Genomic DNA, 72089 nt, shown 5'->3' with positions numbered 1-72089 from the left:
TCTATAGAAACAAATTAAGAGAACAAGAAATGGTATATAAAAAGGTTAATATAACAAACATAAGTATACACTTGCTCTCTTTTCTTCTCTCAGCCTCTTTAAAAGATACATAATTATATAAAGTTATAATTATAATATTATATTACTGTTGAATTCATAACACATATATATTTAATATATACAACAATAATACCATCAAAAAGGAGAAGTAGGAATAGCACTATATAAGAATAATGTTCCTATATATCACTGGAATTACTTTAGTATAAGTCAGAATTAAGTGTGATAAGTTAAGATGTATTTGTAAAAACTAGGGGAAACACTAAGAAAATTACTTAAAAATACACTAAAAAAGTAAATGTATGAAAGGAATTAAAAGATTACATTAGATAATATTCACTAATACAAAAGAAAGCAATAAAGGAGGAACATAAAAACAAAAGGGATATGTGTTATATAAAAATAAAAAATAAAATAGCATGGGAATTTGTATATTTTATGAATGATGCTAATTTTGAAAAAATTAAACAATCCCATAAAAAGTTAATCAGAGTTTATTTTGAAAATGATTTAACTATATGCTATCTATTCCAGATAACTTTAGATGCAAAGATATAAATAAACACTAAAGATTGCAGATTTTCTCTGTGTTATAATTCAATAAATAGTCCATATTTTGTGCTAAAAAATTCTCCCAAGGAATGCAAAATTATGCCCAAAGACTTTACCTGGACAAATGAAGTCATATACAGTTTAATGTCCATCTCTCTAAAATAATCACTGCCACACTCATTCTGTTATAGTAACACTGGACTTCCTATTGTTCCTCATACACAGAAAGAGCATATAGCTCATGGTCCAACAGGGGGCACCAGGATTTTTGAGACTGAAATGGATGTCTAATAATATTTACATGTAGCAAATTGATTCTTATTGAGAAAAAATGCACTATTATCAATAGAGCATTATAGTGAATTTTAAATTACAATTCTGCTTATAATATTTTTCCACATGCATTTATATCACAGCATTATCTATAGAAGTGAATGTCCACAATACAGAGCTAAGTGCAGGATATAGATGTATCTAACAAGCATAATTAAATACAAGAAAAAGCAACAATATAAGTAGACTATTATAAGTAAGTTGAAATAAAGTTCCCAAGTAGGGAGAATTAAATAGCAATATTTAGGAATGAATATATGGGTAGTTATAAAGAAATACACATAAATGGCTAAAATGACTAATATTTGATAACATCAATATAGTGGTTGCATATCAGAAACTGAATTGGTGTGATGTTGAATGGAGTGGCACTAGTGTGTCTGTAGTGTTGGCAGTCATCTATATCTTGATATATGTTATTAAATTGGTTATTTTCATATTATTACTTATTAATTATGTAACTATTTTAAGAATTATTCTATGTAATGAAATATTATACTTTGTCAAATAGACTTGTTTGAGATATAATTTACATGTGTAGTTTAAGCATATAAATAGACAACATTAGAAAAATGTACAGACTTGTGTAATAACCAAATTAAGATAGAGAATATTACCATCTTCATTGTTGCTGTGATTGCCATTGGGATCTTTTTCATAAATTCCTTGCCTAGGCCAATATCTAGAAGAGTTTTCCTAAATTTTCTTTTACAATTCTTACGGTTTCATGCATTACACTTAAAAGTGTGTCCAGAGCCATGCAGGTTCTTTTCTGGTTCCTAATGAAGCATAGAATTATTTTTTTCTAGATCTGTGAAATATGGTGTTAGTATTTTGATGAGAATTGCATTTAATCTGGAAATCACTTTGTGTAGTATGGACATTTTAACAATGTTAACTCTCCTGATCCATGAGCATGATATGTTTTCCATCCCAAAAACAACAAAAATAAATATATAAATGGGAACTGATCAAATTAAAAGACTTCTTCACAGCTAAGGAAATAATCAGAGCAAATAGACAACCTATAGAATGGGAGAAAATATTCACTATATAAAAATCCAAGAAAGGTCTAATAACCGGAATCTACAAGGAACTCAAGCAAATCAGCAAGAAACCAAAACACCCTATTAAAAAGTGGGCAAAAGACATAAACAGAAGCTTTTCAAAAGAAGACAGACAAATGGCCAATAAACATATAAAAAATTCACTAACCATCAGGGAAATGCAAATTAAAACCACAAGAAGATACCACTTTATGAAGGAAGCTGAAGTGAGCCGTCCCAGGGTCAGATTGGCTGAGACCCCAAGTCAGCAGAACAGGAGCCCATTGCTTGTTCCCCATGATTAGCAAGACCTGGCTTGTTGACCGGCTGAAAGAACTGTTTCTCCAGGCAAACGGGCAAGAACCTATGGCCTTGCAAGCAAGCCAAGGTTGCCCGGTAACCAGCACGTGGTGCTAGTCACTTGCAAGATGGTCTAGAATTCAAGGTCTTTTCTTGTACTGGAGCCAAGATTGTTTGTTATCCGAAAGTGGTGCAAAAGATCAAAGAGATCTCTTGTAGAAGACCATGCGTTTTGCTTTGACTGGAAAAGCAGGTGTTGTTGGCTGTGGAAGTCACGTACCAAAAAGTAGCTGAGAAAGTAGCTGGCATGAGAAAATAGCTGTGGGACACTTGCCCAATTAAACTGTATATAATAAATTGGCCAGCACTTTCCAGTGCTGCAGTCCGAAACTGTCTCTTGTCTCTGTGTCCTTTATTCTCCTGGGGCTGTAGCCAATTCTGTCTGTCTGCGTCTTAAGCATATGTTCTGTGTATGTCATCCCCCGTTCTGTAATCAGGCCACGACACCTCATCCCATTTAGAATGATTTTTATTTAAAAGTCCGAAAACGATAGATGCTATTGTAGCTGCAAAGAGAAAGGAATGCTTATACACTGCTGGTGGGGCTACAAATTAATACAACCTCTGTGGAAAACAGTATGGAGAGTCCTCAAATAACTAAAAGTAGACCTACCATTTTATCTAGCAATTGACTAGTGGACATCTACTCAAAGGAAAAGAAGACATTTTGTCAAAAAGACACCTGTACAGGAATGTTTATTACTGCACAATTCACAATTGCAAAGATGTGGAATCAACCCAAATGCCCATCAATTCATGAGTGTATTAACAAAATGTAGTATATGTATACCACGGAATACTACCAGCCATAAAAAGAGGGTGAATAAAATGGAACTGGAGACCATTATCCTAACGCATCCTTAGATGCCTGAGGCATCTAAGAAATTTAAAAGAAAAAAAGAAAAAAACAGCACATGTACTCCTATTAAATTGGAATTAACTGATGAGTAAACATGCACAGAGGGAAGTAAAACTCAGCAAAAATCAAGTAGAGGGCAGAGAGCAGGAGAGGATAGGCAAAAACCTACCTAATGGGTATGATGAACACATTCTTGGTGATGGGCACACTTATAGCCATGACTCAAGCATTACAAAAGTGGTCCATGTAACCTAAAACAGTTGTGCTCCCATAATATTTTCAAATAAAAAATAATAAAAGAGAATATTATCATCTTTCCAAAAGTTTAAACATGTTCCTTTACAATATATCTTCCCCACTCTACACAAACTTAAACCGCACCTTTCTATCCCTGATTAATTTTGCCTATTATAGAATTTAATAAAAATGAAAGAAAATAAATATTTTTAGGCCTTACTTCTTCCTCTCAGCATGATGTCTGTAAAATTCATCCATGTTATTGTGTGTTTCAGTAGTCTTATATTTTATTTCTTAGTAGTATATTATTGGAGTATTATACCAAAAATGATTTATGCATTCAACTTTGGATGGACAATAGGATATGGGGTTGCATATGGTGTTTGGTATTATGACTAAAGCAGCTATATATAACCATTCATTTACATGTGCTTTTAGGGACATACATATTAATTGACCTTAGAAAAATGCCTAGGTGTTTGATTTCTGTGTCATATAAGGTTTTGTTTATGTTTTAAAGAAAGAGTTAAGCAGTTTTTCAAAGAGAAAAATAAAACTAAATATATGAATTTATGCACTTACTGGAATGTGTGAGAGTTCTGACTGTTTAACTTCCTCCTAAACAGTTGAAATTGACAAACTTTTAACTTTAGCATACTAGTGAATATGAGTGATATATCCTATAGATTTTAGTTTATAATACTTTGATGACCAATGATGTGTTTCTCTTCAGGTGATTATTTTCCAGTCACATATATTTGGGGGAAATGTCTATTCAAGTCCCTCAGCTATTGCATAGGGTGTTTATCTCCCTAGTTTGTAGGAGTTCTTTGTATTTTATGGATAAATGTACTTTGCCAGGTATTTTCTCCCAGACTATAGCTTGCTTTTTAAGTTTCTTATTTCTTTATGGTGTCTTGTGAAGAGCAAAAAGCTTTACTTTGATGAAATTTAATGTATCGAATTTGTCTTTCTTGATAATACTTTTTGTATCCTATTTAAGAAATGTTGTCTATCCCAAGTTTGTGTAGATTTTCTCCTATGTTTTTGTCTAGATGTTTAATATTTGTAGTTTAAAAATGTATGTCTGTGTTGCACTTTCTATTATTTATGTGTACCATTCCAGATAAGAATTGAAATTCATTTTTCCTCATAGATATGTTCCAGCATGAATTGTTTAACTGTGTCAAGGCCCATTGTTTACTTTGTTGCCTCTGTTGAAAGTTAATTGATGATGTCTATGTGTTGTGTTTCTATACTTTTTAATCTATAAAATGATCTATATATGAATCATATGAGGATTACATATTATGACCACTGTTCTAGATTTATAGTAAGTTGGGAACTTAGGAAAAAAATGAATTAATTTTGTCAATTTTTCAAAAATGGTTTTGGAAATTTTAGGCTTTTTGCATCTCTAAATATATTCTAAATATGTTGCTTTCAGCAAGAAAACTCGATATTTTGATTAAAGTTGCCTACAATGTACACATTGACTTTTGGAAGGCGAAAATTATAATAATATTGATCTTTCATTCTGTGAATGTGATACTTACCTCTATTATATCATTTTTCTATTAATACATAACACATTTGCACAATTTTACTGCCTTAAGGCAATGTATATTTCTTATCTCACATTTTTCATAATTCAGGAGCCCTGGCATGACTTAGCTGGGTCATCTGCTCAGAATCTCACTAAGCTGCGATCAAGATGTTAGACAGACTGTGTTCTCATCTGGAGGCTGGGACTCTGTCAGCTTATTCTGGTTGTTGGCAGAATGCAGTTCATAGCTGTTGTTGGATTGAGGCTCTTGATTCTTGGAGGCTTCCCATCTCTACAGGTAGTTCACAGTATGACTATCAAAATTTTTTAATTTAGTGATTTAAAACTGTCCATAATATTCCTCAATTAACATTTTAAGATTTAGAGATTTCCAGTGATATCTTCCCTTTTATTCTTGATATTAGTAATTCTTATATTCCCTTTTAAATTTCTCAGTTGCTTATAAACTTGATTCATCTTTTCAAGACCAATTTTTGGCTTAATCATTTGTGTTTTTTTTCATTATATTTGTCTTTTGTTTATCATTTACTTATGCTTGCTTGCTTGTTTACTTATTTACTAAATTGCTCTTTTTTTCTTCTTCATTAGGGGCAAATTTAGATAATTTTTAAAATACTTTTCTTCTATTTTAACTAAAAACACTTAAAGCTAAAAAATTTCTCTCTGAACAAGCTGTGTTGGCCAAATTCCCCAAATTATGATATATTGTATTTTTATTATTCAATGTGAAGTATTTTCTAACTTCATTTTTTATATATATATGAGAATCCACCCATTTTCTTTCTTTTTTTTTAAATTTACTTATTTATTTTTTCCCAAATTCTGTGGATACAACTCTAACTTCATTTTGATTCATTCTTTGAAACATAATAGATCACTTAGAAATGTGTTGCTGAATTTCTACAATCTGTTTTACTTACATGGTGCTGTCCTTAACCTTAAGGCAAATCTGTTTGTCAAGTCTGTCAGCAATAGATGCTTAAAAGATCTGCCCATTCTGGCAAGCTAGAATTTCCACATCCTACACCCTTAGGCACTAACCTAACCTGTACTGCTCAACTTCTAGTATCTCTGTTCTGTTCCCAACTCCAGAGCTGCCAGTCCTGTATATTTCTTGGCTGGTCATACTGGTATATTTGGTATGTTCAGTTTGGTTCTCAGCTGAAGAGTTGCAGTGCCCTCCATTTGATCTTCTAGATTACCTCCTAAGCACAGCCCCTCACATGCAGTGCTGCACCCTGTGGAGTCTAGCTCCTTCAGTTGTCTGAAATTCTTTCCTCTGTCTCCTTATTTCTACAGGTCCACCATGCTCTTACTGGGATCAGGTTGCTGCACCATCGTTCAGGGGAGTCCCTAGACTAAGAACCAGGGAAACATGAAGTTTATCTTGTGATTTTCCCTTCTCACAGGAACTACAGGTAAATTATTCATATTTGACTTTTCAAAAGTGTTTTCAAATATAATTTCTCTAAATGTACAGGTTATTTACATAAAAGGGCCATTCATTTACCAGTTACTCCATCATAAATGAGAAAATACAAATAAATTCTACATGTGAAAATGTATGGATGAGCAAAAACACAGTGAAATATCAAAAATTATACTAATAAATATTTACTGACAAAAAAGAAAAACAAAAACAAAAATTAAATGATTAATGCAACCAAAATGAGAACTTAGAAAAACCTAATAATGTAATTTCAAGAAAAATAAAGCATATTAAATTTAATGCATAATAAATTTAATGAATAAATTAATAAAAAGAAATCAGAATAAGTGATAAAAATCTTAATAGTGGTTCCTAAAAATAGATTAAAATTTACATAATGCAAAAAGTGCATGCATACTTCTAATGTATAATAACCAAAAAAAAAGCGAATCAAAAGGATTATATTACTCTGATAATGCTAGAGAAATGAAGATAAATACATGAAATGTATTTTCTAAAAATATGTAACTTACAAAATCTTTCCCCCAAAATAGAAATAAAATAAAATCAGACATATTCCTACAGGAAAAATAGATGATCAGAACAAAAAACCCCAAATATTCCTTTCTCCTTATAAAATAGCACCAGTCTCAAAAATTTTTATTGAGGATTATCACAAAAAAAATTTCAAGGAATTTCTATTTTTGCCAATTTGGAGATGAATATTAAAAATAAGTACACAGTCATAAAATAGTATAAATAGTCACTGGTTTTCCTTCCCACTAAATATAAATTTATGTGAGCTCTAAAGGGGCAGTTTGGTAATATCTTTCAAACTTAGACCTAAATCTTGGGTCAGAAGTGTTTGTATTTACTGATGAACTCTCACCTCTGGTGAGATTATTAATGTACAGAATATTGCTTTGAAATACCAAAGCACAGAAAACCATATAAATGTCTTTTAAGAAAGAAAAATGTCAATAAATCATGGTGCATTTACATATCGGAATACAAATAATTGTTATAAAGAATGAGTCACTTTCATACACAGTGACTTGGAGATATTGCAGAATATATTGTTAAGTAGTTAAAAAAAGAGCATGGGTCAGAATACTACTATAGTATGCAACATATTATGTTTCAAAATGAACAAATGTACATATATCTTTACAGATACATAAAGTATCTATGGAAAGATGAACAAAAATGTAAAAGCAATGGCCAGTGAATATCTTTATGTTGAGGGCAGGGTTTTGCAATTTTTTTCTTTTTTGAAAGGGGAGGATAGAAAATAATTTAAGGATCATGGGTTACACATAATCTCTGCCACATAGTCTTTTTTTTTTACAACTTTTTAAAATATAAAAAAATATTCTTAGCCCATAGGCCAGAAATGCCAAACCTTCATACTCTAATATATTATCTATGCATGTTTATATGTTGTTTTATACATAGACTATTAATATTAAACCAAACACCTCCTCAAAAAAAAAAAAAGAACTCTTTATGAAGTTATGTTTGTTGATATGTCCTCCTTCATCTCTTCTTCCAAACTTCCTTTCCAAACTTCCTTTTGTTGAAGTAAACATTATCTGGAATTTTGTTTTATGATGTCTTCTTATTTTTAGTTGTAATTTTCTTATGTGTTTGTACATATAATGTATGTGTATATGTGTAACATTTTATGTTATATTTATAAAGGTATATCATACTAATTTTATATCCAGAAGGTAAACTTTATGCTCCAATAGTGTGTATCTCTCATTCATTTATGTTGCAGCACATGGCTCTAATTTTTTTCATTTGGATAAATGTATAAATTCCATTATATGAATATAACAATATATCTATTCATTGTTCTGTTGATAGGCATTTGTGTTGTTTCCTAATTTTTAGTACTATACAAGGTGTTGATAGAAATATACTTGTATAAATCTCTGAGTGAATCTATGCAGGAACTGTTCTTGTATAAATATTTAGAAGCAATGTTCTGAGGATATATGGTATGTTGTTATTCATCTTTGTGAAATAATACAGTATTAATCTCTTTTCCATTGTGGTTGTATAAATGCATTATTGTGTGTTCATCAAAATCCACTTCAATACCTGCTATTTTCAAGTTTACTAATTTTCTCTGTCAAATGATTATAAGATATTTTATTATAGCTTTCATTTCAATTTTCCAGATTATAAATGATATTTGCCTATATGTGGCCCCTCCCTCTGAAGAATGTTAAGTCCTGACTTTTTCTACTTTTAATTGCTGAGAATTGCACTTATTAGTCTTGTATATTATTGATATGAATACTCTTGCCATATAGCATAAATTTCATACATTCTTTTCTATTCTATTGGACTATTCTGTTCTCCAGCCTTGTGCCAATAACATTCTCTGTGAATTTTTTATAAATTAAATATAGTTTCATAATACATCTTGATAAGTAGTAGAGCAAGTCCTACATATCTGTTTTCCTTCCACAGAAGTTTCTTGCCTGTTATTGAACATGAACTCTACCACATGAATTCAAAATAATATTAAGGAATATGTAGAAAATCCTCTTGAAAATCTTATTGGAATTACATTGAATATATTGATAAATTTGGGAGACATTGATACTGCATTGAGGAATATGTTATATCTCTCAATGATTTTAATAATTGTAATTTTTGTCTTCTTTAAAATGACAAAATTAATTATAATTGTTAAGTATGTATAGCAATGCACCAAAATTTCATACTTATTTTATGTTCACAAACTTTATTCAACTTTCCTAAAATGTTTAAAACTATGTCTATATATGCTTTTCAGGTTTTTTTGTAAATGGTATTTCATTTTCAAATATTGAAAATTTTATTTCTTACTTTCTAGTCCTCTGACTCAAATTCATTTTAGTTGTTCAAGCACACATAACAATCAATACTACCTTTTAAAAAATTCTTATTTGCCTTATTGCACAAAACCACTAAACAAGATTGAACAAACTAATCATAGTGAGAATTCCTTTGTTACTGAATTTTAAAAATGCTTAAAAAATTGATATTAATTGATCAACACTTATGTACACATATAGTAGTAACATTCATTCAGTTTTGGGCAGGTGTGAGGGGGCGGGGGGATGGGTATATTCACACCTAATGGATGTAATGAACACCTTGTGGGCGATGGACACACTTGAAGCTCTGACTAGGGCAAGGCAAAGGTATATATGTAACCTAAACATTTGTACTCCCATAATATGCTGAAAAGAGAAAAAGAAAGAAAGAAAGAAAGAAAGAAAGAAAGAAAGAAAGAAAGAAAGAAAGAAAGAAGGAAGGAAGGAAGGAAGGAAGGAAGGAAGGAAGGAAGGAAGGAAGGAAGGAAGGAAGAAAGAAAGAAAGAAAGAAAGAAAGAAAGAAAGAAAGAAAGAAAGAAAGAAAGAAAGAAAGAAAGAAAGAAAGAAAGGAGGAGAGAAGGAGAGAAAGGGAAAGAAGGAAAGAAGGAAAGAAAGAAGAAAGGCAGAAAATAATATTTTAAGAAGTTTGAAGAAGTGGCATCTGTCTTTGAGTGAAAATTAAAAGTTAGAAATTTGAAAATACTGTCGATATAATGTCTACAAATGAAAGAGAATAAACAAAAGGAAATTTGATGTGTCTCATAATTCAGAGGGTTTCGCAATGGAATAGATACCACATATATTACATCAGCAAATATTACAAACTTGCTTCCATTAACAAAAGTTCATTGCTTTTCAAATAATTTACAAGATTAATTAGATTGCATTGTATATTGTGGTCTCTTAACCCTCAGGTCCTTTGTAACCACTACTAGAAGGTGTCATTCTAGATGAAGCAAAACTTTTAAATCTATCATGACAGAAAGTAGGTGTAGTTATCCAGAGTCAAGGTAAGAAATGGCACTTCTAAGGAAAGGATGTGTTTTGTTTTTGTTTTTGTTTTTTTTTGATGGGGGCAGTAATGGCAATTTTCAACATCTTTATTGTGATGATAGTTACTTACACAGGTGCATGTATTTGTCCAAAATCATCAAATTAGACATTAAGTGATGTAATTTTCTATTAAATTTATCAATCAATAGTTTGTTTTAAAATATGCTATAATTTATACACACATATACACACACATATATATAAACACATATACACTAATTTTCCTTACTCATTCATCTGTCAATGGATACTTTGTTTTCATATCTTCGCTATTGTGAATAATGGTGCTGTAAACACGGGAATGCAGATAACTCCTTGAGACACTGATTTATATTCTCTAAATACATACCTAGAAGTTGGATTGTTGAATCCAATTCTATTTTTAGTTTTTTTAAGAATCTTCATACTATTTCCTGTAATGGCTACATCAAATTACAATTCCTTTAACAGTATACAAGGTGTACCTTTCCTCAACATTCTTGCCAACACTTGTTATCTTTTCATTTTTTTGATGATAGCCATTCTAACAGGTGTAAGGTGATTGTGTGACTGTTAGTGTTAAGAAATGTGTTGATGTAATTTTTTCCTATAGAACCAAAACTGAATGACTAATAACTTCAAAGGAAAGGAATTATTGAGAATCCAGTTTTGACAACCTGTGAAATTAATATTTATAAAATTATGCACATTGGGCAAAGATTTGAGATATTCTGCCTTATTAATTTATAGGATTTTATATACAATGTGTGTATATATATATATATGAATATTATTATTATGCCTGTAGTCCCAGCTACTCAGGAGGCTGAGGCAGAAGGATTGCTGGAGCCCAGGAGTTTGAGGTTGCTGTGAGGTGGGCTGATGCCAGGCACTCTAGCCTCAGCAATGGAGCCAGACTCTGTCTCAAAAAAAAAAAAAAAAAAAATCGAGCCAATCTATTCACTATGTCTGTACTTATATATATCATATTTCTCAGGTAATTTTAGGTCTTACAAGTTGTTAACTTTTCTCAGAGAGAATTTAAATTTCCTTCTGGCAAGTGACAAAGGTCTCTGGCATCCTAATCATATATTAATATATACAATCAGGGATTTAGAGGATGCAAAATTAAGTTTTACTCTCTGCAAAGATATGTATTTCTAGTTCCTTTGTATAAAATACAATCAAATGGACTTACAAAAGATGTTCCTATTTGCAGGTCACTGAACTCAAATTTGTGTTCTCTTACCTCTGAGTTTCTTCAATATTCTGATCAGATTCTCAGCCACTTCATTGAAAAATAGATTTCCTTGGAAAAATCAGCTCCGAATTGAATTCTAGATTCGGCCTTCTGGACTCACTTCTTGTAGTAGATCTTGGTGTTTGTGTGCGTGTGTTTGTGTGTATGTGTATGTGTGTACTAAATAGCATATAGTGCTTGATATTGTGTATGTTTAATTATGAATTACTTGGAAAAGATGTATTTATAAACTTTAACAACAGTCAACATAACTGCTTAAATATATCTCGTAATGCCAAAATCTGGGAGGAGGTTAGAAGTCAAATTCATATGTGCTAGATTATAATGCCAAGGGACTTTGTTAAATGTGTATTTTTGGGAGATTGAGTGGTGTGTATGTCTTTTAACCAAATAGTATATTAGATAAGCATTGATTGTAAGGTGTCTCCTAGTAGAATTTGTCCTCAACAACAGCACAACCAACAATCACTAGTGGACACCTGAATCAAACTCAAATAATTACATTTTTCCTCCATATTTTCACTAAAATGCGAATAGAATAACTCTCTCATATAAGAGGAACTAAACTAAAAGTTTCTGTAGATTCAAGACAGAGAACTTACCAGTAACTATTGAATAAAAATCTATGAATAGAGAAGGCAAAGATTTGAAAGAGATTTAGGGAGAAACAAAAATGGAATCATAAAATCACGAGAATGGACAAGGGAAGAGTAACTGCCTGTCATCTCTTTATTTCTGTGAGACACACCTAGACTTCTGTGATCATGTGGGCTATGATTAACCTATAGACTTATTATGAATCCTTTTTCACTTACACATACAGCCTATATAACTTATTGTCCATAGTGTTTATTTATCTTTTTATTATTTTTTATTTCAGCGTATTATGGGGGTACAAATGTTTAGGTTACATATAATGCCTTTGCTCCACCCAAGTCAGAGCTTCAAGCTTGTTCATGCCCCAGACGATGCACACTGCACCCATTAGGTGTGAATATACCCATCTCCTCCTTCTCCCTCCAATCTGTCCTACACTTGATGAATGTTATTAGTATATGTGAACTTAAAGTGTTGATCAGTTAATACCAATTTGATGGTGAGTACATGTGGTGCTTGTTTTTCCATTCTTTTGATACTTCACTTATTATAATGGATTCCAGCTCTATCAAGAATAATACAAGAGGTGGTAGATCATCATTGTTTTTGTGGCTGAGTAGAACTCCATTGTATACATATATCACATTTGATTAATCCACTCATGTATTGATGGGCACTTAGGTTGTTTCCATATCTTTGCAATCGTGAATTGTGCTGCTATAAACATTCCATGGTATTAAAGAATAAATTTGGTTGATTTTAATTTAAAAATTACTTATTCTAGGAAAAAAAGTATTCAGTTATGTATATAAATATTTTTCTTTAATATCTATATACTCAAGTTATAGTATATAGCATTTTTCATAATATTTTCCCCAAGAATGAACATATTAATACTTAGAAATGCAACTAAGAAATGAAAGATTCACTGCAAAGGCATATAGTAAAAAGAACATAAGAACTGTACTCATTGTTATAATCTCAATATCTTTATTTTGAGCAATAGATTAACTTCTCTGAAGTTTTCATATTGATGAGAAGAAAATAGTTTATACTAGATAAGTCCTTTTGAAACTTTATGATACAAGATCTTCAAGTAGGACTCCAAGAAAGGAGTTATCTTCATAGAAGCCATGATCTTGATTCCTAGAATTATTTTTAACCTGAACATTTATGAATGTATCCATCCACTGTACCATTTTCTATGATAAGATTTCTTTTGAAAATTGTGTGCATAGACATACTTTGGAGATATTACAGTACTGTTCCAGATCATTACAATAAAACAAATATCATAATAAAACAAGTCATACATATGTTTTGGTTTCCCAGTGAATATAAAAATTATAATTATACTATACTATAGTCTATTAAGTATGCAATAGCATCATTTCTAAAAAAGATACTTTAAAATACTTTATCACTATAAAAATGCTAACAAAGTGAGCACATACTGTTGAAAAAAATGGAACCGATAGACTTGGCCCAAGCACGGTTGTCACAAACCTTGAATTTGTAACCAAAAAGAAAAAAAAAAAAAACAGTATATGTGAAGTGTAATAAAAGGAGGCATGTCTGTATTAGAAAAAAGAGAACGAAAGAAGATGATAATAGATAAGTTACTTTTACTGTGAGTCACATTTTCTATTAAATTCTTATGCATTTTTAGTTATGCTTTAGCCTATGAATTTAATAATCAATTTTAAAGTGTCTAGAATTTATAAAACATGACAATTAGAGCAATTTTAAAAAGAAATCCTCTACTGCAGTACAATTTTGTTAATGCTTCAGCAGCCCACCATCTAATTCAGCTTCCTGCATTGGAGGATAACCAGCAGTAGAATTTGGAAGCAGGTAGTAACTGCTTTTCCGGACAGACACCTAAAGTGAGATATACATGCTTCCTATGCAGCCATCTCTTTGTCAAAATGTGGGGATGTGGTCTATGCACAGAGCCTAAGATGCTCTCTCCTGAGATTCACTCAAAGTTGTGAGATAGTTAAAGATTATTCCCAGAAGTGAGAGGGTAAACATGTCCAGGTGTTCAGATCTGGCAGATCCATAGCCCATTTTATATAGTGTCATTTCCAAGGACAACGGCAGAGTATTGATGGTGATTTTGCCAGTAGCAATGTCCTTAGCACAACTTTCAAAAGCCAGGGTCTCAACTATGCCGATATGACTTTGTTTTCTACCAAAGTCCAATTCTCCACTCATTGCAGAGATTTTTTACAGAAAGTCTAGCCTGCCCCAAACTCCTTTTATTCCTAAATGAATTGGAATTGGCTTCTGATGTTTGATTATGATAACTCTGATTTAGCATGTTCTCCATATGTCCTCTTCCTAAAAATGCTAGTCATTATTTTTCTGGTAATATCTGACAAAAATAGCCACAGCAAGTATCCCCTTGATATTGCTGCCTTCCTTTATGCTGAGGATAAAAGAGTCATTCCACTATTTTCAAAATGCATTGTTTTACTCCTTGCAGACATTCAAAAAGAAAACAAAAAAAACCCCTGCAACATCTATAAACCATCATTAAGGGTTCTCTCTAATGAGTTTGACACAAGCTAGTCAGGCAAGAGATTTCATAATGAGCATAGGAAACAGTCGCATGTCTTCAGTTTTCAAGAATTTGTTTTTTCTTATGTTACTGAGGAGGACCCCAAGGTTATTTCTCTAAAACAAATATGTACTGTTTGAGGACATGACTAGTTAATGTGACAATATTCTCTGTGATTAGATATTCCCTATTTGTGCTTTATTCCTATGAAGATGTTAGAGGAGGGCCAAAGGGACAGCTTTGGTGAAATCACTGAGGTTTATCAAATAAATCATACTGAAAGCTAGTCTTTTAATTAGTATACACAGTGTGAGTGTCCTAAATTTGTCAGATAAGTTGCCAAGAAAGTTATGAAAGATTTAAATACAATATAAACTAGAAAACATCTTTATTATTACTTGTAATTTAGTAATGAATGAATGAATGAATGCTTTCATGCTGTAAGCCTTTCTCACTGTCAAGTAGATTTTTTATTTTATAATTTTATATTTTTATTTTTATAATACTTTACTATGAACATACACATATATAAAATAAGTTTTTGAAAATAGTATTTTTAAAAAAATGGTGAATGTTTTGATATAAATATTTTAATGAAGAATATATCTCTTGTGAATATCAGGATTTCATTTCATTTAAACAAATCAAATACTTTCAGTATATTTTCAGATAAACATGGGAAACATTAAAATTAAGCTAAGACTATGATCATATAGATCAATAAAAACATTTCTCACAAAGTTTGAAGTCAATAGAAATAAATACATGAAGCAAATAGACATCAAAATTCAGAGAAATAAACAGTTGAACCAAATCACAGGAGTCATCATATAAACCAGGAGTATAGTTATATACTTGGATAACAATCATTAACATTGATAATAATGTTTATGAGAACATTGAAAACATTGATTATGGTATTCCATCTCATAATTGTGAATACAATATAGGTTTATTAAATTGTCAGGATGTATGAAATAAACTGAGTAAACTATATTTTCATTATGAGCTTTTATTCCAAATTCAACCTTGATTGCTGTGTTGATTTTTAATGTTTTAGTTTTAATGTAGAGATACTGATGATATTCTAATGAAATTCCATTTATATATATTTTTAGGAATCTTCTGAAATTGTACATTCCAACAGTAGCATATCAAGTAAATAGTATATACTTTCAGCTTTGCAACATGTCTTCCTTTTTTAATCAGGAAAAATTAACATAATTATAATAAATAACCAGTTTAATTGAACAGTATACTTCAGAAAAAATAATGTGTACCATAAAATGTGTTTATACAATCATGTTTTCTTTTTTGACTTTATTTTCTCACAATGATTTCAAAATCATTTTAAATTTCCTATGTTATCTGTGTACAAAAATTCAGTCACAAAACAATCATGTGCATAAAATATCTATCTGTGAGTATTCTGACTTCATAATATTGAAATGATAAAATCTAAATGATAAAATTATTTCATTTAGTTTCCTTGAGAAAAATTATCAAATCAACTATTGAGTTTCAAAAGTATATGCTTTACATTTTAAATGCCATGTATTTAAAATTAATCGAGAATTACACAAAATGTTTGTTGTTTGACTTATTCAAGAAACAATACTGTATTTCCTTTTGAATATATTCATAAGTCATCACAGAGTACAATTTGTTTTTGGTGTCGCTTATTTCTTTTCTGAATCTATTGCTCCTTTTTCTTAAAATTGCTCCTTTTTCTTAAAATCTCTGCAGATATTGATACAAATGTTCTTATCTAATATGATTGTTTTATTTATTTTCTTTAATAGGATCTTTTATCAACTCTAAATAGGTTTATTTATAATGAAAAAATGTAGTCAGATATGAATTGAGATGACATGTTACATATTTAAATAATGCCATTTTACCTTATAAACTAAAAATACTTCTTTCTAAATATTTTTAAAAATCTGTGTATTTTCCTTAGTTTATAAGAATTTTGACTCTAGCCCTACAGCATGTTTCAAGCTCTGTAGCCCTACAGCATGTATCAAGTTCTGTAGCCCTGCTACATGTATCAAGAATTTTGACTCTAGCCCTACAGCATGTATGAAGTTCTGTTGGTTTCATCTAAGGCCCTTAAATAGAGTGGTATACCTAAGAGCAGATGCAAATTACTAATTTTACACAGTCTGTAGATGACTAATATTAAATACAACTAGTGAGACACATTCATAAATATCCTTTTAATTGAATGCCAGTACCATTATATTCATACACAACTGATCAAACTTTTTTGTAGTATACTTTGTCAGTGTTTGAAGTGTTTGAGCATTTGGAGTTGGTTATAATACTTTGTTTTTTTAATTTCAGAATATTATGGGAGTACAAAGGCTTTGGTTATATAAATTGCATTTGTACTGTTTGAGTCAAAGTTGTAAGACTTAATTCATTAATTTGTTCAGGTCCAGGGATTTCTTTATGTCAAAGTTTTCTTATTGGTAGAAAGGATAAAGTAATGCTTTTTTATCTATGTATTTTATTGTGAAGTTATTTATTTTATTAAATATTCTTTTAATATATTTCTATTTTAAAACTTTTATTCTATTATTTTAGAACATTTCATGCAATGGATTATTTCAAATCAGTGTTCATCAGTAATGAGAACTATTTAGTTACACATATATCTAATCCTTATTTAAAAACCATATTAAATTCTGAGTAGAAAACTGTGTGGGTAGGATGTAAGAGGTGAGACATATTTATTATCTAACAATAAAATTTAGTTTAGAATGACTGTCTTCTATAGACATGACCTTAATTTACCTGACATTTTATTAGGATCAAATTAACATCCATCATTTAAATGTTTGTAATTATCTATTATCTGTCTTTGAAATTTAACATTTGTTAAACTGCTCCTATGAAATGGCATTTTGAAAAAAGGCTAGCAATAAATGCAACCCTGAAAATAACAGGTTTATAAATGCACAGTGACAGGGTTTATTAATCACAGCAATGAAATTAACAGCACATAGTTAAGATGAAATCATTCAGTTCATGGGACAGAAGAATATCACAGAGAACGTTAAATGTATTAATGTGATACAATATAAATCCAGTTTTAAACTTTGAAAATAATTATGAGGTCCAGTAAATTTCACCCTAAAATTCAAAAATATATTTGAAATACAGGGTTTATTTCTTTTTTTCTAACAAATTTAAATAATGCCTTTGAAGAACTTCTGAATAAACAGCTCAAAGACAACTATGGTTAATAGGAATAAAAAAAGGAAACCATGACACCAGAATATGTATGCAAGTATCTGATTATGATTCAGAATGGCTAGAGATGTTTATTCTCCTCATGTTTTTAAAACAAATTATCTAAAGTAGAGGTTAGTTGGAGAAAAAAATAAACAAAATATCATAATAGGTTTAACTTTCAAAGGCTAAGAGCAGAAATGTGATTATTGCTATCTCTCTGCTTTTTAAAATAAATTGTATTATGGATATTTAACATGTACAACATAATGCTATGGGATTCATATAGATAGTAAAAGGTTACTATAGTGAATCAAATTAACATATTCATGATCTCACATAGTTACCTGTTTTTGCTTTGTTTTGTTTTTGTAGCAAGAGCAAGTAAAATATACTTATTTAGTATGAATATCAAACACAGTACAATTTTATTACTTATAGTATTCATATACATTAGATCTCTAGACTTGTTTATTCTAATTTGCTACTTTGCATCTTCTGACCCACATCTTCCCATTTCTTTCCCCCCTCCTACCCTCCCCTGACAACCACCATTTGGTTCTCTTTATATTTGATTTTTTGTTTTCAGACTCCACATATAAGTGAGATCATACGATATTTTTCTTTCTGTGTCTGGCCTATATTTCACTTAGCATAAAGTCCTCTAGCCTTATTTATGTTGTGGGAAAATGACAAGATCGTGTTATTTTTCAGAACTGCACAATATTCCATTCTATGTGTGTATCCTTGTCTTTTATCCAGATACTTACGTTGTTTCTATATCATAGTTGTATAAATAATGCTGCAATGGACATGGGAGTGTAAATATCTTCACATGGTGGTGATTTCACTTTTTGGATCTATGCTCAGAAGAAGGATTGGTAGGTCATATAGTAGTTCTATTCTTACTTTCTTTAGAAATTTCCATAGTGTTTTTCTTAATGGCTGTACCAATCTACATTCCCAGCAACAGTGTACACGAGTTCCCTTTTTTCCATACCCTTGTCATGTTTTTCATCTTTTGACTTTAGCATACTTGCCATTCTAATGGGTGCCAGGTAGTATATCATAGTGATTTTTGATTTGCAACCCCCTGATGATTAATGAATTTGAGCAACTTTTCATATAATTGTTGGCCATTTTTATTTCCTCTTTGCAGAAATATATATTAAAGTCTATTGCCCATTTTTTAATATTTAAAAATATTAAGTGTTTTTAAGAGGTTTTATTTTTTTATTTGTTTAAATATTATAAATGTGGTTTGAAGAAAAGACTTTTGCTAAAAGCAAACAGCAATAAGATCATGGCTATCAAACTAGTTTCTTTCACAGAATGTGGCCATTTCTTAAGGTGTTACATGTTTTTAAAAGTTTCTTAAACAGTCTACAGTTCTACATAGAATTTGTTGTCAGACTTGGGAAGAAAAATCACTAACAAAGGAGGAAGTGGAGAGCTTTTTAAAAAATAGCCTTTGCCTCGCCCAAGCCAGAGCTACAAGCATGCCCATCCTCCATAGAGTGTACTGTGCCCCCATTAGTTGTGAGTTTACCCATCCCCCCCACCTGAGCAGCAGGAATATTTTTCTACCCCTCTACCTTGAGTCTATGAGTATTTATGAGTTAAATGGGTTTCTTGGAAACAAAATATATTTGGGTTGTGTATTTTTATCCATTCCACCAACCTATATCTTTTAAGTCGGGAGTTTAGACCATTTGTGTGCAATGTTAACATTGACATATAAAATACTGTACCAGTCTTCATGTTGAATGCTACCTAGTTGCTTTGTTTTTTTCTTTGTGTTACCATTTCATAAGAGCTGTGAGTTTTTATTAATACTTTCAGTTGTTCACAATAGTGCATATTGACTGTTCTGTTCAGTATATAGAGCATTTTTAAGGCAGGTATACTGCTGGCAAATTCCGTGAGTGTTTGCTTATGAGGGAAATATTTTATTTCTCCATTTATGAAGCTTAGTTTTTTAAGATACAAAATTCTTCAATGACACTTATTCTGTTTAAAAAGACTAAAATTAGGACCCCCATTCTCTTCTAGCTTGTAAGATTTCTTCTGGGAAGTGTGCCATTATTCTGATGAGTTTTCCTTTGTAATTTACTTGATTCTTTCATCTCATAGATTGAAGTATGTTCTCCTTCACTTTGACTTTCTCTGGTCTGATGACTGTGTGTCTTGGAGATGCCATATTTGTAATGAAACCTCTGGAAGTTCAGTTACCTTCTTATATCTTGATGTCTAGATCTCTAGCAAGACCGGGAAAGTTTTCCTCCTTCCTTCAAATTTTCCTCTTTCCCTCAAGTAGGTTTACATGCTTCTTTTTCTTCTTCTCCCTCCAAGATACCTATTGTTTTTATGTTTGGTCATCTTACATAGTTTCATAATTCTCAAACATTTTGTTCATTATTCTTGATTCTTTTTCCTCATTTGGCTAACTAGGCTAATTAGATTGTCTTGTCTTTGAGCTCTGAAATTCTTTTTTTCTGTTTGATCTAGTCCATTGTTGAAAATTTCCACTATATTTTGAATTTCCTTAAATGATGTTTTCATTTCCAGAAGTCCTGCTATGTTTTATCTTAAACTATCTATCTCCTTAGTAAATTATTCCTTCATGTCCTGAATTTATTTTTGCCTCCATTGTGTTTGTTTCCAACTTTTTCATTGATTCCATTGAGCTTGCTTGTGATCCATTTTCAGAATTCCATATCTGGGAGCTAGTGTGAACTTTTGGGGCTCTCAAAGGACATTATTTTTCATACTGCTAGCATCCTTATACTGGTTTCTTCTTGTTTGAAATCTCTTGTTTTGGTTCAAAATGAATAGTTTTGTGGTGCAGCTATTCTCCTCTGCTGGGAACTCTGCTGCTCAGTAAAGACAGGGAGAGGTCCTTGGATGATATACTTGAGTCATGCTCTGGAAGATTGACTGGGCAGGAGAGGAGTAGATCCACTGAGAGCATGTAATGCAGTTGTTCTCCTGCATTGCCCCCTTCTGTGGTTGTTACAGTTTAAGCTGATACTGGGAGATATTCATGGTCGGTTGATCCCCAAGCTGCTGATGGCAGCTTGTGTGGGTGACTGAGATGTCCCTCTTTACAGAGGCGAATGGAATGGGAATATGCTCTGTCTGGGTCTCCCCACTGTGGCGGCAGTGGCAGATGAGTAAGGCTATTTAGATTGTGGCTGCAGGTGCCAGGGCTGTGGGCATTTGTTCTGTCCCTTTTCAGGGGTACTGGTGACATACAGCAGGAGATAGTATAAGGCAGGAAGGGGCCACAACAGCAAGATGATGCATGTTGCACAGTGTGTGGGGGTGCCTTTTACTTTATTTGATTTTGAGCATATTTTTTATACAGCAAAACCTCGATTGAAAGAGACTTAAGGCCATTTTTAGGAAAATATTTTCTCTTCTTTTCCATTTATTTATCTTTTTCCTGCTATGTGCCATTGGTATTTTACTAGTCAATCATTGATTTGTAAGATAATTACTCAGCTTGGAAATTCTTTATCTTTATGGATTGATATACATTTGTACTGTTTGCTAATAAATGTTATTTGTTTTAGTTATTAATTCCTAACCAGTTTCTAAATGTACACACACACACTATCCTCTCTTGCATGCAATTACAAACTTATTTTAACTTTTAAGAATCTATGCTATTTTATTCAGTTATTGATCTTTAGTTCTTTTGGAAGTTAGTGTAAAATTTCCAGAGCTTTGGCTTTATTTTGTGGTCTTTATTATAAGTGCTGACCTTATGCAGCTCTAAACACAAAGCTTCTGACTTAATTTTTGCCTTGTATTCCAGCCACTGGACATAAGTATGGAATCTAAACCCTCCCCCATTATACCACATTGGTTTATGATTTGGTTTCTCTGGATTTAATTGTCCTCTCTAACCAGTTCTGAAATGCATTTAATTATATGCATTTAGATGAGCTTATATATCCACCATTTTTGTATATTTATAGTAAGTATCTACTTTTAATAGGTTCTATTTTTCCAAAATTGGAAGCCACTGGTATATTTTCCAACTGTATAAACAGTTTATCTAAGTCCAAAATCATTTGGAATTAAAGATGGCAATATTGTGAGTAGATATTTGACATATGTTATTTCTTTTACTATTTATTTTTCTGTTTATAGTCATGAAATGAATTGGAAATTTGTTACCCTGTTAAAAATGACTGCTGCTTTATACATAGGCTGTTTAATAAGTTTATCAATCTTCACTTTTAATTAACCTATACTTAGAATTTGAGTATTATGTTTAAATGACAAATAAAATGAATGATTACTCAATTATTTATTAGGAAAATAAAAGTTGAGTCAAGCCTTTAGAATGTATCATTTCTAAGTGCTACATTGAACCTGCATATTTATCTTTGTTTAAAAATTTATGTAAATATAAGACACTTTAGGATGATATCCATAGAAAATTGACACATGTATTTTCAAATTTTCAGTTCTACAAAGCTACTATTCAAAGTATACAAAAACCCAGGGGAAAAAGTGTTTATTTTAGAAGCACTAAAAGTTTCTTAGCAATGCAAATTTAAGATAATTCTATCTTCATTAATATACTTCCTATCAGTCTAGAAACAACATGTAAAAATTATCATGTGAAACTTATAAGTCTCAAAGGGTTACCTTAGCAGCTGGGCTTTTGGTAGTAAACTGTTTTCCTTGAGAATTTTTTTGGCATAAAAGACACTAGAATCATTTTATTCTTTTCAACAGTATAACCCTATTTCTTCTTATAGCACAGCACATTAGCTTGTCAGGAAAAATCATCACCTAGCAGATCCAAATATGTTTATAACATTTTTATGGGCTCTTTCTAATGGATGCATGTCATCAAGAAATGCCATTTTGATATAATTTTTATGCTGCACAATGATGTTGCATAGTCTATATGAGATTTTCCATTTATAAGGGTTACAAAAATTTACATATAAAGTGGGATAGTCCAAAAAGTGCCACATCATTAAGTTAAAGCATTGCACACCATACCCATTACTTTAAGATTCTGTTGCATTTCTTTAGTTAAGCAATTTCTGTATGCTATCATATTTGCACAGATAAGCACAGAAAAACAAGAAGCCATAAAACTGATTATTTGAGATACACTGGTTTGTTTTATAAGGTATTGTTTTGTTTTCTCTAATGTTCTTAGAGTTTTTATTGGATAGCCTAGCCCTAAAAGTTTCTCTGCTCTAAACAGTTTTCATACAGTGTTAGTAATGAGGGTAGCACCTTAATGGAATATATAGCAGTCTAGGAAAAATATATTTTCTTTAAAAGAGCCATTAACTTGAATCTTCACTGTTGAATTTTGTGATCTTTTAACTTATCAGAATATAAAAGTGTTTGTCATCTGAGAATTGATTTGTAGATGACATTGCATTCAGTCTTCTTATTGATTCAGCACACTATTACACCTAGATAATAGAAAATCCACATGTGCTCTCTTGTTACACCCCAAATAATCTCATCTTGAATTTACCAGTCTGGTTAATTTTATTCAAACATGTTTTTCATGTCACTACTCCTTTAAAAGCCCATAATCAGCATAAAATAAATGTCTATAGTATTTGTATTAATAATGTTAAAACCAAGATTCTCAGCTTGGTCTCTAGAGAGTATCATTCTCTGTTCCCGAGACCTATCTGATCACCTTCATTCTTCATGATTTCTAAAATGGACAAATTAGTGGAGAAAATGTTATAATTCTCTGTGAATGTGTCCCTCAGTTTTCTTAGATCACTTAAACAAAGAAATTATAATAATATTATAATTATTATATACAGTTAATTTCTCAGCATAAATATCTGCTATGTAAATGGCTATAAGAAGGAAATGCTCAGAACCACTTAAACATTCAGGATGCTGGAAAATCAGACTTGTGGGAGGAGGGGGAAAGGGCATTTATTGAAACCTTAAAATCTGTACCCCCATAATATGCCGAAATAAAAAAAAAAATTCAAAGAAAACACACACACACAAAAGAAATAGAAACCACCAAAAAAAAAAAAAACAAAAAACAAAGAAAACATTCAGGATTCCTGAATAATTTATTTACTCTAATAACAAGATCAGTTTTTAATGTTTGTAGTGTAATGCAAGTGTTAATATGTAACAGAAATTCTGATTAAAAATGCCTTAAACTACAAACATGTTCACTTATCTTTTCAAATATAAAGTTCCATGATGAGCATTTATCTTTCTGCTCATGTGGCTTTTCCTTGATATCAGTCTCAGACTACAGACATTACATCCATTTTTGAGGCAGGAAGAATTTTGGAAAGGAATTACACAGCATAAAGCACAAAGTGGCACTTGTATCAGGAAAGCAAACATTATCCAGAAATCTCTATCAGAATCTATCTTGTGTTTTACCACTCAGAGATATGTTACATCATCACTATGGCTGAAAAGGGTGGCATATGAAAGCATGCTTCTCTAGAAAATATTCAATGATTGTCATTAAGAATGACTGAATAGACAAATTTCCCTGTTGGCCATTTTATTGAAACCTTGCTAGAGTATATGGATCATATCAGTAACACCATGAATGCAGTATAGAACAGTAAAACATACATCTGATTATTATTCCCATGTCAAATGATCCTATCATACATCTTCACTGTGACTAGTCATTCAAAATATATGGAAAGTTTACCATGAAATTACTTATCTTTCTTTATTTTTTGTTTAAATTACAATAAACTATCTTTTAAAAAAATCATAATGCCAAATAAAAGATTGAAACATAGACAATCAATGAAGGTTTACTTAATATGTGAATGCATTAGAGAATGAATGGATAAGAGGAGTGAGTGAATAGTGAAATTGTTGGATCCACCTATACCAATATAATAGTTTTTATTTACATCAAATTAATTAAAACTCTGAGGCCCTCCACGTTGTAATGGAAATCAATAAAAGGAAACAACTAAGTGATTGTTGCATTTGGAAATATGGACCAAATTTCCACCAGGCTTTTATTACTTTATTCTATAACAATGGAAAAACAAATGATATGAACTCAGTACAATTCTTCTACTTTCCTCCTATGAGCAGTCTGGATCACAATTTAATTACTCTGTCATCGAACTAATACTGAATTATTTCATAAGTCATATTATGTATTTATTATGTACATTATTATGTAATTTTAAAAGCAGGCTATACACAACAGAAGATAAGATTAATTTACTGGGGATGCTGAAATAAAGAAAACAGAATGCTTAGTGCAAAGAAAAACAAAATGTAAGAAATATGTGAGAAGCAGAACAAAATTCTAACATATATATAATTTAACAAATAATATTTGAAGAAACACTTGCTAAAACTTTTCTAAAACTGATGATAGATATTAAAACCTCAGAATATAAAAAAATCAAATAATTCCAATAAGAATTAATAAAAAGAAAATCACACCTAGGAATATCATGCTGAAGCTGCTGGAATCCAAACTAATCAAGAAAATCTCTGTGTATAAGGAACTCATAATTTTAATTAGGCCATAGAAAATGTGAGAATTATAGGATATGAAATATGTATAATGCAAATACCCACAAAAGTAAATATTTGTATGTGTACCAATATTTGATAGAATGGATTTTATAGTAAGAAAAATACTAGTGATAAAAAGGGCTAAAATTAGTTTACAAATAATTTTGTAGTCTATAGCATCTACAACAGTGCCACATATGTGGTAGATATTCAACATTTGATGTATCTATGCCTAAGTGTAATATATAAACTAAAACAAAATCTTCCAGCTTTGTGGACCTACTAATTTTTAAAAATTTTGTTGAAAAAGTAACCAGTAATATATCATAGCATTTTCACTTATACTTTTAAAAGTAATCTACTGTAGCAAGGACAGAGATATACACTGCTGTGGTTTGAATCTGTCCCCCAAAATTCACATTAGAAACTTAATCTTTAATTCAACAGTGTTGGGAGATGAGATTTTAGGGAGGTGTAGATGATTGTCATTATAAAATGGGATTGACAAAGGGAGTTGGTGTTCTCTTATCATTCACATTTTTTATTTTTTTACTACTCTAAATACATTTATTGAATATTTTTGTGTCTGTGACAATGCAGCAGGATGCCTCTGGCCCTTACCAGATGCCACTGGCTTGATTTTAAACTTCACAGGCTCTAGAACTTTGAGAAATCATTTTCTGTTCTTTGAAAATTACCCAGTCTCAGGTATTTTGTTATAAAAGCACAAAATGGAGCAAGACAGAACTTGGTGCTAGGAGTGGGGTGTTATTATAACAGATAACTAAAAAATGTGAAAGTGGCTTTGAAACTTGGTACTCAGCAAAGGCTGGGAGAGTCTGAAGAAGCTGGTATTAAAAGCCTATATTGCCATAAAAAGGGCATTAAGAGAAATTCTGGTGAAGGTTCAGAGAAAGAAAAGAGCTACCTACAGCAGCAATAACACTCATCGGGTGTTGGGCAGATGGCAGTGGGGAGGTGGGGTTGGGTATATACACACCTGATGGGTGTGGTGTGCACCATCTGGGGATGGACACACTTGAAGCTCTGACTCAGGTGGGGTAAGGTCAATATACATAAACTAACCATTTGTGCTCCCGTAATATGCTGAAATAAAAATAAAAAAAACCAAAACATTAAAATAAAAAAGAAGGGAAAGACTCATTCTCCTTAGAGATTACGTAAATTGTCATGACCAGAATCCTAGTAGACATGTGGACAGTACAAGCCATTCTGATGAAGTTTTAGATGGAAATGAATAATATCTTGGAAACTGGGGAAAAGGCCATCCTTGTTACAAAGTGGCACAGACCTTAGCTGAACTATGTCTGTTTCCAAGTACCCTGTGGAAGTCAGAACTGAAAGGGGACAACCTAGGATACTTGGCAGTAGAACTTCTAGACAGCAAAGCATTCAGTTTGCTGCATGACTGCTCCTAACCAAAATGTGAAAAGATGGAAACAATTTAAAAATTGAATTTCTGATCAAAATGCAATAAGAACATAGAATTTTAGAAGATTTGAATCCTGGCTATGTAAAGAAAATAAAAACATGTTTAAGAGAAAAAAACAAGGATGTGCCCAAGCAACTGTTTGATAAGGAGATTAGTATTGTTAAAAGGAATCCATATACTATTCATTAAAACAATGAGATAATAGCTCCAAAGCCATTTGGAAGCTCTTGGAGCCTGCCCCTTTCATCATAGGCTCAGTGTTTTAAGGGTTTGGGGATAGAATTGTTTTGGGGGCCTGGGGGGTTCAGGTTACCTGTGGGACCTTGGGGCTCACTATATAGGGATATTCCCCACATTCCAGTGTAGAGCTCCTTGGTCACCCCAACTTTGGCTCAATTAACTCCTGTGAGGCTCAATCTCTCTGGATGGTGCAAACAGTGAGCTTTTTTTTTTATAGCATCACAAGACAAACTAGGATATATGCTTACATAGATATAAACATATTATCTATAATTTTCCCCAAATCAAAAATCTTAGAAACAATAGTAATGACAAGTATTATAGGCTGAATTAAGTAAATTCTGTATTTTTAATGTAACCATATAATGGAGAACTATAAAGTAGGTTTGTGGTTCTAAAAGGTAAAAATGTATACTAAATAAAAAGAACAATATTTTAGAGAAATATTCAAGTATAATCTTGTTTACCTAAAATACATCTGTACAATTTTGTATATGGGGCTGTGTATATGTGTATAATTTATATATGCATAAAGATGTCTAAAATATCTTACAGTTATCTCTAAGTAGTTGGACTGGGGACAGCTTGAAAGTGGTAAAAAGTGAATATTTTTCTACTTACTCCATTTGAAACTTTGTCTAATTTTGGTTTGCTTTGATTTCCTGTGTGTGTGTATGTGTGTGTGTGTGTGTATGTCTATGTGTTTATTTCAAGGGCATTTTTACTTTTATAGAAATATAGAAACATGTTAGTTTCAAAAGATCACCAAACATATGCACATGCACATGTGTGTGCATGTGTGTACATGCACACAGACACACATATACACTCCAGGTGAAAAGATATTCCACAACATTTGACTTATGTGGATTGGTATGATTTTACGATTATAATGAATTGGATTATATATTTTCAACAGTATACTACACTAAACATATGCCACTATTTCCCACAGCATTATGAAAGTAGGGCTGCTCTTTGCCAAAAAATTCCAGATGGCCTTGATGTACAATTTTGCCTATTTACTCATTTCAAGCTTTGGATAAAGCTTTAATATGATACAAAATATCACGAGTGCCCTAGAGCAGATTGTTATAAGATGTGACATTGACCAACATGAATTTCTAGACATCTTAACCATACACATTTCACTGGATGTTTATTTATATTTTAACTATTTGTATTTATTATTGACACATAATTGTACATATTGATGGAGTACCGTGGTGTTTCAGTGCATGTATAATTATATAATGTCAAATGAGGGTATTTATCATATTCATCACTTTAAACATTTATCATTTATTTGTGGTGATAACATTCAAAATCTTCTAGCAATCTTGAAATATACACTACATTTCTATTAATATTTGCTACAGTCACTCTATGTATAATAGAACACCAGAAGTTATTCTTCCTGTTGAACCATAACTTTGAACCCATTGAAAAAATCTGTTCCAGTTTTCTCCTCCTCCCTCCCTCTTCAACCTCTGGTAACCACTATTCTACACTCTACTTCTATGAAGCTAACTTTTTAAAATTCCACATATGATTGAGATCCTGTGGTGTTTTTATTTCTTAGCCTGGTTTATTTCACTTACCATAATATTCTCCTGGTTTCTCTATGTTGCTACAAAGGCCAGATTTCATTTTGTTTTATGGCTGAATAGTATTACATTGTGTGTATATATCTCTCACATTTTTTATACAATCATCTCTAGATGGGCATTTAGGTAGATTTCATATGTTGGCTATTGTGAACAGTGCTGTAATAAACATGGGAGTGCAGCTATCTCTTCAACATACTGATTTTATTTCCTTTTGATATATATCCAGTAATGGGATGGGTGGATCACACAGGAGTTCTATTTTTAATTTTTTGAAGAACCTCCATACTGTTTTCTATACCCAATTTGTTGAAAGTTTTTATCATGAAGGGGTATTGACTTTTACTGAATGCTTTCTTAGAATCTGTTGAAATGATCACTGGATGTTAAAATAATAATAATAAAAAAAATACAGGGACAGTTTTTTTTTTCCTTAGAAGGAATACACATCATTTAACATTTATTCTGTAGCTTGAATGTATGATTTGAAATTGCCCCTTAGATGACGTTCATACTTACATAAACCTTTTGTAATTGCTTGTGAGATTTGCAGCAATCTTCCATAAGAAAGATTATTTATTCTATTTGTCCAGAAATGTAGATCTCATCCTTATACAAGCCACTCTAATTAATATATGTAATTAATTATTTTTATTAATTAATTACAATTTAATTATTTGTTAAAAATATTCATCTTTCTATCTTCAAGTGAAGTAATCAAATAGTATACTTATAAATAATAAAAGGCTATTTAGTGGCTAAAATACACAAATGAACATGTGGGAAAGCTAATTTTCTTTAGTATTCACCTGTCTCTTCTTACATATCTGGTTCAAGAGATGCTATTATGAAAGTATTAGCATCTTTTCTCTCAAGATAATTCACAACCAAGACTTGACCTTTCCAGCTTATATTTTCAATTGTGTGGTTTACATGACAAGTGATAGACACAGAAATCAAATTTCTAAGTATCTACTGTAAATCTAAAATCCAAGCTGCCCACTGCAACGCTGTCTACCTTACTTTCCTACTGTCCCTGACCTTACTGCTAGGCTTCCTTTTGTTTTTGTTTTTGTTTTTTTGATATTTATTTCTGCATATAATGGGGGTACAAATGTTTTGGTTACATATATTGCCTTTGCCCTATCTGAGTCAGAGTTTCAAGCATGTCCATTCCCCAGACAGTGAGCACCACACACATTAGGTGTGTATATACCTGTCGCCTCCTCCCCCTCCCGCCTACCTGACACCTGATGAATGTTACTACTGAATGTGCATATAAGTGTTGATCAGTTAATACCAATTTGATGGTGAGTACATGTGGTGCTTGTTTTTCCATTCTTGTGGTACTTCACTTAGTATATGGGCTCCAGCTCTATCCAGGGTAATGTAAGAGATGGCAGATCACCATTGATTTTTGTGGCTGAGTAGAACTCCATGGTATACATATGCCCCATTTTTTTAATATACTCATACACTGATGTGCACTTGGGTTATTTCCACATCTTTGCAATTGTGAATTGTGCTGCTATAAACATTCTAGTGCAGATGTCTTTTTTATAGAATGTCTTTTTTTTTTCCTTTGGGTAGATGCCCAATAATGGAATTGCTGGATCAAATGTTAGTTCTACTTGTAGCTCTTTTAGGTATCTCCATGTTGCTTACCATAGAGGTTGTACTAGTTTGCAGTCCTGCCAGTAGTGTATCAGTGTTCCTCACTCTCCTCATCCACACAAATATTTATTGTTTTGGGACTTTTTTATTTCAGGATATTATGGGGGTACAAACATTTTGGTTACATGTTATGACTTTGCCTCACCCAAGCCAATATTAGAGGTATGCCCTTCCCCTATACAATGCTTACTGCATCCATTGGTTTCCTAGGTGAAGTATGAATAATACAATTCAAATGAAAATTTCCATAAAATTGCACTAAAGTGTTTATTGCAGCACAATTCACAATTGCAAAGACGTAGAATTAACAACCTAAGTAGACATCAACTCATGAGTGGATGAAGAAAATGTTACACAAATATATACATACACATACAAACACACACATACACACGCACACATACACATACACCATGGAGTAATAGTTATCTATAAAAAGGAATGAAATAATGTCTTTTGCAGCAACTTGGATGGAACCAGAAACAATTATCCTATGTATAGTACCTCAAGAATGTACACTCTAATAATTGGAAGCTAAATGATAGGCACACAAGGGCACAAAGAGATGTAAAAGACATTGGCAAACAAGAAGGGGGAGAGTAGTGGGGTTTGGGGATAAAAGCTTACCCCCCTTGTTATTTTTTCTTTGACAGATTTGTTCTGCATATATCTTTATTGAGCTTTGTAAATTTATGTGATTTAACAAATGTACCTATTTTCTTCAAAGTTATCAAATGCATTGTCATAAAGTTGTTCATAATGTTTTCTTATTCCTTGTAATATCTTCAGAATCTGTAGAATGTCACATGTTTTATTCTTAGTATTGGTAACTTATATCTTACCTTTGGTTCATGGTCAATAAATTTTATTGTATGTTTAGCATTTGCTTTATTAATTTTTTCTGTTATTTTCTCTCATTGATGTTATTAATTTTACTATTATTTTCTTTCATTTATTTATTTCATTTTTAATTTGGTCTTATTTTCATAGATTTTTGAGGTCACAGATGAAGTCATTGATTTGAGACCTTTATATATTTGATAGTTCTATAAACTTCCCCATCAACATTGTTTTATTTGGGTCCTACAAATACTAATACGTATGTTTTCATTTTCATTCAGTTCAAAATATATTCTCAAACTCTATCTGTATTTGATTAAGTTTTTCCAGAGTCCACTAGTTCTATGCTCTTTTTTAAAATTTTATCCTCTGTACTTGTATTGCTATTTATTTAAAGTCACTAGTCTCTCATTCTGCAATGTCTAATTTACCATTAATCTTATCCAGTGTATTTTTCATCTCACACATTGGAATCTTCAACTCTGAAATTTTGATTTGGGTCTTGTCTCTAATTAACTTGTTTAACATATAGAATGTAGTTATAATAACTGTTTAAATGCCATTTTATGCTAATTGTAACATCTTTGTCAGTTCTGTTAGTTTTTAGTGATTTTTCTCCTAATAATGAATTGCATTTTCCTTCTTTTTTTATTTCAGGAAATTATGAGAGTACAAACATTTTGGTTACCTTTTATATCTTTGCCTTGTTTTCTTAAAGTATGGTAATTTTTTAGTGACTACCAGTGAATGTGATTTTACTGTATTTGGCAAATACAAACACGTGTGTGTTTATGTTTATTCTAAATATTCTCAAATTTATTCTGAAACAGTTGACAACTTGGAAACAGATTTATTTATCCCTCAGGGTTTAGTTTATAATATTGGTTCAGTGGGATCAAAATAGTGCTCAATCTAAGGGTAATTATTCCCCACTACTGAGGCAAGAAAGAACCTTAGTGAATTATATCCAATGACTGCTATATTAGGAGGTTCTTCAATGTAACTGGTAGCAACAGTCACCATTTGTGGCACAGTGTGATCTCAAGGCAGTTACCCTAGTCCTTGTGTGTGTTTTATTCTTTGGCTTCTAGTTTTATCTCACACTTACAACATGCTTATCGATAGTCAGCATAATACAAGACTGAAATCTTCTGTTGATGACCATACTTCTCTTCTTTATGCAGGTCTTTTCTCTCAGTTCTCTGCCCTACAAAATCTAACTTCCCTGGTCTCCCTAAACTCTGAGCTTTGTTTTGAGTCAGAGAGTCCAGTAGCCTATGCCTGGTTTCACCTGACCTGAGTTGTGAACTGGCAATTCTGTCAAGACAGTAAGCTGGGGCAATTATAAGGCTCACTTTGTTGGTTTCCAGTTTTTCAGAATGTCCATCATAAAGTTTCTTTTTTCATTAATTTTTCTTTGCTTTGTGAGTTGCTTTAGGAGCCAGAGTAAATCTGGTCATGGTTACATCATCTTGGGCAAGAATGGAGGCGTCTGAATTTTAATTTTATTTAATTTATATTTTAATTCATATTTACTTCTCTTGGAATATGTATGTAGGAGTGAGATTACTGAGTCATATGGTAACTCTATATTTAACACTTTGAAGAACTGCCAAACTGTTTTCCACAGTGGCTGCACCATTTTACATACAGCTCTTTCCTTCAGAGAAAGGATTTTCACCATCCCCCATATCTCTTATGTTGTTTTATAATCAATTTCATACCATATTCTTTCTATAGTAATAGATAAAATTTCTTAAAATATTTATTTCACTTTGGGATTCTTTTCTGATTTTAATGACTCTTAAAAAAGAATTTGTTTTAAATAGTCCAATATATATATATATGTGTAAATGTTTCTTTATGTAATCTGTCATTTTTAAAAGACTTATGTCAAGAGGCAAGTTGGATATCCATGCTTATTCTTCTATGATAAAAAAATCTGCAAAATTTTAAATACATTTATAATTTCTCTATAACTAATAAACATATATTCAGAAAGCAATTTGGAGTTAAAGAACACAGCACTATGCTATTTTAATCTCAAAAAGATAAAAAAGAAGGAAAAGAAAGCCAAAACGCTATAATTCAACTCAATTACTAATGTCCTATTGCTAATGATGATACATTGCCATTACGATATAGGAGGAATATTTGGTTTTTCTTTTATTATTTCAAGGTTCTGACTAGAGACATTGGTTATCAGTACTCCTCAGGGCAAAGAACCAAAGTTGCAGGTAATACCCATGGCCCAAGCAGAATTCTGAGGTAAAAGTGATGGAACCTACCAGAGAATTCAAAGAAAGAAGCTGGGCACACAATATGAAAAACAAGAGTTTGGCATAAATTGACCCCCAAGGAACTTACAGTCTTATGGAAAGAGTAGGTGGGTTTTGTTTTTCTTATTTTTCTTTTTTGGTCCTCTCATCCCTTTAACAGACTGGAAAATCTGCTGTGGCAGACTTCTGGTTTTCAAACTGTGGAAGAGCCCCTTTACCCTCACAAGCCCAAGTATTACTGTGGACACTGATTTAGGAACTTCTTAAAGGTAGAGCACTGGAGCTGCGAGCTCACGAAGGGTCATCCACCCTTTCCCCAGACCTAATTGTGTACCCATTTGGGGCCTTTGTCTTGTTAAAGATGTCTCAGCCCTTCTGTCTCTGCTTCACTGGATCCTTCATGAATATTCCCTAGCACCCACTCAGATTTTGTGAACCACAAAGGGCCAATAGAATACAGGACTTGTGGGATTCCCAGAATCCTAACCCTAAGGATGGGCTTCCCCTAGGGGAGGGGAGATTGGAGTGTACTAAGGTGACCCTGGAAACAGGAGACACGGTAGCTGTCGCGCCCGCCTCGCCAGCAAGGAAGACGCGGCAACCGGAGTTCTTCTGACAGTGCTTTAATGGGGTTCCCTTTAGACTTACATGATGCGGAAGACCCAGCCCGGCAGCGCGCAGGCTGCTATATACCCCAGAAGCACAACCCCTAAGCTGGGATAGGCCGCTCAGCTGTCGAGCCACCAAAGCATTAGTCCATAGCAGTACCCTTCATTTGCATTCTCGCGCCACAGGGCAACCGACAATTGCGCGTGCGCTGAACTTGTTTGCCGCTCTAGGCAAAGCCGGAAACAGGCGCCAACTTGTAAATGGCGTTGACACCGCGCCCCACAGGTAGCATATGCACTCTATCACCTGAGAGTTCCCTACTAGGGAGCTGAAGGTACCAGTGCCCCTTCAGTGAAGAAATAGTGTGGAGATAGGGCCTGTTATGGGAGAAGAGTAGTTCAGCTCCTGTGACTGGGCAGTGTTGGTGCTGAGGAACAGATTTAGTAATGAAATATTTTCCTCCCCTGTCCACTTTATGAATGCAGCCGTAACTGCTCCCCAGGGAAGTTGGTGTGGGTATGCCTGAGGACAGCCATTTTAGAGCTTTTAGAAGAAGCTGCATCCCCACTCTCTGTGTATGCACTATACCTGAGTTTGCATAGAAGGCATGTCTCGTCCCCATTCCTAACCACAGTGGCTGCATTCCTACAGCTGCCCTGCCCAGGGAATCTCAGCCTTTGTATCTCCACATCACTGGATCTCCTATAAACATTCCCGAGCTTGAACTGCAACAGCCACAAAGGGCCAGTGGAAACCAGAAAAATTGTGAGATTCCTAAAGTTCTAATCCTCAGGTCATGCTGCCCCTAGGGGAAGGGAGAGTGCAGCACATCAAAGTGTTCCTAATCAAAGGAAAACAGATTACTCTCCTAGATTCAATAGTTCTCTGCTGGTGAGCTGAAGGCACTGTGCCCTTCCTAGTGAGGACACAGGCTCAGAATTTGAGAAAGCCACCACATAAGTCTATCTATAACCAAGGAACCCATACAGAGCCTTGGCCCCCTGAAAGCACCCAAAATTGAAGCAAAATAACCAAACACAGAATATGTTTTAGTCATATGCTCAAAGGAGAAAAAATGATAAAAATATAAAAAATTAAAATGTTCCATATGAAAGATAATAAATTCAAAAATAAGAAATGACAGCTGCTCCAGATGAGTAGAAACCAGCATAAGAACTCTGGCAGTATGAAAAAACAGAATGTTTTGAAACCTCCAGGGAGCATGCTAGCTTTGTAGCAATGGATCCCAACTAAAATGAAAATTCTGAAATGACAGATAAAGAATTCAAAATATGGATTATAAGGAAGATCAGTGAAACCCAATAGAAAGCTGAAAGTTAACATAAAATAACCAGAAAAAAATACAGGAAATAAATAAAATATTTACCAAAGAGATAGATATTAAACACACACACACACACACAACACACACACACACACAAACAAACAGAATATCTGGAAATGAAAGATTCATTGAATGAATTACAAAATGTAGTTGAAAGCCCAAGCAATAGAATAGATCAAATAGAAGACCCAATTTCAAAGTTTGAAGGCAGATCTTTTGAATTAACTCACTTGACAAAAATAATGAAAAATGAATTTTAAAAATCAGTAATACCTTCAAGTGATAAAGGATTATGTAAAGCTTTCAAACCATAGGCATTCCTGAAGGAGAAGAAGAATAAGAACAAAGTGTGGAAAATCTATTTAAAGGAATAGTTGAAGAAAATTTCCATGACCTTGCAATAGATTTAGACATTCAGAAACATGATGTTCAATAAACTCCAGGGAGATACACTGCAAGAACAACTTCATAAAGGCATATAAGACTGCCTATAATTGAGATGAAGGAAAAAAATTTAAAATAAGCAATGCATAAAATGTCTAATTACTCTAAAAGAAAAGCCCATCATATTAACAGCAGACTTCTCAGCAGAAACCTTAAAAGTCAGGAGAAATTGGGATCCTATTTTCAATATTCTCAAAGAGAAGAACTGTTGGACACAAATTTTGTATGCTGATAAAATGAGATTCATAAATGACGAAGCCTTTCCTGGATAAGCAAATGCTAAGGGAATTTGTAACCAGTAGATCAGCCATAGAAGAGTGTCTCAAAAAAGTTTTAAACATGGAAACAAAAAGTTGATACTCACCATCATAACAACACATGAAACCATATAACTCGCAGATCTTATGAAACAATTACACAATTGATAATTGTGATAATTTGAGTCAATATTAACTCAAAATGTAAATCCATTACATTTTTCACATAAAAGATATGGATTGTCTACATGGATAAAAAAACAGGACTCAAACCTATGCTACCTAAAAGAGACTCACTGAACTGATACAGGCTTTCATAGACTAGAAGTAAAATATTGGAAAACAATATTTCATGCAAATGGAAACCAAAAGCAAATAGGAGGTAGCTATATTTATATCAGATAAAACAGACTTTAAATCAAAACAGTAAAACAGTAAGACAAAGAAGGTCAGTATATAAGGGATGAATTCAACAAGAAGATATAACAGCCTTAAGCATATACTCACCCAAGACTGAAGCAACAAGATTCATAAAACAAATGCTACTAGACTAGGCGCGCTGGTTTGCACCTGTAATCTTAGCAGTCTGGGAAGTCAAGGCAGGCAGATTGTTTGAGCTCAGGAGTTCCAGACCAGACTGAGCAAGAGCAAGACCCCATCTCTACTAAAAAAAATAGAAATAAATTAGCTGGGCAACTAAAAATATATAGAAAAAATTAATCAGGCATGGTGGCACATGCCTGTAGTCTCAGCCACTTGGGAGGCTGAGGCAGAAGAATTGTTTGAGTCAGGAGTTTCAGGTTTCTGTGAGCTAGGCTGACACCACAGCACTCTAGCCCAGGAAACAGAGCAAGAATCTGGGGAGTGGGGGGGGGCGAGGAGAACAAATGCAACTAGACCTACAAAAAGAGAAATATAGCAATACAATACAATAATAGTCAGGGACTTAAACACTCAGTGATGAACTAGACAGATTATTGGGGAAGAAAACCAAAAAAGAAATACTGGATTCTAGAACATGTGGCCTAGTATACATTTAAAGAACATTGTACCCAACAACTAATAAATATACATTATTCTCATCAGTGCATTGAATATTTTATAAGATACAACATACATTATACCAGAAAACAAGTATCAATAAATTTTTAAAAATCAAAATTATATAAAGTATCTTCTCCAAACACAGTGTATTAAAACTAAAAATCAATTCCAAGAGGAAATCTCTAAGCTATACAAATATACAGAAATTAAACAACCTGCTTCTGAATGATCTTTGGTTGAACAACAAAATAAAAACAGAAACTTTTTAAAAATTAAAAAAAAAGGAAATAGTAAAACAAATTCTCAGAAGCCTCTGGATATAGTAAAAGCAGTGCCAAGTGGGAATTTTATAGTTTTAAATGCCTACACCAAAAAGATTGAAAGATTACAAATTAACAAGTTAACATCACACATCAAGAAACAAAAATAAATAAATTAAAAAAGAAAGAAGAAAAACCCAAAGTTAGCAGACGAAAATAAATACCACAGATCAGAATACAACAGAACTATTTGAGACCAAAAAAGAAAAAAATATACAATGGATCATTGAAAAGTTGGTTCTTTAAAAAGATAAAGAAAATTGATAGACTGCTAGCTACATTAACCAAGAAAAGAGTAGAGAAGATTCAAATAAGCTCAATCAGAAATGAAAAAGGAGATAATGATGGTACAACTGATACCACCAAAGTATAAAAGGTTATCCAAGACTACTATGAACATTGCTATGCTCATAAACTATTAATAGAAAATACAGAGGAAATGGATAAATGACTGGAAATGTACAATGTCTCAAGCTTGAATCAGAAAATAATATAACTTGTGAACAAACCTATAAGTAGTAACAAGATTGAATAACTAATGAAAAATATCCCAACTAGAAAAAAAAAAAAAAAAAAGCCCAGGACCAGAAAAATTCACAGCTGAATTCTATCAAATGCACAAAGAGCTGATACAAATTCTACTGAAACATTTCCAAAAGTCAAGAAATAGAGAATCCTACAAAGTTCATTCTACATACAAAACAAGGAAAGAGAAAGAAAGAAAGGAAGGAAGGAAAGAAAGAAAGAAAGAAAGGAAGGAAGGAAGGAAGGAAGGAAGGAAGGAAGGAAGGAAGGAAGGAAGGAAGGAAGGAAGGAAGGAAGGAAGAAGAAAAAGAAGAAAGAAAGAAAGAAGAAAAAGAAAGAAAGAAAGAAAGAAAGAAAGAAAGAAAGAAAGAAAGAAAGAAAGAAAGAAAGAAAGAAAGAAAGAAAGAAAGAAAGAAAGAAAGAAAGAAAGGAAGAAAGAAAGAAAGAAAACTACAGCCCAAAATACTTGAGGTATATAGATGCAAAAATCCTTAACAAAATACTAGGAAACCAAACCAAATCCAACAGCACATACAAAAAAAAAAAAAAAAAATACACCATCATAAAGCAGTATTTATCCCAGGAATGCTATAATGGTTTAACACATACAAGTCGATAAATGTGATTCATCATATAAACAGCATTAGAAAAACAAGATAATTATTTCAATGCAGATACAGGAGGCATATAGAAAGCACTCTATAAAATCCAGCATCCTTACATGGTAAAAATTGTCAACAAACTAGGCATAGAATGAACATATCTTAAGATAATAAAAGCTATCTATTACAAACCCACAGCCAACATCATATCAAACAGGGAAATATTGGAAGCATCCCCTCTAATAACGGGAATAACACAAAGATGCCCACTTTCACCATTTTTATTAAACATAGTACTGGAAGTCCTAGCCAGAGCTAGGAAAGTCCTAGCTGGAAGTTCTGGGCAGACAAGAGAAAGAAATAAACAGCAGGAAAACCAGAATAGAAGAAGTCACACTATCTTTATTGCCTAATGATATGATCCTTTACTTAGAAAATCCTAAAAACTCCTCCAAAAGACTCAATTTAATAAATGAATTCAGTAAAGTCTCAGTTCATAAAAGTTAACATATGCAAATCTGTAGCATTTCTATACACTGATAATGGCCAAGCTGAGAATCAAATTGAGAGCTCAATCCCATATCCATAGCTGCAAAAATAAATAAATGAATAAATAAATAAATAACTTAGAGATATATTAATACTTAACCAAGAAAGTGAAATATCACTACAAGAAGAACTACAAAATGCTGATGAAAGAAAGTGTAGATTACACAAAGAAATAGGAAAACATACCATACTCACTAATTGGAAGAATCGACATTACTAAAATTACCATATCACCTAAAGAAATTCACAGATTTAATGCAATTTCTATCAAAATGCCAGCACCATTTTTTACAGAATTAGAAAATCCTAAAATTCATGTGGAATCAAAAAAAGAGCCTGAATAGCCAAAGAAATCTGAAGCAGTAAAACAAAACTGAAGGCATTCACACCTAATGGTGCGGTGCGCACTGTCTTGGGGATGAGCATGCTTGTAGCTCTGACTCTGGTGGTGCAAAGGCAATATATGTAGCCCAAACTTTTGTACCCCCACAATATTCTGAAATTAAAAATTAATAAATGAATAAAAATAATAGATGTTGGTGCAGATGATCTAAAAAGGGATGTTTATATACTTTTGGTGAGAATGTAAATGAGTAAAACATCTATGAAAAACACTTTGAAGATATCTCTAAGAACTGAAAGTAGAGCTGTCATTCTGTGCAAAAATCCCACTACTTTGTATCTACCCAAGAAGTCGTTATATCAAAAAGATAGCTCCACTCATATGTTTATTGCAGCACAATTCACAATAGCAAATTTATGGAATCAACCTATGTGTCCATCAACCAATGAGTAAAGACAACAGATATATAGCACATAAGGTATGTATGTGTACATATTCATACACTTATGTATGTGTATATGTATATATAAACACACTGTAAGAAAGAAAGAAATTATGTTTTTTGCAGCAACTTGGATGGAACTGGAGGCCATTATTCCAAAGGGAACTCTGGAATGGAAAAGCCAGCATTGCATGTTTTCACTTCTAAGTGGGAGCTAAGCTTTGTGTATGTATGGTTGTACAAATTGAAATAATAGACATTGGATACCTTAATGGTGGGGAGGTAACAGTATGCCTGATGGGTGAAAAATTACCCTTTGAATACAATGTACACATTTTAGGTGTTGAGTACCCTAAAATCCTGACTTCACCACTATATAATCTATCCATGTAACAAAACAGCATTTGTACCCTCTAATCATTGAAAATAAATAAATAAATTTACAAAAAGATATAGGAGGGAAAAAGAAACAAAAAACTAAAATAATAACTGATTTAAGACACATGGAAGAGGACAGGAACTGAGGAAAGATGAGATGAATTGAAAAAATAAATTTTTTTAGAACTGTAACATTAGGAAAGGTGATAATAATAAAATATTAGTCCTAAGATTATTTGAAGGCAGAGTTTAATTAGTCGTTCAAACATTTATTTGCACTTTCATAAATAAACAGTGACCAAAAGTATACTAAGGACCAAATTTAAAAGGTACTTGGAGAAGAGCATTTCAGATAAAATAGCAGAGGCAAGTCCCTGAGCAGAACCATGTTGGTGGATGCCAGAAACACTAGGGTTTGGAGTAGCAGGGATTGACATGTGAGTATATGGGGAAGGTTGGTCTGGCAGTGGTCCCCAATCTCTCTGGCACCAGGGACTGGTTTCATGGAAGACCATTTTTCCACAGATGGGGACGGGGGTTGTTTAGGGGATGATTCAAGTGCATTGCATTACATTACACTGCATCAAGTGCATTATTGTGCAGTCAAACCTCTCTGCTAATGATAATCTGTATTTGCTCCCCAGCACCAGCATCACTACTTCAGGCCCACCTCAGATCACCAGGCATTAGATTCTCATAAGGTGACAGCAACCTAGATACCTCATGTGAATAGTTTACAGTAGGGTTTGCACACTTATTAGAACCTAATGCCACTGCCGATGTGACAGGAGGTGGAGCTTATGGTGAGATGTGATTGATGGGAAGTGGCTGTAAATACAGATGAAACTTTGCCGGCTGGCCCGCTGTTCACCTCCTCCTGTGTGGCCTGGTTCCTAACAGGCCACAGACCAGTACTTTTTTGCCATCCAGAAGTTGAAGACTACAAGGTCCGATGAAGAAAGTAAGGGATGATATGGGTTTATAGAGATAGTAGGTACCAGAACTTTAAAGCTCCGAGACTAGCAGAAGAGCTTTGATTATTACTCTTAGTTGGGAAGCTTTCAGAAAATTTGAGCAGAAAAATACGTTGAGTTTGTCATTTCAAAGTGCAGGGATTGTGAGCCTTGAGTCAAACATATGAAAACTTTAAATCGTTTGTCTACTGATGTCTTGGTGTATACTATTATTTTATATAATTTTAAAAGGTTTTTTTTCCCCTCAAATGTCTAGGAACTTAGATGTTTTTATTTTTATATTAAGTACATTACATGAAGAAATTATAAATACTAACACAACTAATGGCAGTAGTAACACAAATCAGTGAAACTGCTACCAAAGGATGCTCCTGAGGCATGTGGACCTTGCATAAATGTTTTGTGGAGAACACGATAATTTGCCCTTCTGTTATTCTGTGATTACCTAATAAATTTAGAATATATTCATTATTATGTGAATGTTTTTCTCTCAAAAGTAGAAAATCTATGTAAGGTTTCCTTTCATTTTAGAAGCCAAAAAAATATTTGTGGACAAGACGTCTGTAATAGTGTAAGTTATGCTCATTTCTTTTTGTTCTGGCACAAGTTTTCTATTTTGTTTCTGTCTAATGATCTCACTGAGACTACTTTCCAGCTCCTCTCAAATAACATCTTTTTGTTGCTTTGTATCATTCCCCATTTTATGGACACATTTGTTTTCCTGTCCTTAATGATGTGCTATTAATTTTAGCTGGAACAATCTGTGATTCTCTTACATTACTCATCTATGAATCCTATTCTCATCTATGCACAGCTTCAGATTTCTTTGTAAATAATGATTTCTAAAGTAGAATTGTAAAATCATAATTAAAGGAAAATAACTCCTTGTCTATCTTATCAGCAGGTTGAGTTGTCATAGCTTTCAAACATATATATGTTTGTCTTTCATGGCAGTAATTGCAACATTGATATGATGCTCTTTGGTCCTTTATTATTTACTTTTACTGTGACTATACCACCATAGTTATCAAAACCCTAGATTTCTAACCAGATGCCAGATTGAAAAACAAAGAAAAATATGTGCAGGCAGATTTATAGCAATTGAATTTTATGCTAATATACTATGAAAGTAGAACATCCTATGATAACACAGGAAAGTTAAAATAAATAAATAAGTTTTCCTAATAGCAAAATTTACAGAACAGAAAAAAAGAAAGGTAGATGCAAGACCATTTATATTTCTGATCATTCTTACTAAATTTTTCCAAGTATCATGGAAATCAGACTAAAGATTAAAAAATAACAAAATAAAAAAATATTGTTTTGCTGAGATTAAGTAAACGTTAAAATAATTTAGAAAGACTAATGTTTTTAACATTTATTAATAAAATATTTAGTCTTAGATTGAGTTGGTTATCAATACATATAATAGTAGTATATGAATGATAAAAATAATAATAAACGTCCATGTAATCGGTGTCAAGTAATAAACTAATCCCTAATATAAGAACTATCTGATGTCTTTTTTACTTTAAACCCTCTGGCAAGAATTATATTTATTTAGAGATGAAGAACTTAAAACATAGAGAGTTAAGTAATTTAATCCAAATAACTCAACTAGTAAATGGCAGAATAATAAATTTAATCCCTGTTTTATTAGATTTGAATTTGTCTTTTATTTTTCTATTTGTATGTATTTAAGGTGTTTGAAGTGTAATTTTGTTACATGCATAGCTTGCATAGTAATGAAGTCAGGGTTCAGAGTATCCATCACCCAAATAATGCACATTGTAGCCAGTAAGGAATTTCTTATCTCACAAAAATGTAAAAATAGATAAAAAAAATTTTTTAAATGACCATGTGATTCTAAAGTGATATAAAATTAAATTTTCACATATATGACCATACAAAGTAATACTTCCTGCACTTCATTGCCTAAAACATGCTCATTAATTGATATAAATTTCACTGCTCTCATCATTATGGCAATTTCCAGAATTCTAAGTAGTCAATGTAATTTTTTCCATTGTGCAGCATGAATTAGGAAAGATTTATCTCTAGGAAATTCAGGCTGAATTGCAGTTAGAAAGAGAAGTCAAATCATATCATATTTGGATTTTAGAAATAGTTAAAATATTCCAATGTATCTAATATTTCAATGAAAATCTAACAGAAGATAGTTAATATAGGTGATTACAATAATTAAGGTGGTAGTTCTTATTGGTGTGTTTTAGAGGAGCAGTATTGGGGGAGAAGAGAAACATACGGTTTGAGGGTAAAATAGGCAGAGTCAACATGACTATGTGACTGTCTAGGAAAGAGTGGTGGAAAGTCAAGTATGATCCTTGGATTTAAACTCAGGTAACTTAAAAGGGGGTGCCAGTAGAAGAACAGATTTGGGGAGGGTGGTAAGACAGATGATGATTTTATATTTCCTCATAGATATCCAAGTAGATGTGTTTGTAAGCCATCAGACATATGGATCCAGAGCTGACGAAAGCGATTGGGACTGAGGATATAGATCAGGGATCATGTGCATAAAGGTAGCAGAAGCCAAGAAAACTTGAATGAGACACAAAAAGTGTGGACCAACTGAGATAAGAAAGTGACCTCACAAAAAAGCCTGATGAGGACTATCACGTTAAAAGTCTCAGATAGAGGAGGTGACTCCTAAAACAAAGGCAGGAGAAATACTGAGGATGTAGTAATTAATTTCATTATGCTTCAGTTTATCAGTTTATGTCCTCTTGCAGTGCATTCAGCTATGATCAAAGGAAAAATAAAAAGCTAACCTCCATTTGCTAAGAAATCAATTAGATGGATTTCTAATTTACATTTTGGATATTTCCAGCTCCAGTCACCTTCTCTCTTTTGCTAGATAGTTTTTAGGAAAGGGATCCCTAATATTGGGGAAATCGGAGTCAGGGTTTCATTTGGTTAATGTTAAGACCATGAGCCATTGTTACACAAATGCTGTGGTGTATGCACTAGAGTGGGCAGTGCCTCCTTGTCCCTGATCAACCGAACTCCTCCTATTTTTCAGGGTAAATTCTAAGCTTTTAAAGGCAATGGATTTCCACAGTGAGTTTGGGAGACCATAAAATAAAAAAGTAATTACTGTAGAAGTTATGCACCTTGAAATTCCTCATTTCCATCATTCCCATTAGTCATCTGGTTATATTTAGAAATTTGTGTTGATTCTGGCTAAATGCCATAATAATGTATCTCACTGTGATAAATGATGGGAGTTGTTTGAAGCATAAGCATCCACTTCATTCTTAGCATTTCACATAGTGATGTTATTCTATCTAAATTCAATCAGCTACAATCCAAATCCCAGCACTGACAGTGGAACCATATCTATTGACAAGTCCTTCATTGTAGGTTAAAGCATAAGCAAAACATCTACAAGATCAATGTAGCCACTCAGAAACAAGTTAGTCTTGGTTTTGTAAAGAGATTGGTGGTTTTTTTTTCTGGCTCTAATATAATGGTTTTCCGAGTGCATGCCTAACAGATTTTGGTTATTTATGGCTGCCAATGATTTCTCCTCCTTTTATTGCCACAGTTCATGGCTGGCTATTTTTACTGCTAACAGAACCTCATTGTCAAATCTAAAAAAAATTGTTGAATATCACTATTTTCTAGGTTAAAATTCAAGTTACCATATACTTATGCCATACTATCAGTCCCATGAAGTTCTTTTGGGGTCCTGATTTTAGGCTACTTTAATTCCTACTTCTCTACACCTTCAACATCCCCCACAGCCAAAAAGAATGGTTATCCTTGCTTTGTCAAGTAACAACATTTTTAAACTTCCCTTCTTCTCTTTATCATGTTTTTTCTACCTACATGATTGGGCTTTGAATTTTTTTATTTCCACATTTTATGTATTTTCTCTTATTTAACTATTTTGGTAAATAGTTGGTATTAGAGCTGTCAAATTGGTATTAGAGGAATTATTTTCAAAGCTCTTTCCAAACTTCTTCCTAAGCGAGGAAATTGTCTCTTGTTTCCTATTTACAGATGAAAGAAAAAATTATCTCCTCTGGTGCAGATTTTAACCATTCCCTGAATTTCCTAACAATAAGTAACATTTAGTGAATGCTTTCTAATTTCCGGGCACTGTTATTATTTTACATGAACTGTCCAATTAAATTTGCACAATAGCTATATATGTGTGGCACTTTCTTCCCCCAATTTTAAAGAAGTACCTGAGGGACACAAAAGTTAAATTGCTGGCTAAATATAGTCAAGCTAATAGTAGAGCAATAATGTGAAACATATTTCACTATCTTAAATAGTATTTAATGGTATCTCTTCCTACAGTTTTTAAAACAAAGATATTTTTGGTATAAATTATTTCAATATCTGACAAAAAATTACACTTTTCAACTATGGGCCTGGGTCTCAGTTGATCACTATAAATAACACTATTACTTAGATTTAATTCATGGATATCCTCTTTATGGTTTTGAAATTTTACAAAATAATTGAGATACATTTTTCAATTTATTTTTCTAATTTCTTCTTAGTACACCTTTCAAATGAAGGTTACAAAAGTCCTTTGACCAAATCAGTATCATGCCACAGGCACATGCTACATTCACTTCCACAAATGTCAGGAGTATGCTAGACAAACATCACTTGTTTGTATCCTTAATTTAACACAGATGCAATCATTGTTGTTTTGATTTCATCACTGCTGTTAATAAGGAGCCTAAAGAAATCCTAAAGTTTGGCTTGATTCCAAGGAATCATGTAAAGCTGTTGTAGCTCCCAAAGAATCATGTAGAGCTATTGTAGAAGCTCTTAAGATGGAGATAAAAAGTATAAATGTCACAGAAGTTGTTGTTTCATTGCTAGAAAATGTTTTACTCAATTTATGAATCATGCGCTGAATACTTATTCTACCTATTTATCCGGCACTGTGCCTAAGAGGGCACCTGGGCAGTAAGTAATGAAATCATTGCAAGGTGATGAACGAGGTACCAGTATTCTTTGTTCCTATGGGAGGAGACAATTTGCACAAATTACATTTGCCAAATGCTTTTGATAATACTGCACTGAATGGATTTTCTCCTTAACTTTGATAAAATCAAAATAAATAGAAATTATGAAGTTTCAAAGGTAAAAATTCATTTTTAGTTGAAATGTTTTTATAAACATATGCTGTGTTTTCATCTCACATCTTTTACCTTCAAGGGTTTGCAATGTCATTATGCAATTATTTCTCCTAATTGCATATTCCCTATTATCATTTTATAATGTTTTCAGGGCAATGCGACCTATTTTGTAAAACAAACATGAACAAAAGTAAATAATTAGATAATTAGATGAGCATGTAAAAGGATACAAATCAGTTATTTTGTATGGGTGCTGACAATAGGGAAAAATAGGGAGAAGAGAATGGGAGAAGTGACAGTAAAGAGGAATCAAGTACGAAATGCTCAGACTGTACTAAAGTAAAATAAGCATGTTTGTTATGATGCCATTTATTCAAAATTAAACACACACACACACACACGCAATCTTTGCCTATGTTTAAACATTTTGAGGATTCAAATATATTCAAAATTACAAATACTGATGGGTACATTTCCAAAAAACAGTTTTGGAGAAATGTGAGAATTACATTTTAGTAAAATAGGAAAGTCAAAGGGATATTTTGAGAAACATGGAAGAATAAATGTACAAATGCAAAGTATAGGCATACCTCAGAGATAATGTGGATCAGATTCCAGACATTTCCAAAAAGCCAATCTTGCAATCAATAGAGCAAATCACACAAATATTTTGGTTTCTCAGTGCATATAAAAGGTATGTTTACAGTAAGATATAGTCTATTAAGTGTGTGATAGTATTATGTCTAAAAAAGGTTCATACCTTAAATTAAAAAAATACTTTATTTCAAAAGACTACTAACGATCACCTGAGACTTCAGCATTTAGTATTCTTTTTGTTGGTGGAGGGTCTTGCTTTGATGTTGATAGCTGCTGACTAATTGGAGTGGTGGTTGCTGAAGGTTGTGTGGCTTAAAATGAGACAACAATGACGTTTGCCACATTGATTGACTCTTCCTTTCATGACAGATTTCTCTGGCACCATGTGATGCTATTTGATAGCATTTTACCCATAGGAGAACTTTTTTTAAAATTGGAGTCAAATTGTCTCTAACCCTGCCACTGTTTTATTAACAAATTTATATGATGTTCTAAATTCTTTGTTGTCATTTCAGCAATATTCACAGCATCTTCACTAGGAGTAGATTCCATCTTAAGAAAAACCATTTTATTTGATCATCCATATGAAACAACTTCTCACGTTTCATCATGAGATGACAGTCATTAAATCACATCTGCAGGTTCTACTTCTGTTAATATTTCCAGATCTCTCACTATTTCCATCACATCTAGTTATTTACTCCATTGAAGGCTTGAATCCTTCAAAGTGAAGGTTGAAATCTACTTCTACATGAAAGTTGGAATCTACTTCTTCCAAACTCCTGTTAATATTGATATTTTAACCTCTTTCCATGAATCACAAATATTGTTAATGGCATCTAGAATATTTAATAATTTTCAGAATGTTTTCAATTTACTTTGCCGAGATCCATAAGAGGAATTGCTATCTATAGCAACTATACCGTATGAAATGTATTTCTTTAATAATAAGACTTGAAAGTCGAAATCACTCCTTGTTCCACTGGCTGGAAAACAGGTGTTGTGTCAGCAGGCATGAAAAATAATGTTAATCTTGTACATCTCCATCAGAGCTCTTGAATGATGAGGTTTATTGTCAATGAGTAGTAGTATTTTGAAAGTAATCTTTTTGCTAAGCAATGGGTCTCAACAGAGGGCTTAAAATATTCAGTAGACCATGCTGTAAACAGATATGTGTTTTCCCAGGCTTTGTTTATCCATGTATAGAGCACAGGTAGAATAGATTTAGCATAATTCTGAAGAGCTCTAGGATTTTTGAAATGGTAAATGAGCATTGGCATCCACTTCAAGTCACCAGCTGCATTGTCCTTTAACAAGAGAGTCAGCCTGTCCTTTGAAGCTTTGAAGAAAGACATTGACTTCTCTCTTGCCATGAAAGTCCTAGATGGCATCCTCTTCCAACATAAGACTATTTCATCTACATAAAAAATATGTTGTTTAATATAGCCACCTTCATCAATGATCTTAGCTAGATCTTCTGGGTAAGTTGTTGCACGTTCTACATAGGCTTTGCTGCTTCACTTTACACTTTTATGTTATGGAGATGGCTTCTTTCCTTAAACTTTATGAACCAATCTTTGTTAGCTTCCAACTTTTCTTCTGCAGCTCCCTCACCTTCCTCAATCATCTTAGAATTGAAGAGAGTTAGGGCTTTACTCTGGATTAGGCTATTATTTAAGAGAATGTTGTGGCTGGTTTGACCTTCTAACCAGGCAATAAGGCTGTTTTGCTTTATTATTATTTGTGTGTTCACTGAAGTAGAACTTTTACTTTCTTTCCTTTAAGAACTTTTTCTTTGCAGTCCAACTTGGCTATATGACATAAGAGATATAACTTTTGGCCCATCTCTGCAGTCCACATGCCTTTTCCACTAAACATAATCATTTCTAGCTTTTGATTTCCTTTAATTAAATAATTAGAGGCCATTGCAGGTTTATTAATTAACCTAATTTTAATACTTTTGTTAATATCATGTCTTTATGAATGGGGAGGCCCAAGAAGAGGGGGAGAAACAAGGGAATGGCTGTTCGAAATACATAAAACATTTATTGATTAAGTTCACCATCTTATGTGTGTGTGGTTCATGATGCCCCAAAACAATTATAGTAGTAAAAACAAAGACCACTTATAACAGATATAATAATGATGATAAGTTTGAAATATTGTGAGGATTATTGAATATGACACACTTATGACATTCTCTTTTGATCCAAGAAATAATAGGCTCAGGTATAAAATATGATAATTATTTAGATAATGGGTTGATTTCTGTTTGCTATCATTCACATTAAACAAAATAATGATATTATTTTTAATCTGGAGCAGGAGCCTGTACGAGCTTCATCTATGACTTTTTTATTTTAAAAACATCTTAGGAGAAAATTATGCATTATTGCAATTCAAATAGCATAAATAATTAAGAAGAGAAGGGATTTTATTAGCAATGCATCTGTCATGAAAAATGTTCACAAGCTATTCTTAGTCTTACTTATACATAAGATATTCTCAAATATCAGCTGGCTGGTTATGAGCTCTAGACTCTCCTTCCTATGATAACTCTTGACATCAATTGTATTTGGTCAGATTCCTGAGAAAATGAATTCAGTGATGGTGATTTTTATGGAAGTGGTTTAAAAGAGCAACTCAAGTCAGGGATGAGAAAAACTAGGATTGAACAAAGAAAGAACATAACTGCTGTGGAGTCTGACAGAAATCTAGGCTATTTCCACGGGATCCTTTGGACTGGGATGGCTCTGGTGCCTTCCTCCCTCTTCATGGCAGTCATGGATGGAAGCTTCTTGCTAAGGGGGAGATATAATTGTGATAAGGCAGCTAACTTCAGCTAAGGGCAATTCCCACAAACGAAAGCAGCTGCAATCCATCATTCTCCAACATTTCTGAGTGCTGCAGTGATGAAGAAGGGATCTACATAAGTGCTATATTATAGAGCAAAATACATCTCCCTGAGATCTATTAATAATGCATGATATCATCAATGTTACAAGTATAAACCTATTACTAATAACTTTATAAATTTAATATTTGGATAGTTGAATCTGATAGTCAAGTTGGAATTCTATTTATTTTTACACTTACAGGCCAATGAACCTGGAACATTCTAACATTTGATGGGATAAAGAATAGCAGAATTACTTTGATTGAAATGTTAGGAATGAGCAATAAAGGAAATAATAAAATAAAATTAGGATGATTGCTAATTTATACAAAAAATCATAAGTATGCCATATATAATTTAATCATGATTCACACATCTATTTGTTTGGTTTTTATCTCTGTTTCCACTATGATTAGAAATAAAAGTAATTGCATATTCTATATTAATTACCCCCCTTACTATTATTCTTTAGTAACCAATGATCATCCTTTTCCAATGTGATGAGAAGCAGGGGAGGAACACTGGATTCGTATAATAATTTGATTCTAGTTCTATTTTAATGTGACTTTTGAGCTAGAATTTTTTTATATTCCTGAACATGAAATATAAATTTTATATTCTGAATTTGAAGTTCATATCTGTAAATAATGAAACATTATGTCCATTGAACACCAAGCACGATACCAGAACACAGTAGGGCTCAGTTACTATTTATTAAATGAATAAAGCCCCAATTTTTCATTCTATAAGACACCATCAAAGTGGGAATCTTATAGAAATAGGAGTAAATTCCTTATTTATTTCATTTTGTATCCCTTATAAGCTTTGTACCTTGAAATATATTTATCTATTAATATAAAAGGCCTACATTAACACATTGCACTTTTAGTGTTGTAATGTTTTAGCTCATAAAAAGCAAATAACTAGATTATCTAAACATTCTAATCCAATATGAAAAAAAATTTTTCCAGTATTCATTTGATCTATTTATAATTAATAATTATTAAATATTTGTATTTATTTTTATTACTTAATTTATCAGTGTTTATTTGTTGTGCTTTTCCCCTCATTCATTATGTCAATTACTTTTCCTTGGTTCTTTTTTTTCTTTGCTGTTCTACTTTGAAATTATACATTCTATTTCTCCAAAATACATTTTCACTCTTTTCTCCACATCCCAACAATTTACAAGTTATGGTTGACCTGAGTCTGCCTATAAAAAATCCTAGTTTTATAAATTTTTACTATTCATATCACAAAACAAATTTTTATATATAACTGCACATATACTAATTTTTTTGCCACAACATTTTGCATTTTACTTATTTTTAATGGATTTCAGTTCCATATTCATAAAGAATATATTAAATTTTTTTCAGAAAAATTTAGTTAACTGTAAATTCTGTCATCTCATGTGTACTGTACTTATTGTCTCTGTTGTTTTGAAATCATTAGGTCTTTATTCATTTTCTCAGGTTATCCTTTCTAATTTCTGTTAGTCATACAACTAAGGTTTCCCATCCCAATCTTTTGGTCTCTTTAACAATCTTTCATATTTTCTGATGTTCAATGTCTCTGTGTTATAGTCAGTGCAATTCTCACTGATGATGAGTTGTATTTTCATAAAGTTTTTATGATACATTTAAATTTTAACGGCTTAATTGAGGTATTATTGATATATAATAACAACAATAAAACAAACTCTACCAGTTTTATATACCTGCATGCAATTTGATGGGTTTACACATATGCTTGCACCTGCAATACTATCATCAGAATAAGGGTAATAAATATAAACATTGCCTTCAAAATCTTTCTTGTATTCCTTTCACTTAATATTGTAAGAACATTTAACATGATATCTACTCTCAGAAAATTTTGAAGTTCACAATACTATGTTGTTAACCATAGGCAGTATGTTGTACAGCAGATCTTAGAACTTATCAACTTATATAACTGAAACTTTATACTCACTGAGCACCAATTTTCCATTTTCTTCTCCTCTCAGCACCTGGTAACTGACACTTTATTCTCTGCTTCCATGTGTTTGACTATCTTAGACACCTCATATTTGTAGAATCATCTTTGTTTGACTGATTTATTTGACTTTGCATAATGTTCTTCAGATTCATCCATATTGTTGCAAATGGCAGAATTTCCTTTTTTTTAAGGTAAAATAATACTTCTTTGTGTGAGTGTGAGTGTGTGTGTGTGTGTATGTGTGTGTAAAACCATCCTTTATTCATCTATGGTGGACATTTGTGTTGTTTCTGTATCATGGCTATTATGAATAATGCTACAATGAATATGAGCATGCAAGATATCTATTTGTGAGATCCTGCTTTCAAAATATGTCCAGAAGTGGTATTGCTGGATCATATGGTAGTTCTATATTTAATATTGTAAGGGGCCACCATACTGTTTTCCTTAGGGGCTGTACCATTTTACATTTTCACCAATAGTGTAGAAGTATTCCAATTTCTCCACACCCTTGTCAGTATTTTTTATCTTTTGGGTTTTTTGTTTGTTTGTTTGTTTGTTTGTTTTCTTTTGGGTAATACCTATCCTAACAGTTGTGAGGTAATATAACATTGCGGTTTAGATTTGCATTTCCCTGATGGTCTGCGATGGTGAACACCTTTTCATCTACCTGGGAGTCATTTGTATGCCTTCTTCAGAGTCCTTTATCCATTTTTAATTGCATTATTTGTTGTGTGTGTTGTATGTATGCTTGTTATTGAGCTATAGGAGTTTCTTATATATTTTGATATTAACCCCATATCAGATAAATGGTTTGCAAATATTTTCCATCAGCACATAAGAACAGCCTATGCCTTTTGCTCTGCTATTTCCTCTACTGTGCAGAAGCTTTTTACTTTGAGGTAGTTCCATTTATCCACTTTTACTTTTGTTGCCCATGCTTTGGGTATGACACTTTTGATTTTTACTCATGTTTAGTGGGTTTAGTTTTATATGAAAATTACTTGTAATATGAGACTGAATAATCAATAACCAAGAATAAATTTTATATTTAAAAATTCCATTTGTGGAGAAAGCCAGATGTCTCACACAATGTGAACCATGTAAATTCAAAACTACTTCCACTGGGAAGTCTGGTGCTTTTAAGTGATCTGAGTACTCAGAGGCTAGGGAAAGATGATACATGTCATATCTTATCTCTGTGATAGTATTAAAATAGATTTTTCTAGTCTATCATTTTATTAGAGATATAGCTTAAGAAAGTGTTTAATTGAAATTAATTGATGTATGAGAATTTAAGAATTTCTCAACTTTGATAATGTCTTATATTTTATTATTTAAAAATTTTGTATTAATATGTTTCCCACTTTGCCAGAACTGAAAATTAACCTGATCAATTTCTCATATATTTATTGTTAAATCTATATTGATATAACCCATAGATATAGTTAATAAAGTTACAACTTTATCTTATTCTACATACATGTATGTCAGTATAAGACTATACTTAGTAATAAATGCTTATTTTTTAGATATTGAAAATATTATAAAATTAACCTGTATAATTAATTCATGAAAATTGTTCTTGTTATCTTAGAAATTAAGCTATGATCTGTTTTTTTATTATAAGAATATTCTGACTATTAACACTTTATAGAATTATACCTTTATTGCTATTGATTTTATTTTACAGAAAATACAATTTCTTGAGATAACTTTGGTTTATAATGATTTTCCTGTGCATTATTGTACTGTGTAATTGTTCTAGAGAATTAATGAATAATGAGAATAGTTGTAGGTTCATTTCAAATACTAATAATTATTTACACAATTGATACACTGAGAAATTACATTGTATCAGAAACTACTTATTACAGTAGGAAGATACACTTATGATAAACACAAACTCAGCTCCTGAACTCATGAAACATTAGACTTTTAGGGTTTTAAAAACTGGTATTACAAACATCATTAATTTCCAGGTGACAGATAAAAATATTGTTGTTTTTCAATTAATATGTGTAACCTCATCAAAGAGAACTTATTCTTCCTAAAGTTCTGATCTATGAATGACAGAGAAACTGTGCCCAAGATTGATAATTTCCTCTGTCTAATAAAATAAGAATGCTATTTGAAAGATTGTGTCACTCTGGAAATGCCAAAAGAATTGGGATTTTATACGTTTGCCTCTTTTATCTCTCTTTATAGTACTGGTAAAAGGAAAGAAGGAAAAATGAAAGGAAGGAAGGAGTGAAAGGAAGAAAGTAAGGGAAAAAAGGAAAGGAGTGAGGGAACAAAAGGAAGAAAGAAAGGAAGGGAGAGATAGAAGAAGGACGAAGAAATGAATGAAGGGAGAGAAGAAAAGAAGGCACCCATTATTTAATGGATTAGGCAAGATACTCAAAATAGGGTAAGTCAGCCATTTAATTAAATATAATTAATTAATAAAGACTCTAGATGTATGAAAAAGAGAATATTTAATACAGGAATAAATTAGTCAGAAATCTAGAAAGAGGTAGATATATCTTGATTTCTGTCTTCTTTATGAATATGCAAAGCCTAGTTTTTGCAACAAGCAGTTCCAAAGAGAAAAATCTAGTCAGTTACTACAGCATGCTAATTTCCAAAAATATAATTCAAGCTATAGCAATACATCCTAGATAACCCAAAATTGTATATTTTTGAAGCATGAAGGGAGTAGCTATAAGAACATTACTCATTGTACCGTTTCCAGTGCATTTGAAGCAACCATAATCTATTGTTATATTTCTAGCATACAGCAGAGGGCTCTGGTTGTATTGACCATAAAATTCAATGTTATATTAACAACTTGGGTAGAATATAGAAACAGACATTCATTAAATTAAATATTGGAAAATCAAAATAAAATAAGAGAGGAGATGGTAGTTATCACTTGACTCTCTGATTTTGTTAAAATTAAGTTCTCTGTCTGTTTAGAATTTTGTTATGCCTGCTCAGACTTGCTTCTTTGCCAGTATTAATACATGAACATTATATAGATCTGGAAAATAATGATGGAAGAGGTGATTGAGTTTTTTCTAAATCATCTTAGCAATAAGATCATAAAAAGAATCATTATTTTGTGAAAATAATAAATAATCTTGCTCTTACAGTATGTGGGATTATAGTTCATAAATAAAACATAATTATGGAAAAATCGAGACAATTATGAATATAGCCCAATATATTCTCTCAGTGAGCATAAATAATACAAATGAAAAATGATTATGTAAGATAGGGTACAGCAAATGTCATGGAAGGGATACAAGTAAAGTGAGATACAGGAGCAGTTCAAATGAACAGTTCAAATGAGAAGAGTTATGTAATCCTCTACTCTGGTTGTATGAATGTGGAGAATGAGGATGAGGAGCTTTGTAGGCAGTGCATAAGGCTCTACCAGGCATAGCATTAAGAGAAATGGGGAATATCCAAGGAATTACAGAGGTTCAGTTTGACAGAACAGTAGAGTTCAGGAAGTTGGTAAGAATCAAATAAGCTTGTTAAGCTGCACTGAATTCATTTTATCAAAGACCTGTAAATACAGTGATGAAAACTTTTACTTAATCAGATGCTTAATATGCCTCTACTAAAACTGAAATACTCATAACCCTATGCATGTGAAGTATCTTAAAGCCATCAGAGGGCCATGGATGGAAATAGCTACATATCTAATTAAGTTCAACAAATATTAATAAGAATATATGTACAAGAATCTTTACTGGAACATAAATAATTTTTATCAGATCTTATAAAAATTTGTCAGTTGTATAAATATGCTTACTTTGTTGAAGCATCATAGTTTTGTATGGCAATTCTCATATATATTCAAGAAGTTTCCATTATGTTTTTCCCTAAAATGCACGATAGATTTATAAGAAAGAAAACAAACCAAACAAAAATTCTTCTCCCAACAGTATTGCTAAATTTTGTTTTAAAAATTCCATGGAATTCTTAGTACATTAAATTTATTATATTTATTGATATATTTTTGAATATAGAATACTATTAAAAGATTGCTACTTTTTTTAACCAATAGTACTTGTGATGGTCTTTTCATGTTACTGTGTGTAAGGTACAGTCTCCAGTTATTCAATCAAATACAAATCCAGGTATCTCTATAAAGGTATTTTTATAGATATTACTCAAGTCAATGATGTTTAATGTTGATTTTAAATAAGAGAGATTTGTGATTATACTAGATAATTTGGGTGGGACTGATTCAATTGATTGAAAACCTTAAGAGTAGAACTGAGAATTACAAAGAAAAAAAATTGGCTATAAATAAAAGCTTATCAGAACTTTCTGAAGAATTCTAGCCTTCCCTCCTAGCAGCCTGCTCTTTGGATTTTGTACTTGCCTAGACACCATCCCACAATTATATAAGCCAAATTATGACAATAAAATCTTTAATATATATCTACTACTGTTTCTACTTCTCCAGTTGAACCCTTCTGATTTCAAATTTTGGTACAAGAATTGGTTCTAGAGGAAGAGAAGCTTAAATGTGAATTCTCTGAGATTTCCAAAATTAATTTTCTTTTATTTCTGCATATTATGGGGGTACAAATGAGTAGGTTACATATGTTGTCCTTGCCTCCCCAAGTCAGAGCTTATGCGTGTCTATCCCCTAGAGGGTGCTCATGGCACTCATTATATATGTATATACACGTCCCCTCCTTCCCCCTCCCATCTGCCTGACGCCAGATAAATGTGATTCCTATATGTGCACTTAGGTGTTGATCAGTGAAACCAATTTGCTGGTGAGTATACGTGGTGCTTATTTTTCCATTCTTGGGATAATTCACTTAGTAGAATGGGTTCCAGCTCTATCCAGGAAAATACAAGAGGTGCTATATCACTGTTGTTTCTTACAGCTTAATAGTACTCCATGGTATACATATACCACACCAAAATTGATTTTCTAATGTGATCATATTCAAAAGAACCAATAACTGTATAAAAAGAGAATTGGTATTCCCTGGCATGACAGTAGAGATAATGCAAAATATTGTCACTGTGTACTCTTAATCAAATACCTACAGAAGATATCTCAGAACATTTTAATCAAATTAAGGAGTATAATGAGATTAGCTCTAGTAAGTGTATGTATTAGTCTGCTCTGGCTGCCATAACAAAATATCACAGACCAGATGAATTAAACAACAGAAGTTTATTTTCTCACAGTTCTGGAAGCTCCATGGTCAAAGAGCCAGCAGCATCATTTTCTGATGAAATCACTGTTTCTGGCTTTCAGATGTCCACCTTATTGCTGTGTGCTCATATGGCCTTCCCTTGGTGCATATGTGAGGTGGGGAGAGAGTGCTTTGGTATTTTCTTATTTCTCTTCTTACAAGGTTACTACCCCTATCAGAGTAGGGTCTTACCCTTATGAACTTGTTTAACCTTAATTATATCCCTAAAGACCCCATCTGCAAATAGGTAGCATTGGAGACGGGTTATTCCTTCAACATATTAATTTTGTAGAGACACAATTCAGTCCATTGAAGAAGGGAACAAAATAGATTAGCCCAGGACTTCAAATTTCTAGCACAAGCAGCATGAAGGGTCCGAAAACTTTTATATCTGCCCTGAAACAAATCCTTGTCCCTAACAGCCTCAGGGTGAAGCTCTCTGAGAACTAAATTCAGTGTCATCCTATGAATGGCTGAATTACAATGCAAATCAGATTCTCAATATCACAAATTGTCTTCTGATAAAGGGGGCACATTGATTGGCAAGAGTGGGATTCTGAAAATTTGAATGGGGAAATATAAGCAGATTTCAGTGGTGATGGGTCATCAAACCCCTAAATTTTTCTGAGCTTTCTTTGCCAGTAGAATCAGCCTTTCCACTCATACCAGAAGAAACTGTACTGGCCTTTCCTGAGTCAGCACTACTGATTTTCTTCATGACCTACTTGTACCACACTTCTCTGTTTCTAGACCCACAAGACTCAGGCCCCAAAAAACTCCAAAGGGAGAGGTACAAAGTGTAATTCATGAAAAAATGGCACTTAGCACCAATATAACTTCAAAATGTTTCCACTTTATACAGAAATCTTGGAAATATATATTGGAATTTGTCTTAAGGATATGAGATCATGATGGAAGGTATATAAAGTATATAAAGTTTGATCATGATGAATTAATGAGATGAGCTCACTAAGTAGAGATATTAGAATCAATATTTTAGCATGAGGTATTAAAAGGGCCTTAATAGTTTGCTTGGTTGGTTGGTTAAAACAGACTCGAGTGACCTATACACAAAGTGAAGTTGAAATTCCAGTATTGCCTTGATAGAGGAAAGTCTCAAAGGCTTAGAGACATAGAAATATTAAATTGGATTTAATACATAAGACCTGATCACCCACTTCAGGGGGCTGGGGCACAGAGGAATCACCTTTTACTATGATTGTGGGAAATAAATTTTTGAGGGGTGGCCCAGCATCCTTGATATGCTCTGGATTTATTTACTTTTCTCTGTAGGTCAGAAATTACAGGAGAAACTGTTAACATTCAACTAGGATCCCTAAATGCAATTGTGATAATAAAATCCCACAGTGGGAGGAGCTGAGTTAATTTTAATTGCCAAAGACTTAGTGTACGTGAACCACAGTGCCAAAGCAGTAATCAGAATTGTCTGACTCTTAGAGACACATGGCATTGGCTAGTTTATCATGGCATCGATTAAAAAAAAAAATAGATCAACAATCTACTAAAGTCTCACTTGATCTGTATAAACAGGTACATTTGTAAAACAAGCCATGGCTCTTTAAGGATAACACTAATTTTAGAAATGGCAGCTAACAAAAAGGTGACTTGGTTACAGCGACTGGCACACAGTCTCTATCTGTGCCAGGCCTTCAGTTTGGCAGAGTCAATCACTCTGATGCTACAACTTCCTTCTTCAAAACCTTCACTGTCTAGATGCTCCCACAATTGTTTATGCTAGTTGCCATGGTATTCCCATTTTCACAATAATTTAATGAGAAATTCTTTTAATGATAAATTCCTGGCTTAATCAATTTTTAATACTGACAGAGCAATGCTACCATAAGACAATCTTAAAATATGTGGCAGTGATTTTGTGCCAGGTGCTGAGGAAACTGTTAGAAGAACCTAGAAAATGACAAGAGAATGATTACAGAGGGTGGGATAATATGGGGAAGAAACTGGTAGACTGGGAAAAGGGCCCCCTTTTCTGCAGTGGCAAATTATTTAGTGTAACTCTTTCCCTGCAGTGAATTAGAAAATGCAAAATGTACTAAATACACTTTTAGACTTAAACAGAGTCTTTCAGTAAGCATACTGTTTATATCAGACACTGTGTTACTAAATGAAAGATATAAACTCAGGAAAAAAAAAAAACTAGAAAATTTCAAAGTAGAATTCAGAGGTAATAAGCAGGGGCCAAAACTTGCCGGTTTGGAAAATAAAACTGTTTTCATGTTCAGACTCTCAAGTCAGTTAAACATTTTCAAATAAGACATGACCTCAGGGTTAAGACCAAATCAAAATTGTGATCGTGCGAATTTTTGCTAATATTTCTAAAACAATTAAGAAGGTTCCAAGAAAATTCTCTCAGCTGGATAAATTCACTTAAGGAGCCCTGACACATCTGTAGTTGGTGTAACCAAGCCTAGAGAGAAAGACATATTGAGAAATGAATTTTGCTTCTGCCTTTTGTTACATAGACTAGGTTTGAATCAAAATCAAGGAAGCTCATGAAGATTTATGAAAGCTATATTTTCAAAAAACCTGCCAGTATGGAGTAAAAGGGTTGGGAAATGTACAAAATGAACAACAACAAAAAATCTCTTCCTTGCCCCTAACTTTCTTTCTATATGAAGGAAATATTCTGAGAATATTGTTTGAAAGGCATATTTTCCAGTGATTTGTTTAAATAACCAGCATGTTACAGGGAAGGGACACCTCTAAGGAGGCAAATTTAAAATATAAAGGAGATTGGTTGGAGAAGCCCTTTCTGGGAGCAAAACTAGGATCAAGTCAAGAAAAATTCCCAGAACTTAAGATTTTCTCAGCAACATTTCACAGCATTCACAGAATATGATACGTACCTCCATTTGTTCCCGTTTTAAAATGAGAGTGTCTGTTGAGTTTATGCTAAGATTTAAAACTTGTAATTAGTCTATTTGAAGAAAGTTATTTTGTCTGTGCATCATGAGAACCTAGACTTTGAGCCTGACCCCACAATTGAACAAGATTTTAGGGAAGCTTTGGAATAATAGGAAATAAAATGCTCATATTATGATAACATGATTGTGTCAAAGATGACAAGTTTAGGTATTTTTTTTTTCTTTTTGGTCCCAACTTTTAGTATCTCCCTGTTGTATTGTATACCTATACCATAGCCACATCCTTATAATGAGCGGAGTCTATTTCCATTTGGCTTTTGTCTTGTGTGGAGTAGATTATGGCTCCAACAAAGATAGATCCAAGCCCTAATCTCAGACATCTGTGACTATTATCTTACAGCCCAAAATATTTTACAGCCATGTGTTACAAAACAAAATTTGATCAACAGACCACATATACAGGACACACAAGATTATGATGAAGCGAAAAACTCCCATCACCTAGTATTTAATATAATATATTTTCTATCATTATTTTAGAATGTATTCTTTCTACTTATAATAAAAAAAAAGTTAACTGTAAAATATTCTCAGGCAGGTCCTTCAGCAAGTATTCTGGAAGAAGGCATTGTTATCATAGGAGATGACAGCTCCATGCATGTTATTGCCCCCGAATATCTTCCAGTGGGACAAAAACGGTTGATATTGGTGATCCTGACCCTGTGTAGGCCTAGGCTAATGTGTCTGTTTGTATTTCCATTTAAAAAAAATAAAAAGTAATAATATAAAATAAAATAAATTTAAAAATATAAAATAAGGATATAAACAGAAAATATTTTTGTACAGCTGTACAGTACATTTGTGTTTTAAGCTATTATTACAAATGAGTCAAAAGTAAAAAAATAAGAGTTTATAAAATAAAAAATTACAGTAAACTAAGGTTAATTTATTTTTGAAGACAGAAAAATTATTTTCTGATAAATTCAGTTTAATCCAAGTGTACAGCACTGATAAAATGTATAGTATTATACACTAGGCTTTCATATTCACTCATCACTTACTGACTCACCCAGAACAGTTCCCATCCTGCAAGCTCCATTCATAAGTGCCCCTATACAGGTGTACTGTTTTTTATCTTTTGCATTATATTTTTGCTGTACCTGTGTTATGTTTAGATATGTTTAGCTGTGAATTACTGTTGTTAAAATTGTCTACAGTATTTAGTACAGTAAAATTCTGTAGACATTTATAGTCTAGGAGCAATAGGCTATAGCCTAAGTGTGTATGTAGTAGGCTGTACCTTCCAGATTTGTGTGAATATACTCTGTGATATTCACACAACAATGAAATCTCCTAATGACTCATTTCTTATAATGTGTCCACTTTGGTAAGTAACTGTATTAATTTAAGGATCTTGAAAGGAAGAGATTATCCTTTTTTAATTCTATTGGGCCCTAAATTCAATCACATGTACCTTTTAAAAGATAGGGAGAGGGACTTTTGAGAGAGAGAAAGAAAGAATGTGGCCATGGAGACAGATACTGAAATGGTTTAGCTTCAAGTGAAAGAATTTGGGCAACCACCAAAAACTGGAAGAGGCAAGAAACAGATTCTCCCTTAGAGCCTCTAGAAGAATTATGGTTCTGCCGACACCTTTTTTTGGCCCAGTGAATCTTATTTTGGTCTCTCTAGCCTCTAGTACTAGAAGAGAATACATTTATGTTATTTTAAGCCATTCAGCTTATAGTAATCTGTCAAAGCACCCAGAGGAAAATAATATGCCATGTGACATGCTTTGGTCAATATAATATAGGCATAAATAACTCTGTAAATTTTCAGCCCTCATCCTAAAATTCATCACTTGTTTCTTTCTCTGGAGTCCCCAGACCACGCTTGCCTTGCTAATTCACTAAAAAGACTCATGGAACTCAGACAAATGGTAATACTCACAGCTGCAGTTTAGTTACAACAAAAGAAAACGTATTAAAATCAGCAAGGAAAAAGGCATGCAGGATGGAGTCCAGAAGAAACCAAGCACAGGCTTTCAGCTGTGCTCTTCCAGTGGATTTGCGTGGGCAGTTCTTAAATCCCAGAGAAATTACATGTGGCAACACATGCACAATGTTGCCACCCAGGGAAGTCTCACACAAGCATTGGTGCCAGGGGTTTTCATTGGGAATTATTCACATAGGCTTGTGATGTCCACGTGACTGACCTCAGCTGCTAAGATCCAAGGTTTCAGACATACAAAAGCAAGCATTCACCATAAATACCATTGTTAGCACAAACTATCTGGTATGGTCCTAGTTCTCAAGTGTACAAAGATACATTTACTGTGCAAAATGCACCAAGGACTCAGGGGTCATCTCCCAGGTGCTGGGCAAAAGGCCAGTCTTAAGACCTTGAGAATTCATATGTTTTGAACAGAAGAAGCTTGCTGAGCTCTTTTCTGAACAGCCTCTCATTCCTCCTCTCTTAAAATATGGTATTTCTTTTGATTTTATCCTGTCTCTGTTCCAATACTGCATTTTAGTGTGTGTGAGAAAGACATATTTTCTCTTCAGTTTGCATGTGCGTGTATTAAGGGTAACTACATCTAAACCTGATGTGACTCATAAAGTCCTGAACTTTGAACTTATTAAAGTGATTGTATAAGAATTTTGGAAGCCCTAATCTGGGACGGAGTATAGGTTGCATGCATTTTCCATTCCTCCTTGTATTAGCTTGCCTAGGCTGCCATAAAGTATCAGAGACGAGATTTAAATGACAAATATTTATTTTGTCACAGTTCTGGATGCTAGAAGTCTGAGGGCAAGATGCAGGCAGGTTTGGTTTTATTCTGGGGCTTCTGTCTTTGGAGTGTAGGTGACTGTCTTCAGTGTCTTTACATGGTCTTCCCTCTGTGCATGTCTGAGTCTTAATCTCCTTTTCTTGTAGGGACATCAGTCATATTGGATTAGGGCCCACATCAATGACCACATTTAAACTTAATTATCTTTTTAAAGACCCTATCTCTAAAGGCAGTCATATTCTGGGGTACCAGGGGTTAGGACTTCAACATAAATTTTGGCGAACAGAATTCAGCTCATAATGCTTCTTATATCTTTCTCCTTTTCCAGGCAATGATGTAGTGCTCTCATATGTGGATTCTGGCTTGAGCATGTTTCTTGCTTTGGACAGTGTTAGCAAATACTTTGAAGGTGGAAGCTTGGGACAGCATTTCAGCGGTTAGACTTTTCCTGATCTTGTACTACTGATATTTTATAAGCACAGACCCAATCAAGTCTATCAGAGAAGCAGAGATAGGTAGAATCTAGCCCAGCCATCTCAGTTGTCTCAATTCACAACCAGCTGACCATCAGACATGTCAGTGAGGTCAGACAAGACCCAAAGAACCACCAGTTGGGCCCAGCTGAATCACTGAGCTTTAGATTCATGGGATAAAAAAATTATGTGTATGTGTGTGTGTGTGTGTGTGTGTGTGTGTGTATGTGTGTCTAAATTTCTGTTGTAAGAGATTACTGAAGAAAGGCATACCAAAAAAAGAGAAGCACTGGTAAGCGTATCAGGTGTTGAGTTGGGACTGAGGAAGCCTACAAACCAAGTATAAGTTGGGACAGCACCACTGGCAATTATATTTCTGCAATCACCAACAGTTATTTGGATCTTTTTACATATAAATGGAGGCATTGGATTTTTATAAAGCCAACTGCTCTGTTCTTTCAGCCAATTAAGTTTATTAGTTATCACATGAAATGAATGCTTCAAATAAGACTCTCCAAAATAATTTCTTATCCTAGTGATCATCATGCAAAGAAACTTGATTTCCACTTAATTTTATCAATGAATCTACAAATACTTTTTCACACTATATAATCATAGCATAGTGATTAAAATAATGTTTGACACATTATGCATCTTTTAAAATTGGAGTAGCATCTTTATATTTCTTTCAAAAAAGTAAAAATAATTCTCACGGGACATATAGTTTCAGTGACTAGGTTTGTAACTAAAAACCACTGTTCAATTAATTTCAGATTCCACTTAGTTTGTGAACATACTCCTATCATACATATTCAAGTGTCATTACAAACCACTCATCTGACCCATTTCATGGGGAGAATTTTTATCTATGGGACATTTTATCCACAGTACACATGCTCTGAGATATTTCATTAAAGCCACACTCTCCAACAAGTTTCCCCCACCCCACCCCACCACATCTTAGGCCTAGGATAAGCATAGGGTTCTTATAAATGAACTCCCACCCCATCCCAAACTAGGCCCATAGAACTCTGGACCACTTTCGGAGACCCCACAGTGATGCAAATCTTGCTACTCCCTCCTGAGCAAGAGTAAAGGCCTCCATCAGTGTCAGTGATGAATGAGATGGCCTTATCAGCTTGGAAAGGTGCTGTCCACTTATGGATTATTTTGTAACCTTGACAAATTTCCAGCTGCATGTAGTCTCTTTGGTTAGCAAATTTTTGGTTAGCAAATCCTTTTCATCCTGGAACAACACTTTGAGATGACTTAGTAATCCAAATGTAGTTCCCCAATTTTCCAAGATTTGTCTAGTTTGGTTGGGGCCAGTGCTGATTAAACATCGATGCTCTTCCCATTATATTGAGTAGTTTTTGTACTCAGTAAGAACACCAAAATATTGGGTTTTCCGTAAAAATTCTAATAAGTCCTATTATTTTATAAAGACAGTTCTATCTGGTTGTTCCATAGGACTCCCATAAGTGGCCCATATGAAGTATCAGAGTATAATTACCAGTGATTTTGGCCACTCTATGGGCCATCCCTATGCCCACTTTCTTCAAGCCTATGCAGATCCCATCATCTTTTCTTAAAGGCATTTCATTCCCATTCGGGTTTGATAGAGTTGAAAGATTGAAGCTGTGACAAACTAGGCAGGTGGCAAAAATCTGTTTCTCATCATATCAAGACATATGTCTTAGTAATGTGTCACTTAATTCATAGTGACATAGTGTGCATATACTCAGCTCTTCAGCAGTCATTGCTATATGTGATTCAGAGGTAATATTTCTGCTTAGACAACTAAAAAAAACAACAAAAATAAATATAATCCTGATATCATAAGCCAAACGGTAACTCCAACTAGTCAATGATAAGTTAGAAAGTGCTCCATTACATCTTAAATCCAGTTATTCAGGCTGAGTCTTTAGATAGAAAAGGGGACAAACTTTCCTTTTCTGGAAGAAGGGAGTAGTTTAGGCAGCTTCTTTCACCATCAGCCATTGTCAGCACCAAACAGAGAAAAGTCATTTAGAATATTGCTATAGATTGAATGTCTGTGGTTCACCAAAATTCATATGTTGAAATCTGATTTCCAATGTGATGATTTAAGAGTTGAGGCCTTTGGGGAGTTATTAGATCATGAGGCTGGAGCTGTCATGAATGAGATTAGTGCTATTATAAAACAGTCCCAGAGACTAGCTTTGCCACTTCTACCATGTGGGGACACAGTGAGAAGGTGCCATTTATGAACTAGAAAGTGAGCCCTCACCACCAAGGAATCTGCAATGCCTTGATCATTGACTTCCCAGCCTCCATAACTGTGAGAAATAAATTTCTGTTGTTTATAAGCTACCCAGTTTATGGCATATTTTCTTATAGCAGCATAAATGGACTAAGACAAATATTACTCTATTTCTCTGAGACAGTCTTATGCATCTTCTTCCCATTTGCCACAAGCTCCATCAGTTCCCATTTATTACCTCATTTAACTTAGCCTGGCAGAATAGTCTGCTTTGGCAGTATTACTTACTCAGCAAATGGTAACAACGTTGGCATGGTTTCTCTTTTGCTTCCTCCCTGGAAGAAGTCATAGGATTTGACAGGTAAAGAATTGCACACTGTCCTTCCACTTGCTAAAGCATCCACAACTAACCCTATTTTAACAACGTGGGAAGATGTTACAATTGACTCCAATGTCCCTTTAGCACAGCTACAATCTTAAAACATCAAGTCAGTCAAAACAAAATAAAAATTTTCAAGAAGAATAAAAGATAATAAAGTCATGTCATTATATTAATGGCATTGCATATTCCTACAACTGATTCCTGGAAAACTTTCTAAAAGTATTCTCTCTTTTCTTCCTTTATATACAATTGGAGACCACATTTTCACTATCACTTTTCACTATTACTTTTCACTAAAAATCTCTCCCCTCCTGAATTAAATAACACATGTTTTAACTGCTTATTCAAGCTTTCCATAAGACCATTGCATTGAAGGTGATGAGAATGTACTATGTTCATGTAATGTTATGTTTTCTTACCCATTTCTTCAGTAGGAGTAATGTTTTTAGCTTCATAAGAAGAAAAACACATCTGGTGGAGCAACAATAGAATAGATGTTATTTCCAATCATGTTCATGTATAACTCCCCTAAAACTCTTGATATGATTTTAATATATTCCACTTGCCAGCTACTCTCAGATTCACAGTATTAACAAAATATTTTAAGTTTAACAAAAAAGCTAGAGATATTGGTTATACTATATTTATTTTTAAACATGCTTCACTACAATAATTTTTTCTAGAACAACAGATGGACTGCCATTCTACTACCCCCAATTGGCAAAATAACAATGTGACAAATTATTATTCCATGAGGTTACTCATTCACATATACTATGTGATACAAAAATAGTATTTCATATTAAACTTTAAAGTAAAAATTTTTCTTCTTTTTTTTAACAAAACAAGATAGTGGCATAACTCTTAATAAAATGTTATATATGCTAATTGGTCTTCCTAACCAGATTCTGAGGTGGTTTATATTACACTACACAGTTTGCAAATGAGAAAACTAAGGCACAGAGGAGTATGTTATTTATGGTCACTAAACTAGAAATTTGCAGAATCAACATCTGAATCTAAGTAGCCTGCCTCAATTACTCTCTGAAATTGTGCAGTATATCTTTCTACTTTTAATTATGAAGGACAAATAACATCCAACCATATGTGGGATAATTTTCCCAAAACTTTTCTTTCAACCGTATCACTTTTCCCTGTCTTTAATACAAATATTTTGATTAATATTATTCAGACTCTTGTTTAGAAGTCATAACAATACTATAGACAAAACAAAAACACTGCTGTATAACATACTATTTAATAACATGGAAATCTGATGCTATCCTTTTAAGAAAAATAATGTAAGACAGGAACAACCCAACTCACATCAAACCTGATATTGGCAATATATAAATATGAAGTTTTTCTGATGACTAAGATTCCTGATTAAAGTCATAGTAATAAACACATTGACCTTCTCATATTTTGGTTGAATTACATTTTCCAGTCTGAAATGTTTGAGATTTGTAGAGAAAAGAAAAAGGGAGATAAGCAAACTGCTAGCCTTGGAATTTTCCATGCTTATTTATTTGTTTCACTTTTAAAATGATTTAGAAACAACTGTGCAAGGATACGTGCTCCATAGATATGCTTTATGACAGATAAATAAGCATAGATTTTGTAGTTGGCATGATGGCTACTTTAATAAGCTTTCTCAGCGACAGGATTTTATAACCTTGGAAGAAGTAAAACATTGTGAGGTACTAGCTTATGCAGCACACTGAAACCTATAATAAGACTGTATCATTAGAGGAGGTGATACTGATTGAGGAAATATAGACCAATTTGTGGTGGCCATGAAAATTTTCCACTTATGCCTTTTCATATTGATTGATAGCCCTCAATGTTGGCTCTATGTACCTGCCACATTCTGCACGTTGCCCCTGGGGATGCTGTCTAGGGGAAAACATATATTCTTATTGACACTTTTGAGATCAAGAGATAAAAACTATAGGAAAGATATATATGATAGCAATAAAATTAGAAAACTAAGATGAAGAAGAGGCAGAGCCTGAAAAGTGAATTTATTCTCTGTTAGTATATATCTTTCCTGAATTTAAAAATTAAAAATAAAGTCATGGGAGGGTAAACGTGTTTTTATAAAAAGTGATTTCTTCACTGATTGTGAAAGAGTAAAGCAGCCTTATTTTCACTAAAAGTTCTAAATAAAACAAAAGCAAATTTTGCTCCTTACAAAAAAAGTTTTTAAAGATTACTAATCAGTAGAGGTAAACAGATTTGTCACAAATTGACACCTTTATCTACCTGCTAGAAAAGAAAGTATACAATACCCAGAAACTTGCTTCCTAAATTAAATATTTACCACATGATGTTAGGGTGTGTAAAATTTGATATTTCTTAGATTAGTCAAATACATAATAGTCATGTTTCATAAGCATAGGCGGCTGGATCATTTCATTTCAGAATCCTTGCAGATGATTATTACCTGCTTGGTTTCTAGCACTTATAAGCAGCCTGGCAGGATTCAGACTCCTCATGGTGCGCTTATCCTGAGTAGGAAAATACATTATACTTAGATAAAATTTCATCCAACTCCCATAAAGCTTAAAGAATCAGCTTAGTGTTCTATGTTTGTTTTTACCCCCTAAGAGGTTTCCCTTAACCCTGGGAAAGTGTACATCTATTCTGAAATGGAAATAGAGTTGAAATTAAGTCAAAATAGGAAAACAGTAGCCATTTTCTCTTTTCATATATTGTTGCACTGAAATTCTGCTTATCCTTGGTCTTCATTTTGTCCTGAAATCATATTAAAATCTCTGCCTCGTGACAAAGCGAGGAAGAGGGAGGACTTGATCTCTCAAAATATCAGAAAATGAAAAATAGGAAACATCTACAAAAACTATAGATAATTTAGTAAACTAATATTAATAATTTCATTCTTTAGGACAAAAAAGAGTTTAACATTTACATTAAAACATCTTGATGCCATAATAATTGTGCTAATTTTATTTGTTTTGTGTTGAACGGGTAATTGCTTTATGTATTTTAAGCATTAAGTCACAATGTATATATTGGAAATCGTCTGTCTACTGTTCATACACACTCCATTGTCCATTTACTTTATAGATAATCATCACCTTTATGTATTCCTATTTTTTGAAATGTAGAAATATCTCAATTAAAAATCAAACATATGTAAGTAATATTGTATATATAATTTTTATGTTTTGATTATGAAAGATAATAATAATATAATAGAGTATATGGTATCTTAGCTGGTTTTATCATTTAGAGGGCTGTCAGAGAACAGAGAGCATGCAGTCACAGGTTTATTGGAATGGAGGAAGTGTTTTAAAGGTATTAGCATAGGTAAGAGGAATCACCAGGGATGGAAAAGTACCTAAAACTAGAATCATTAGGAAACTGCTAACATTGCTAAGTCTGGGCAGCCAAGAAGAAGAGCAATTTCTAGAACCCAGAAAGAGCTGTAGACAGAGGAGCTGTATAGTCTTTGGGAGTAACTTAGACACTGTAGAATTAGGGCCTAGAAGGAAAGGAAGCAGGGTAATAAATACTCTCACTTTACTCTCTCCTCCCACAGTCCAGTATTCTGCCTGGACTTCCAACTAGACAAATCCGGAGAGAAGACAGAGAAGAAAGGAGCAAAATATCATATGCACAGTTCTATTATTTAGGAGAAATTGAATAGAGGTATATTTCAGCAGTTTCAGGGGCTAGAATAGTGGCAAAGAAGGCAGTAGAAGTTTAGAAATGCATGTCAGGTGAGTCAAATTGCTGTGTGTATTTAAACATAAAATCCATTATTTTGATATGCAATACCCAGCCGGGCATTGACATTAGCTGGGACACCTAATATTAGCATCATTATTAGGTAGCATGAATATTCCATAATTAGTTTATTAACATATAATTTTTAACATTTAATTTTTATAGGTAAAAATACCACATAGATAAATATTTTTACATTGTATATTTAATTGAGTAAGACAAATTTCTACAAGTAAACTGTGAAGTCATTTAAATTTTATACTGAATTTATATCCTGGAATATTTACCTCTAGAAATATTATCAATAAATATATTATTTTCTCTCATTAAGAAATGACTATTTCTTTAATCTGCTTTTTATTCCTCGTTATTTCAATTCTCGTATTTTAATTCTGTTCAAGTCTGCTTACTCCAACCCAATTTCTCTGAACAAGAGCATGTATTTGATGTAAGATTAAAACATTTAAATAGAGGTTTATAGTAATCTAAATGTATGTAATAACTCTTCACCTTCTCTTACTTTTATTCCAAGGTCAAGGAAAACATCAACAAGTTTTATCTGGTGATATAAAAATATTCAAAGACATAAAGTTGATTGCATTAGTGTTTAAGAACTAATTCTTGTATCACTCTGATTGAAGACTAGGTAAATTCAAGTTTTTTTTTTTTATTTTTTTTATTTTGGCATATTATGGGGGTACAGATTTTAAGGTTTCAATAAATGCCCATTTCCCCCCCTCCCCCCAAAAGTCTGAGTCTCCATCATGACCATCCCCCAGATGGTGCCGAGAGGAGTCCCAGTTTAAACCACAATTCTCTATTGTAGAATCTAATTTCCTTCTGATACTGACTAATCTTTTTTATAACAGAAAGTTCAAGTCGATGCTCAGCATTAGCTAATGAAACTTTTGTGGGGTTCTTTTTGCTTTTTTTTAAATCATAAATCCAAATTTTTGGTTGGAATTGGTGTCTGAATTCTGGGAGGCTACATCCTTATGATTTTTACACTCTGGAAAGTATAGAAAATTATAATACATTAGAGTAGGGTATATTGGAAAGAATTGGGAGACAGGAGCATCCTTACAAGGTTTCATAAAATTTACTTTTTTTCATTATATATTACAGTAACAAAAATAAAATACACAGTATTTGCGATATGCTAAATATTGAATGTTACTGTGATTTAAATGAGTTACTGAAAATTTTAAAACAGCTGGCTTCCCTTTATATGGCAGCTTTTATTTTTCTTTTTATTTCATCATATTATGGGGGTACAAATATTGTTAAGGTTACATAGATTGCCCTTGCGATCCCTGCCCACTCCCACTGTGTCAAAGCTTCAAGCCTGTCCATCCGCCGGGTGGTGCCCACCGCACTCATTATGTAAGTATACACCCATCCCCTCCTCCCCCCTCCACCTGCCCACCACCCAATTAACACTTTGTTTTGTTTTGTTTTGTTTTGACTTTTTGGTTATATTTTATATCTTTGCCTCTCCCTAAGAAGGGTTAGAGGTATGCCCTCCCCCTCCACAATGCTCACCACATCCCTAAAGTGTGGGTCTCCCCCCCCTAATCCCTGGTGAACACTACCACCATTTGAGCACCATAGTTTTAATCAGTCAGTACCAATTTGATGGCAAGTACATGTGGAGCCCATTTTTTTCCTAGTCTTGTGTCGCCTCACTTTGGATAACAGGCTTAAGTTTAATCCAGGATAGTATAAACGGTGCTAGCTCGCTGTTGTTTCTTAGAATTAAGTAATATTCCATTGTGAGCATATACCAAATTTTGATTATCCACTCATGAATTGACGGGCACTGGGGTTGTTTCCATGTCCTTGCAATAGTGAATTGTGCTGCCATAAACATTCAGGTGCAGATGTTTTTATAATAGAAAGTCTTATGCTCTTTTTGGTAGATGCCTAAGGATGCTATTGCTGGGTCAAATGGCCACATGTAGTTTTTGACTGTGAATTTTAATAATCTCTTTGAATTTTGGATATAATCAAAACTATGCCATTTTATATAAGTAAATATTTTTACATAAGCAAGTAAAATTGTCTGTTTCTTACCATCTTTCAAAAATGTACAATATTTAACTTAAAGAATTTAATTTATTCCTTTTGTTTCTTTTTTACATTTTTAAAATTTTTCATTATTATGGCTACATAATAGGTATATATATTTGTAGGGTGCATGTGATGTTTTGATACAGGTATACAACGTGTAATTGATCAAATCCCCGTAGTTGGGGTATCTATCATCTTACACATT

Source organism: Microcebus murinus, chromosome 11 (assembly GCF_040939455.1).
Source record: "Microcebus murinus isolate Inina chromosome 11, M.murinus_Inina_mat1.0, whole genome shotgun sequence".
Classification (NCBI taxonomy): domain Eukaryota; kingdom Metazoa; phylum Chordata; class Mammalia; order Primates; family Cheirogaleidae; genus Microcebus; species Microcebus murinus.
The sequence above is the reverse complement of the archived record's forward strand: the minus strand, read 5'-3'. Positions refer to the sequence as shown.